This window comes from Akebia trifoliata, chromosome 8 (genome assembly GCF_017979445.1).
Source record: "Akebia trifoliata isolate Shusen 1 chromosome 8, ASM1797944v1, whole genome shotgun sequence".
NCBI classification, from domain to species: Eukaryota; Viridiplantae; Streptophyta; class Magnoliopsida; order Ranunculales; family Lardizabalaceae; genus Akebia; species Akebia trifoliata.
Window position 1 is genome coordinate 32,470,231 of NC_141382.1, and position 72,089 is coordinate 32,542,319.

Sequence of the window (72,089 nt, forward strand, 5' to 3'; positions counted from 1 at the left end):
ATTTTAAACGTCCAAAATCACCGTCTCTTTCTATTGGAAATTTGGAATTCGGAACCAACGTCACTCTCTCTCTCTCTCGCTTTCTCTCATCTCTCTCTCTCTCTCTCTCTCTCTCTCTCTCTCTCAGTTGCTTCCTAGATCGACCTCTCCTCTCTCTCTCTCTCTCTCTCTCTCTCACAGTCGCTCTCTCAGTCTCTCCCTGATCGACCTCTCGATCTCATCTCTCTCTCTCAGTCGCTCCCTCGATCAACCTCTCCATTTTGGTGTGTCGGATGGTTTTTTTTTTTTTTTTTTCTGATTTTGTGAATTTTTTTCAGGCTTTCTAGGGTTTGAAAATTTGATTGGTTGCAAGAAAGGAGACTATTATCGTTATCTCGCGAAGTGTAGGACTGGTATTGAGAGGAGAGACTGCTGATCAATCACTGAAAATGTATGAGGTAATTTTGCTTTTTTATTTTTTATTTTTATAAATGTTAAATTAGAACTATTTCTGTTGATCAATCACTAAATGTGTTTGAGGTATTTTGTTTATTTTGCTTTCTTTATGAATGTTAAATTACAACTATTTCTGATGGAGCTAACGTAACATTTTTGGGGAACCAACAGAACCAAAATCTTTGTACAAGAAATGTTCTATCTTCTACCTATAGATAATGAGTTGATCCTCTATATGTTCGTTTCTTATCCTTGTTTGAAGTACTTATTTTTTTCTTAGCGAAGCTATTAGTTGGCCTTAGAAAAATAGAACAGAGGAGAACATTTTTTTAAATTCTATTTATTATACCAGCTTTTATTGAAATTTGTCCAAAATTTTGAATTTATGTATTTAATTTTGATCCTATGGAAAAACTAGTATATGTTGGGTTCTTATCCTGGTTTTTTTTGCTTTGGTTGTCCTCTATTCAACAATGAGTACAATTAGAAATCACTTTTTAATATATATTAACTTCTTTAAATGTGGGAAACTTGTTATGGCTTTATGTTTCATTGGTGTGCCTTTTCATGATCCTTTGTTCTTTATATGGGTCAGATTATCGGATGGTGCTTCTATTTATGCACTTTGTCGTTCATGGGTGCAGAATGGTTTGCCTCTAGAAACTCAGGTTCGCTCATTTCCAGCTTAATAGGTCCTTGTGTACAATCACAGGCTTTTAATGCTTTGTATGCTATGATTAATTCTGATACAACCTATTTTTTTCCCATTTTATAATTCTTGAACTCATGCTCTCTCTTATCTTTGTTATCATCTACACCTTGTCCTATATATCGGGTCGGCAACATGAATCCTATTCAACCATATTAATTAAATGGGCAATCCAAGTAACAATATTAGTATACCTTTGAATCATTAAGAAATCTCATCAAAATTAGAAGGAAAGATATAGAGCAATCAATGGGTCTTCTAGAATCTGGGAGGGGTTGATTTTAATTCTAAGATTTCTTTAAACGAATTATCAAGGGTTTCCCAGGGCATTTGAAATCAGGTTTTGGGTTATGGCGTGGTTTGAATATGTAATGTTAAAAAATATATATATATTGACCAAGTCAACTAAGATTGACTGAGTCAACTATTGTTAACTCAAGTCAGCTCAATTATTGTTGACTCAAGTCAAGTCAATTCTAGTCAAACAACTTTGACCAAGTCAAATTAACTAAGGTCTTTTTAGGAAATTCTAAAAGAATTAGAATTTTTATAATATTTAGATAGTTTTTTTTTGAAAATATCAAATATGATATTACATGATTTTTGTTTATTGTTTCACTTTTTACACAAACAAGGAAGAGAAAAGTAAGAAGAAAAAAGAAGAGAAAAGAAAGAAGGAAGAGAAAGAAAAGAAGGAAAGGAAAAGAAAGAGAAAAAAAAGGAAGGCCCTTGTAAATCTTTATGATAGTTTTAGTAATTTAAAAAAAATATATATTGCTTATTTTATAGTTGTAAAAATAGAATTTGTTTTGTTTTTAGAACAATTCTGATTTAGTAATTTTAAAACTAAAGTTGTTTAATAATTTTTTTTCAATAACATGCACATACTTAATACATATTTATATTATTATTTTTATGAATTTAAAACATGTTAGTAGTTGTTGTTTTGTTTAAAAAGAATTATTACATGTTTGTAATTGATTTATACATGTTTTATAAGTAATTATATATGCTAAAAATAAAATACAGCAACTATAAAAGTTACTATTTTTGTATAAAATTGACAACATGTATGCTAGATAGAAGGATAAAAAAATTATTATTTTATACGTATATTATACGTATTTTATACGTATTTATACGTGTTAAATATAAAATACAGTAATTATGAAAGTTGCTGTTTTTATATAATATTTTACTATGTATATTTAGATTGAATGCTCAAACCATTTGTTACTATATACATATTTATACGTATTTTATACATATTTTCTTACTTGTCAAAAAGAAAAATACAACAACTATTTTAGTTGCTGTTTTTACACACAATACATATATTTTGTTTACATTTTTAATAAACATACATGATTTTTAAATAAGTTAAACTAGTGGACAGTTTACTTTAATCATTTTAGTGATGGATTTCTAAGAAATGTTTCTAATTAAAAAGTTTGGTAGAAAAGTAATTTATTAAAATAAATATGAGAACGAGTTTTCAATTGAATGTCGTGCTTTTAAAATACCCAATTAGTGAGATGCTTCGGCGTATGCCGTATAAGACACGAAAGAGAGAAAATATGAGGTGATACTTCAGTCATAAACTGTGTAAGACACGAATTAAAGAAATCCTTCGACTAATGGTCGTGTAAGACACAAAAGAAAGAAAAAGAAAAGAGAGATGAAGCTGTACATTTAAGAGTGGACTATGTATTTAAAACATGTGTATGTTTTACTTTCAATACGTTTTGAAAAGAAAATAAATACTTATATATAGTATTTTAGTGAATTATTAAAGAGATTGTGAAAACCTATAAATAATAACATGTTGTGACATTTCCGGAACGATATGTTATTTTAGGATAACAATTGCGTTGTTTGAATTCTTATGTATTATGAGATGCTTAAGAACACAACATCACAAAAGAAATCCGAGAATTTGTTTTCTATCTTTAATAGAGAGCAAGATGTAGATAGTTGTACGATTGATAGAGATTATCGAGGATCATATGCACGCCAGATTGGCATAGATGAAGATGGTTAATTAATGATCATTAATAGTCTAGAGTAGTCAAGAAAGAATGACCTACTTGATTTGGTCTGTTTCTTAAGGCCTTGGTTAATGGCCAACCTGAGTCAAAAAACAGGTACCCAAATTATGGCAAAGACTGGCCATAGAATCAGGAACTAACGGTGGGGTTCCACACTGGTGAAGTATTAGAATAATTGTATTTTGATTGAGATGTTCACATCAGTCGTGACCCTCAACTCTCTATTATAGTACTCTATTATTTGATGTTATATTATGAATAATTATTTTTTCAGATTTTTAAGTGTTTCAATTTCCTACTAAATTTTATGACATCGGTGTTCAATTATTTTCAATTATGTTGAATATCAAATATGCATGATTTATGAATTCTTAGAATGTTTAAACTGCATATAGGATGCTGTTATTTAGAATTGTAAGATTCCCCTATTGGGTAACTCCCTTGTTACTCACCCCTACGACATCACAAATTTCAGGCGCACCTGGTTTAGGTGATCCTTCCGAGGAGGCTCAGTACTAGGACCTTATAAATAATCAGTCTAAACTTCCAAGAGTGGAGCATGGGTACTACTAGTAATGAGTCTTAAACTAGAGTTAAGTTTAAGTCTTTAGCTGTCATTTTTGTTATGTAATTATGAACACTATATTATGTCATTACTATTTTATGTATATATGTCAAGTGTTCTGATGTTTGAGGTCTGTTCTGTTGAGCAATGATCAGGTATGACATATAATTATATTATTTGCCGTTTACGTTTATGTATTGATTATCATGATATGATTTTTATATCATGCCTCTGGATCCAACTTGGGAATCTTGGGGATTCGGGTTGAGTTTTTGGGGCGTGACAACATGGTATCAAAGCTGGTTAGTAGTTCCGTATTGAGATTACGAGCTTTTCTGTGTCTAGAGTCCATAGAGCCTAGTAAGGATAAGATAGAATTCTAGGTTCGTTCTGTTAGTAATGAAAATGTTATTTATTACTAAATCACTGCTTAAGATACCGATTAATTTTTCCATAAGAATGACCTTAGCCTTATGATAATAAATGCCTTGTTGTTGATGAACAGAAATGAGATGAGCGGACGAGACAAAGGTAGAGGTCGAAAGAGTGGCGTTCCGAGAAGAATATTTTGGGGGATAGACCTTTTGAGTGGGTCGACTTTGAGAGGATGTTCCTAGACCGATTCATATCCGAGACGGCCCAAGAGATCAAGCATCAGGAATTTTTCAGGATTAGTGCAAGACAATCTATCTGTTACAGATTACGAGCTAAGATTTACTAGATTGTCACGATATGCACCCGATCTCATTCCAACCGATCTATAGAAGGCCCGTAGATTTTTCAGAGGATTGCGACCCTACCTAAGGGCCAAGATGTCAGTGATTGAGACCACCAGCTATAGAGACACGGTGAGTCGAGCTCAGAGGGTTGAGCGAGAGGATATGGAGTTGTAGACTTCGAGGGGGCAGACTAGTAGACCCCAGGCTTCTTTTCCTCCTAGGGCTGATCCGATCAAGAGACCGATGTTTTCGAGACCAAGTGCCTCTGTACCCACGTATTCGCAATACCGAACTCCTACACCACCGAGTTATGGACCAGTTAGGGCTCCAGTGAGGCCAACAAAGCCAAGGGGATCAACCAGACAGATTCCGAGACCACCCGCCCCACAAAGACTTATATAGGTAGGACCACTGGCATGCTATGGATGCGGTGAAGTAGGACACATGAAGAGGAATTGCCCAAAGTTGGGACAATCAGTAGGGGGATCATCATCTGCTTCCTAAAGGTCACAAGGTCGAGTTTATGCTTTGACCCATGAGGAATATCAGCCATCTCATGAAGTTATGGAAGGTAACCTAATTTTATCTAATATACAAGTGCACGTATTAATTGATACAGGTTCTTCTAATTCATTTATGGCTACTAGACTTGCTAGTATGTTAGAACTAGATGTCGAACACACAGGAAAATTTTTATCTCTTTCAACACCTTTAGGAGACAATACAATTCCTAAGTCTGTATGTAAAAACTGTGTAATACGGTTAGTTGATCAAGAATTATCAACTGACTTGATACTTCTATAACTCAATGATTTCGATGTAATACTAGGTATGGACTGGTTAGTTAAAAACCACGCCCACGTCGACTGTTATTCTAGAATAGTTACGTTCAAAATACCTGGTAGGCCAATAGTAAAATTTATGGGTTTCAAGAACAGGGTTGAAAAATATTTGAAGAGTAAGCTAAATAATTTAACAATGGAGGAGAAAACAGTACCAGAGTTGGCAGAAATACCGGTGGTTAGAGATTTCATAAGTGTATTTTCAGAATAATTGTCGGGTTTGCCACCAATTAAAGCAATAAAATTCTCTATTGATCTTATTCCAGGTACAGCTCCGATATCGATCACTCCGTATCGGATGGCACCAATAGAAACAAGAGAACTGAAATCTCAGATTGATGAGTTAACACACCTAGGATTCATTAGACCGAGCTTTTCACCTTGGGGAGCTCTGGTTTTATTCGTGAAGAAGAAAGATGGATCCTTCCGTTTGTGTATCGATTATTGGTGACTAAATCAAGTCACCATCAAGAACAAATACCCTCTTCTACGCATAGAGGACTTGTTCGATCAGCTTCAAGGTGCTTAGTATTTCTCCAAGATCGATCTTAGATCTGGGTACCATCAGTTGAAGATTAAAGAAGATGATATTCCAAAGACTACTTTTAGGACCAGGCTAGGGCACTACGAGTATCTAGTAATGCCATTTGGTCTTACTAATGCACCAGCCGCGTTCATGGATTTGATGAATCGAGTCTTTTGGGAATATCTAGATATGTTTGTGATTGTGTTCATCGATGATATTCTTATATATTCAAAATCAGAGAAGGAACATGAGGAGCATCTGAAGATCACCTTACAAACATTGCAAGACCACCAATTGTATGCAAAGTTTAGTAAGTGTGAATTCTGGTTAAAAGTAGTTAAATTCCTCGGCTACGTCGTGTCAAGTAAAGGAGTTTCAGTTAACCCGTCGAAAATTGAAGCAATGACTAGTTGGAAACAGCCCACATCAATTGCAGAGATCAGAAGCTTCTTAGGACTGGCAGGGTATTACCGAAGGTTTGTCGAGGGATTCTCTATGATTGCATCACCCTTTACACGGTTAACCCAGAAGAATGTCAAATACGAGTGGGATGATAGATGTGAAGCAGCGTTTCAAGAGTTGAAAACTCGTTTGACTATTGCGCCAGTATTGATAGCACCAGTTCCAGGAGAAAGCTTAGTGATATATACAGATGCTTCAAGCATAGGTTTGGGTTGTGCTTTAATGCAGAATGGAAAGGTAATCGCTTATGCTTCTAGAAAGTTGAAAATACACGAGAAGAATTATCAAGCTCACGATCTTGAGTTGGCATCCATTGCTTTCTCCCTGAAAATATGGAGACATTACTTATATGGTGAGAAGTTTGAGCTCTTTTCCGATCATAAGAGTCTCAAACACATATTTTCTCAAAAAGAGCTGAATATGCGACAAAGACGTTGGATGAAGTACTTAAAAGACTACAATTTTACGCTACATTACCACCCTGATAAAATGAACGTAGTAGCTGATGCACTAAGCCGTAGAAAAGAAAGTGTTCTCGCTCAGATGATGTTAAGTGAATGGTACATGTTGGAATCAGTTATAGAGTTCGTATTTGATAGCCTGAAGAATGAAGATAGGCAACATAGTTATTTGGCACCATTGAGACTTCATAATACATTAACGTAGAGAATTGTCGAGTCTCAAAATTTGGATGCAGATGTTGTGGAGCATTGTTTGAAAACAGGGGATTAAGAGAATCATGAGTGGAACATGCATGCAGATGACAGTATTAGGTTCCAAAACAGATTATGGATATCGACAGATGAACAGTTAAGGAAAGACATATTTGGTGAAGCACATCGATCCCGTTATTCAATTCACCTAGGAGGTATGAAGATGTACAGAGACTTACGAAAACACTTCTGGTGGCCTGGGATGAAGAAACATATCGCTCGGTATGAGAATCGTTGTATGACTTGTCAGCAAGTCAAAACTGAGCATCAAATACCAGCAGGCCTTCTTCAACCACTTCCCGTAGTTGAATGGAAATGGGAACATGTAACCATGGATTTCGTAACTGGGTTACCTAAGGCTAGTGACGGTCTAGATGCGATCTAAGTGATAGTTGACAGATTGACAAAATCAGCTCATTTCTTACCGATCAAGATGACGCATACAGTTGATAAGTTGACTAGATTATATATAGTAGAAATCGTAAGGCTACATGGAGTACCAGTGTCAATAGTTTCAGATCGAGATCCCAGATTCACTTCACACTTCTGGAAGAGTTTACAGTCTGCTTTAGGCACTCAGTTGAAATTTAGTACTGCATTCTATCCGTAGACTAATGGACAGTCAAAGAGGGTAATCCAGATTTTGAAAGATATGCTTCAAGCATGTGTACTAGATTTTGGAGGTCAATGGAAGACTCATCTTCCCCTAGTTGAGTTTTCATACAACAATAGCTTCCAGTCCAGTATAGGTATGGCTCCATTTGAAGCACTTTATGGCAGACCATGTCGATCGCCTATATGTTGGACAAAAGTTGGGGATACAATTCTCATGGGACCAGAATTGGTTGAAGAGACTACAGAGAAAATCAAAATGGTTAAGGAAATGATAAAAGTAGCTCAGAGCAGACAAAAGAACTACGCCGATAAACGACGAAGAATTTTGGAGTTTGAGGTTGGAGATATGGTATTTTTGAAGATCTCGTCTAAGAGAGGGATATCCAGGTTTGGTTTGAAGGGTAAGCTGAAACCCCGATATGTAGGACCGTTTGAGATTATAGAACGAGTTGGTCAAGTTGCTTACAAGCTAGTCTTACCTTCTCAACTAGCTCAAATTCATGTGTTCTACATATCGATGCTAAGAAAGTATGAACCAGATCCTTCGCATGTCTTAGATTGACAATCTTTACAGTTAGAAGAAAATGTATCTTATGAAGAAGGGCCAGTGCAGATCATTGGTAGGAAAGAGAAAATGTTGTGATCACGTGTTATTCCTTTAGTAAAGGTACTTTGAAGACATCATAATGTGAAAGAATCAACGTGGAAAAAGGAATCGGATATACGGACTCGATATCCGAAATTATTCATCAAATAAGGTATATTCTTAATTTCGAGGACGAAATTTTCTTTTTAGGAGGGGAGGTTGTAATGTTTAAAAAAAACAAAAAAAAAATATTGACCAATTTAACTAAGGTTGACTCAAGTCAAGTCAATTATTGTTGACTCAAGTCAAGTCAATTCTAGTCAAACAACTTTGACCAAGTCAAATTGAGTAAGGTTTTTTTAGGAAATTCAAAAAGAATTAGAATTTTTGTAATATCTAGATATTTAAAATATCTAAATATTTTTTTTTGAAAATATCAAATATGATATTAGTTGATTTTTGTTTGTTGTTTCACTTTTTACACAAACAAGGAAGAGAAAAGTAAGAAGAAAAAAGAAGAGAAAAGAATGAAGGAAAAGAAAGAAAAGAAGGAAAGGAAAAGAAAGAGAAAAAAAAGGAAAGCCTTTGCAAATCTTTATGATAGTTTTAGTAATTAAAAAAAAATACGTTGCTAATTTTATAGTTGTAAAAATAGAATTTGTTTTGTTTTTAAAATAATTCTGATTTAGTAATTTTAAAACTAAAGTTATTTTGTAATTTTTTTTCAACAACATGCACATACTTAATACATATTTATATTATTATTTTTATGAGCTTAAAGCATGCTAGTAGTTGTTGTTTTGTTTAAAAAGAATTATTACATGTTTGTAATTGATTTATACATATGTTATAAGTAATTATATATGTTAAAAATAAAATACAACAACTATGAAAGTTGTTGTTTTTGTATAAAATTGACAACATGTATGTTTGATAGAAGGATAAAAAAAATTATTATTTTATACGTACGTTATATGTATTTTATACGTACGTTATACGTGTTAAATATAAAATACAGTAACTATGAAAGTTACTATTTTTATATAATATTTTACTATGTATATTTAGATTGAATGCTCAAACCATTTCTTACTATATACATATTTATATGTACTTTATATGTATTTTTATACTTGTCAAAAAGAAAAATATAGCAACTATATGAGTTGCTGTTTTACACACAATACATATATTTTGTTCACATTTTTTATAAACATACATGATTTTTGAATAAGTTAAACTGGTGGACAGTTTACTTTAATCGTTTTAGTGATGGATTTCCAAGAAATGTTTCTAATTAAAAAGTTAGGTAGAAAAGTAATTTATTAAAATAAATAAGAAAACGAGTTCTCAATTGAATGTCGTACTTTTAAAATACCTAGTTGGTGAGATGCTTCGACGTATGTGGTGATACTTCAGTCATAGACTGTGTAAGACAAGAATTAGAGAAATGCTTCGACTAATGGTCGTGTAAGACACGATAGAAAGAAAAGAAAAGAGAGATGAGACTGTACATTTAAGAGTGGACTGAGTATTTAAAACATGTGTATGTTTTACTTTCAATACGTTTTGAAAAGAAAATAAATACTTATATGTAGTATTTTAGTGAATTATTAAAAAGATTGTGAAAACCTATAAAGAATAACATATTGTGACATTTCCAGAACGATATGTTATTCTAGGATAATAGTTACGTTGTTTGAGTTCTTACGTATTATGGGATGCATAAGAACACAACATCACAACATAAATCTGGAAATTTCCTTTTTATCTTTAATAGAGAGTAAGATGTAGATAGTTGTATAATTGATAGAGATTATCGAGGATCACATGCACGCCAGATTGGCATAGATGAAGATGGCTAATTAATGATTATTAATAGTCTAGAGTAGTCAAGAAAGAATGACCTACTTGATTTGATCCGTTTCTTAAGGCCTTGGTCAACGGCCAACTTGAGTCAAAAAACAGTTACCCAAATTATGGCAAATGCTGACCATAGAATCATGAACTAACGGTGGGGTTCCACAGTGGAGAAGTATTGGAATAATCGTATTTTGACTGAGATGTTCACATCAGTCGTGACCCTCAACTCTCTATTATAATACTCTATTATTTGATGTTATATTATGAACAATTATTTTTTCAGATTTTTAAGTGTTTTAATTTCCTACTAAATTTTATGACATCGGTGTTCAATTATTTTCAATTGTGTTGAATATCAAATATGCATGATTTATGAATTCCTAGAATGTTTAAACTGCATATAGGATACTGTTATTTAGAATTATAAGATTCCCCTATTGGGTAACTCCCTTGTTACTCACCCTTACGACATCACAAATTTCAGGCGCACCTGGTTTAGGTGATCCTTCCGAGAAGGCTCAATACCAGGGCCTTATAGATGATCAGTCTAAGCTTCTAGGAGTGGAGCATGGGTACTACTAGTAACAAGTCTTAAACTAGAGTTAGGTTTAAGTCTTTAACTGTCGTTTTTGTTATGTAATTATGAACACCATATTATGTCATTACTGTTTTATGTATATATGTCAAGTGTTATGATGTTTGAGGATTCGTATCTATTCTGTTGAGTAATGATCAGGTATGACATATAGTTATATTATTTTTTGTTTACGTTTATGTATTGATTATCATGATATGGATTTTATATCATGCCTCGGGATCCAACTTGTTAATCATGGGGATTCGGGTTGACTTTTTGGGACGTGACAGAATAGATCAAAGGTCACTAGTTAAAATGAGGTAAGGGTAGTTGCTAGTGTACAAGCATGGCAAGTCAATTCTTGTGTTGTCCAAAATCAGTAGCAAACAACAAATCTTGTTTTAGTTTAAAGTTATTGCAGATGTGTTTATCCCTTTACAACTTCAATCCTTTGTCAACCATTCACTCCAAAATTCTCCCAATACGGGTTTTCATTCTCTCTTCCCTTATTAATTTATCTTTGGTCAAGTTCATCTTAGTTTGGTTTTGTACCTTCAAAGGTAGGTTCACCATTTCAGATTTGTGGATGAATGTTTTGCATAATGTCTTTTGGTTTTGATAGCTGTAGTTAAGAATACGATGAGCTTTTACTGTATATTTTAGCTACACTAGCATTTTGCATTGATGGAGAAAACTGTCATAATCAGAGAGAACGAGAACTTTAATGTGTCAACAATAGAAGAAAAGAAAGAAATTGGGAAGGGGGGAAGCTGTATTAATAGTGTTGATTACAAGGGGTTGGGCTTTGCACCTACTTAACATAGCCCTAGGCAAGAACAAAGGTGGCTTAGCATTGACCAAGTGCTACAATTAACAAGATAATTGAAATGTCCATTTTCCTTATAAGTGTGTTTGTATAGTAATTCTAATAGTTGGATTGCCTAAATTTGATTCTTGCCCTTCATTTTGCAAAAAATGACAAAATTACTATGTAATCCCAAACAACTTCCTTTAGAATGAAAAATCAATAATGTAGGATCATGCTATGAAATATTTATACACACGATAGTTAGTTAAGTTGTTGTTTGGTCCTCTGTCACCATTACCAAAAAAACAAAAACAAAAAACCAACTTGATGATTGTATAGATTTGGTTTTCCAGAAGCAAGGAAGGACAGATGATTCTTTTGCCTTTTATAACGTGTCCAAATTATTGTTATTGACATTTCATTGAGATCCTTCAGTTTAGCTGAATTAAGATTAATGTGGTTCATTTCTTCAATATCTCTATAATTTGTTTTGTACTACTTTCTTGGGCACGTCTGACATGCTCTAGATTGCATTGTTGGATAGCAGCATTTTGTTACTCAGTGTAGTGCACTTGCTTGTGTATGTTTATATACATATATCTTGCATATTTACCAGTGTTCATGAGCAGTCAAACACACCTTGGGCTGGAATATATATATATATGTGTGTGTGTGTGTGTGTGTGTGTGTGTGTGGTGCATTCCTCACGAGTTTTCTTTATGACGGATCACATGTTCAAGAGATGTCACTTCAACAGCCCACATGTTCACAACTAATGCTTACATGTCACCATTTTGATGAGTTGTCATCTACTAGACACACCATCAACATTTACATACATTTTTTTTAATATCCTGGGTATCCCCACCCTTCGGGTGGGACTAATCCCGTAGTCACACACACCACCCCCTCGGAAAGTCCTACTTGCAATAGGTTGATCAGTGAACATTTACATGCATACATACATATGGATGACTAGTGAAATGTTTGTTTCCAAGTCTAATTTTGTAATATATATATATAAGAAATATTCATCATTTGCTTTCTACTTTTTTATCTTTGATGGTAGGAGCTAAAAGAGACTAATGCAACATGGTATCACATTCTATCCCTTTTTCTTAACACTTGTGAACTTGGTATTGGCAGCCTCAATTTTGGTGGAAGGTATAATAAACAGGCTTTTATGTAAAATGGAAACTGTACACCCTTTGCTCTGTCAAAGCCAAAACTTGATAAAGGTCAAAATTGGTTTGCTTGTTCATGCTTTTATTTTGAAACCCTAGGTTATTATGCTAGGAAAGTGTTCTTTATTTTTCGAAGACAACAAAGTTGTGTGACTTTTCATTAGTGTGGTACACATGATCCATCTATGCCTCAGCTTGAACCATCCAATGTGTGAGTGATCTATTAGATGGAAGATAACTCAAAAGAATGAAGCGGCGATCCTTGTCCTAACCTGGTCAAGACCCAGATTTTCTTCATGTTTGGCCTCTTGCAGGTGAGGTTTTGGTTAAGCCATCTCAGTCCAGTCGGATTTGGATCAATAACATAGTCCATAGTTACCTGGTAGAAGTCTGTTACTACTTTTGCTTCTCTTCATTGCTTTTAGTATCAATGATGTTGCCTATTTATTCTCTTGCTTCATTAATTGAGAATTTAGGATAGACTATTTTTTTCCCCGGACATCGGTCCATCCAAGGATGTCCCATGAAGTTGGCCTTGATCTTCATAGCTGTCATGATGGGTTTAACAATGGTAGACTCAGAAGGTAGCCATTGACTCAAGTGATGTTTATTGACACTTTTAAAATCATTACTAATTGTTGCCTTTAGATAGTCCAGTCATACTTCGGGATCTAATTTTTCACTGCTGAAATTTTTGATAAGCTTAGTTCTTATCGATGATGCAGCACATAATGTTTATCCTTTGGCTATATGTAAATTTTTCTTGATTTTATTTTCTTTTGATATGCAGGGGATATGTTGGAATTCACAGTTCAGAATGCAGAGATTTTCTTTTGAAGCCAGAGCTTCTTAGAGCCATTGTAGATTCGAGGTTTGAGCATCCTTCCAAAGGCAAACTTCTAACTTCAGTCTTCAAACTTTCTTTTTGATTTTCAATAACAAAAAAATTAGTTGATTTATTAATTGATGATACTCAGAATATTGCCATTCTTAAATGCTAGAGATCTATAAAAAAGGATAACTAAATATTGCAGTTGCAACCATTTTCGTATGTTGGTTTTCCTTACTTAGGCTACTTTGGTTCTTGAAAATTTTCTAGTTTTTGTTAATTTCCTTAAATTATGCCTTTTTTAATTGCGTTCCAATTACCTTATTCTTTCATATTGTGGCAAAGGGCAGAAAGCCATCTATTATCCAAGTTCATTGTCTAATGCTGCGAAGATGTTAGTGACCAAAAAATCTGGATTGTTTCTCTTACCTTTTTTTTTTTGATGTGCAACATGAGGCAGACATGATCTTCATACTGAATATGCATTAGAAATGAATTTTCTTTTGTGGTCTAGGTTGTCTTTCGTTTTGAGTTTGGATGTGCATCAGAAATGTCTTATAAAGGTTGGGTCATCTTGATGCATTCTAACCGTGAAATCCTGACAGTTAAAGCATAAAAACCAATGGTTGGGATTTATCCTAGGGACATGCGTCTTATCCCTATTGTTGGATTTCGTGCTTCAACAATCATGATTTCTTGTTTTTTTTTTGCGTTAGTTACTATCTATTCTATAGATTTTGTTGAGAACTTTGCCAAGTGAAAGATTGATGTTTATCTAAGTTGTATACTATTGTTTGGATATTTCACATTCTGTATAGTTGTTTGTGTTTAAGTTCTGTCTATGTGATGTGTACTCTGCTCTAATTATATTATTTGATTTTGATAAATCTCAAAATCAGTGGAAAATGTAGTTTGAGGTGCTCGAATTGAATGTGACTTGAGTGGAATTATCCATGGGGTAGAGGAGTTGTATGAAGAAGTCAATGCATGGATAAGAGGTAAGTAGTTAGTGCATGGATAAGAGGTAAGTTGAGTACTTTTCTTCGATGATGTTTATTATTGGTTACTGGTCTTTTTGCTCTTAGTCTTATAGTTGGATGGATTGATGTAGATAGTTGGCACTATTGCATCTGTCCATTATGAGGCCTATTTTCTTCTTATAAAAATGGAATTTATCTGATGGATTGGGGTGTGTGCAGGGGGTAGGGGGGTCATTATGGCATGAAAAAATAATTTGATTATACACATGCACACACGTGCAACAATATTTTCACCCTTGCCCAAACAAATCTAGGACACCGCTAATGATTGCCATGCATGAAGATGATTTTCCTGACTTGAGAGAAGTGGGCAGAATCTTGGAAGACACACTTTAATATACAAATTGCACTATGATCAGTCTATTTGTTTGTTAAGGGGACTACTCTAATCATTGTTCTTCTGTGGGATTTGGGTTTTCAGATTTCAGACACTCCTTTGAAGTTGTAGAAGCTCATCGTGAGAGTATACAATGGGGTGACACAAAGGGCTAATCGATTGGCAACTTCGGGCATTGTGGGGATCTTAGAGAAGATAGGGAGAGAAGGGAGTGATGGCATTACAACTGGAAGAACCAAGAGTTCAAGTGAATCAAGTAACAATATGAGGAGAACAGTTGTGGCAATCGAGGAGAGTCTATTTTCAATGTGCTTGAGTAACGATTGTGAAAGGTTTATCGATGCATTGTAAGTTTGGATTTGTAAATTATGACTCATTGTAAATATTTTTGTGTATAACTAATGTGATAGATCTTCTCTATTTGGGTCTGTTTTGACCGCGAGTAATAGGTGCGTAGAAAAAAAATTAATTTAATTTTTTTTTTTAATTTTAGATATCGGTTTGTAACCAGTGCCTAAAGTCTCAGACTTAGGACGTCAGTCGTATAGACATTGGATTTTAAAGTGATATTTAAGATATATTTTTGTGTTATACAAATGCAGATTTGGAATGGTTTTAAGCTGGTCCAAAGTCTGAGTTTTGGAACGGTTTTTAACTATTCCAAATCATGAGATCTAGAATGCTTACCAGCCAGTTAAATTCGATGCCTTGATTAGAGACGGTCAGTCAACCGTTTTAAACTTTCTTAGGAACAGTTATAAACGGTTCCTAATTTCCATATTTGTTGTAGTGTGCACGACTTCTTCTAATATGTTTCATGGAACTTGCATTGTGAAAGCGCCCTCGATCCGCGGGGTGCGCGGATCCGCTTTTGACCTTTGAGGTTTAGGAGTCGTCACCTAGTTATTACGGTCTAGGAACTAAACTTGGACTCTAAATGGATAGAACAACTAATCTACTAAAGAAAATACTGAGTCCGGGGATCATATTACGGGGTTTGAAGGTGTTAGGCATCAACCCCGCCCGGCAAACACCGGTCTCTACTAATTCCCAAATAAACTACATTCCTAAAAGACCTAAGTAAAAAAAATAATAAGAAATAGATACCTTTCTGAAGTCAACGGTCTTATTCCCTTAGATCTGATAGAGTAACTCCTTGTATAGTACTCCTCGTTTCGTTCTGTCTCCAGATCTAATTTCTGATCTCCGAGGCAAGGTATCTCTTTCTTAGATCTGGATTCTTCGAATTTGTTTATAGATTTTTGGGTATTTTTGAAGGGCTTATAGGTGTTTTTCGAGCTAAAATTGAGGTATGGGCGTTAGGTAAAGAGTTAGGACTTCAAAATTAGGGTTTATGGGAGGCTAAGGAAGCTTTTTGACCTACTTCAATTAGGATTTATTCTTGGATACGAAAATAGGGTGTGGAGGCTCATATTTATAAACTTTTTTGGGTAGAATTAGTGTTTAATTAGATTTCCTTTAGGATTTTAATTAGGATTTTGACTTTAGGCTTATGAGATTGACTTAGTCTTATTAGGGTTTTAATTAGGATTTTGACTTTAGTCTTATGAGATTGACTTGATTAGGGTTTTAATTAGGGTTTTGACTTTAGTCTTATGAGATTGACTTAATTAGTTTTAATTAGGGTTTTGACTTTAAGATTTTGACTTTAGTCTTGCTTGATTGACTTTAGTCTTATTTGATTGACTTAATTTTTTTTTTGGAGAACCCCCTTTATTATATTTTTAATTCTTTGGGCCCCTAGATGGAGGGGTCCTTTAATAAATATCTAGACAACCATCTATAATTTTGCCTAGGAGCCTGATTGATCGATTTTTTTGTTCAAAATTTTAAATTAATTTTATTAATGTTTCACTTTACATTATTTAATGTTTTATTTATTAATTTCAGAATTTTAAGATTTTTTAATTGGAGAATTACCGTTTTACCCTTGAAAAGAACTTTTGCATTTCAAGTTGGTTTTTGATGTTCCAGGATGTTTTAGAATCGATTTTTTGTAAGAAATTCAATGGGAATATTGGTTTGTATCATATATGAAATTTTTTTTGTACGAAATGGTCGTGAACTTTATAAGGGGTATTTTCGTAATTTTGGTCAAATTTTATGAAAATTGACGAAATGCTTTATTTAATTTTAATTGTTATTTTTTATGTGTTTGAAAGGGTTTTCCGAAGCGTAATGTAGGCTCTAGGGAGTTTTACGGTTAGGGGTATTTTGGTAATTTGATCATTTTTTAGTAATTTTTATCATAAATTTCTTTTTATTTGAAAAATGATGATTTCTAGGCTTTTGGGTCATATTTTCCTAATGTTGCGTGGTTTCTACAGTTTTGTCAGTTAGAGATACGTCATCCGGATTTCTGAAACATATCTAGTAACAAATAAAGCATTGGAAAAACATCCATCATTGGGAACCGTTGCGATCGGATTGACGAGTTGATTAATCAGGCAAATACGAAAATGGGGTATCTACAGATGCCCCTCTTTGGCAGAGGGTTGAAGCAAACTATATAGCAAATCTATTTTAGTAAATAATGCGATATCCGAATGCCAAAGCTATTGACAGTTCATTTTGCAGTCTGATTTAGCAATTCGTCCGGATGTTCAGATCCTTGAGTGTAAAACTCTCACTGACAGGTCATCGACCGAGAACTCTCACTGACAGTGTCAGATCCTTGAATTTTATAAAATTCTCCTTGACTAAAAGAACAAATGTGCAAGTGTGTGCACTGTGTGAAATTGAGTAAAATCTGAGTAAAACAAAATCGAGAAAATTTGAATGAGATTTGAGACAAATTTGAACAAAAGTTTAGAAAAAGTTGAATGTTATACTCTACCTACCCTAGGTGAAAGAGTAATGAACTTATTTTTTGGGAGTCCTATTCTACCTGCCTAGGGTGAAAAAGTAATGAACTAATTTTTTTTTTGGAAGTTCTATTCTACCTACTCGGAGTGAAAGAGTAATGAACTAATTTTTTTTGGGAAGTTCTACTCTACCTGCTCGGGGTGAAAGAGTAATGAACTAATTTTTTTTGGGAAGTTCTACTCTACCTGCTCGGGGTGAAAGAGTAATGAACTAATTTTTTTTTTGGGAAGTTCTACTCTACCTGCTCGGGGTGAAAGAGTAATGAACTAATTTTTTTTTTTAAAGTTCTACTCTACCTACTCGAAGTAAAAGAGTAATGAACTAATTTTTTGGGAGTCCTACTCTACCTGCCCAGGATGAAAGAGTAATGAACTAATTTTTTTTTTGAGTTCTACTCTACCTACTCGGGGTGAAAGAGTAATGAATTATTTTTTGGAAGTTCTACTCTACTTACTCGGGGTGAAAGAGTAATGAACTAATTTTCTTGGAAGTTCTACTCTACCTACTCAGGGTGTAAGAGTAATGAACCATTTTTCTAAGAGTCCTACTCTACCTACTCGGGGTGAAAGAGTAATGAACCCATTTTTCTGGAAGTCCTACTCTACTTACTCGGGGGTGAAAGAGTAATGAACTAATTTTTTGGAAGTTCTACTCTACCTACTTAGGGTGAAAGAGTAATGAACTATCTGAGTAAAATTTGAGCAAAATCTGAGAAAACCCTCGATGGGATCTAGCTGAGCATAATCCGAGAAAGCCCTCGGTGGCAACTGACTTAGTATAATCCGAGCAAACCCTCGGCAGTAACTGGCTGAGCAAAATCCAAGAAAACCCTTGGTAATAACTGGCTGAGCATATTTGAGCAAACCTTCGGCGGCAACTGAGCAAAATCCAAGAAAATCCTTGGCGGCATCTAGAAAAATCCTTGATAACCCTTGGCGGCATCTGAGAGAAAAATCCAAGAAAACCATTGGCGAAAGCTGAGCAAAATCCAAGATAATCCTTGGCGGCAACTGAGCAAAACTGGTTGAGGAATGTAAGAATTTTGGAAGGAAGAATGAATCTGGAGAAGAATGATTAAAATGAATCTGGATGTGATTGAAAATGAATCTGGAGAATAACGATTGAATCATGGAACGAATGAATAAATCTGGAAGATAATGAATCTGAAAGAGAATGATCGAATCTAGGAATGAATAGATCTGAAAAATGATTAATGAATCTGAGAACGAAAGAATGCCCTATCTTCTATTCTAGGTAAATGAGTTAAAAAACCAAAATATGATATCAAGAACACTTTTTGTTTGACCCTTAAGGATTTTTTTTTCAAAACTTTTATAAATTTGAAACCTGAGTTTTTATTTCTTTTGAACCACAAGGGTTTTCGAAAAATTGTTATCAAGAGGGTAACCTTAAGTTTAAGGTTCCCATTATCTTTTAGGATTAACATTGATCAGGCTTGAAGTAAAAAATGCGCAAAGTTTGACAGGAAACATTGTATTGAACATATCTTGCAACAAAAAAATGCCTCTAGTATAAGGAGGAAACTACATATCAGAAAAGAAAGAAAATGCCCCTTGTATGAAGGTTTGAAATATTTGACTACCACAAACGCAATAAAGATTCAACTTTTAATTTCGACATTTTATATTAAAGATTTTGAGTCAGACTCAAAAACATTAGAACAAAATATTTCTTTCTGAAATTCATCATAGAATTTGTTCGTTCTCCCCGTCGGTTCGCTTAGGGACATGAAACTCTTCAGATCAATCATAGATGAGATACTTGTATCTACTGAGTCTATATTTGGTTCAAAATGGATATTGAAACTTAATCATTCAGACTTTTGATGTTTCGACTCGGACCGTCTTTTCAGCTTCTCAACTCAACGGAGATTTTCTTTTATTGTTTGGTTGCTCTAATTTTTGCCTAGACTGCCTTTTCAAGTTTTCAATTTAGCGAGCATGCTCTAGCTTTTGCCTAGATCACCTTTTTCGATTATTGATCTAGCGAGCTTATATTTTTTTCTCTTTTCTTTACTCTAATTGTTGCCAAAGTTGTCCTTTCAAATTTTCAACCTTGCGAGCTTGCCTTAATTTTTGCCTAAGTTTCCCTTTTGGGTTTTCAACTTAGTAGGCCCCATTTTTTTTTTTTTTTTTTTTTTGAACTTCTGGAATTGCTGTCTGATCATGCTTTGATATCTTCCTTGACTTTTTCACACGGTACTTAGGAGGACTTTTATAGGTAGGCTTAAGATTGGACATAAAAAGAAAGGAATTCTAAGGCTCAAAAACCCAAATGTCCCTTGTGGGCATTTATTTAAATTTTTTTTTTAATTTTCTTCCCCACTTTGACAATATTTTTTTTTTTGGATTTTTTTTAGGGGAATCTATTTTTTCATTTTGATGTGGTCAGACCTAAAGTAACTTCTCAGGTTGCCTACGTACCCGAGAATTTTGGGATCAGACCAAAACGTAGTTCGAATTTTCCCTCCCCTAGGTTAGCTGATCGGGCTGAGAAAGGAAAAGACATCATTTTTTTTTTGAAAAGACTGCAAAGGCTGAGAAAGGAGATATTGAACTAGGTAGCAAGAAAATTGATTCGGCTAAAGATGGCCTCCTTAAACGTAGTACCGTTTGATCTGGTCAAGGTTGGTTGACTCTGGTAATTCAATTCTATCATGACATTGAAATCTGATGATTTTTTAAGGCAGTATTTTCTTAATGAATGAATCTCTCCAATTAGGTTTAAACTTCCCTCTGGGGTCAAAAATAAATACTCGATTCTCTTTGAAATCTAATGGTTTTCCAAAGTAGTGTTTCCTTGCTAATGGATGAATTTCTCTAATTAAGTTCAGACTTCCTCCTATGGTCGAGGAGGGGTGCTCAATTTTTTGTGAAGTCTGATGGTTAAATCCCTGGCTTGTAGGTAACAAACTTTGACTTCCTTGTCAAGCGTTGACTTTTCTTTGATAAGTTTGCACGTGGTACATAACTCTAAGTTGTTTTTCTTCAATTAAGTTTAGTTCTTCGTACCCATGATGGACCTAGTCTGCTTTTAACAATTGACTTTCCATCAAGACCTTGAGATATGAGATTTCCATTTCAACTAGTAAGATTACTTCCATATGAAAAACTTTATTAAAGTACGATACACCAAAAGTGTGAATGATAGCTTCTTTAACCAATCTTGGTGCGATTGACACATTTTCACGATGATTATCATGAGACTCTTACTAGCTGCTTCAACCGCTCCATTAATCTGAGGACGATAGGGGGATGATTTGTGATGCCGGATCTTAAACTTTGAACACAGAGTAATCCTTGACTTTGAAGTATGACCCATCATCAGAGATCAGTTCAAAAGGTACCCCCATATCGACTGATAATATGTGATTGCAACTCAAGATGTAGTGAGGATAGCACTGATACATTTTATAACATCTCTATCGATATTTTCATCTCATCAGGCGAGTATCTATTCCGTGTTGAACAACACCCAAGCTTGCACCTAACATATCTTCATCAGATTACGCGAATAAGTCTTTTGAAATTTCTAAGTAAATTCATTATGCCCTCATGTTCCTTTAGGGATATGATGATTTCTATTTGAATCTCTTTAGGAATTATTTTTCGTTCCGAGGTCAATGACCTGTGCTTTCTTGATTAAAAGTTGAGTCCCACTCTTATCTTCTTGCTCAGGAATGAAATCTATCATTGAAGCCAGATTAGTAGTTAATTTGTTAATGCGCTCGAGGTATTCAAAAATTTCCTTTATTCAAATGGGGCGACAGACGTCGTTTTAGACTTGGCAAACGAACTCGACTCATAGAAAATAATAGACTCAACCTAAAGAAGACATGACCTTGATGGATTGATAAAAAAAATGGACTCGAGCTAACCCAAATGACTTATGAAAACTCAAGACAAGTAACCACAACGGGCTTGATTATGGATTGAGGACTCGAGACATTGCTTATAACCGGCACGACTGAAATATTGTGACCTTCAAGGAACAACTGGGAAATGTTAAGATATTCTAAATGATTGATTTGGCGTTGACGTTTGTTCCAACTGACCGGACTAGTAACCCTAACAAAACGATGAACGATTGATCTTAGGTGCAATGATAACCTTGAGACCCTATCAAATGTGAATTTGATCAATTCCAGTACTATCCCCTTGATAACATTTTAAATGAACCTTGATATATTATTGAATTTTGTGCACCAAGTCATTAAACAATTCATTTATGCAATGATCATTTTAAAAGGAAAAATAACCTTACTGAATTATCAAATATCTGATTTAAATAATTTTTTCCTTTAGAAAGCATATTTTAGTAATTTTCCAAATTCCACGCAAAAAAATAGATCTTTTAAAATTTTTTTTTTCTTTTGGGAAAAACATTTTTTTTTTTAAATGAGTTGAAACTCGAATTTAGAAAAAACTTTGATTTCCCTTCTGATTTAAATGGCCCGGCCCATCATGATCGTTGGATCGAGATGGACTGGGTCATTATGAATTATTGCTACATTTGAATGATTCTTTATTGGGTTGGTGCATCCAGTAATACAGAAGTTTCAAATCGGGTTTAAACAAAAAGATTTGATCCTTGAGGACAAAACTGTACATTCACATACATTTTGATCTCATCATTCACAGACATTATTATTCACAAGGTCTCATTCAATAAACAACCCGGGAACACCCTCGATAAGTTCAGATCATGTCCTATTGGGGAGGTTTCTAGACTCTAGGCTTACTCCGTGCAATACATTTTTATCTAGCCACCCTTCCTCAAGTACACCTATATACCTCTCGAGCGTACTCAATCGGACGATACGTGGAGACGTGGTTTGATATACCGTATAGGTGATAATTTAAAACTCCAACTCACTTCTCTAATGTCAAAAACAGTCAGTTTGATCCCCAGTTGAGAGGTGGCGTGCGATGCTGAGCAAGGGCCCACTTAAATACCTCTCGTCTAGAATAGACATAGTCTATTCCCCTCGTACAGTATGGTACAGCGGGGTAGGATCTCGCTTAGGCACCGATTTTGATCAAAAAGTGCAATTGATGTACTTGGATTATCCTTGATATTCCTATAGGTACGAGTCAAGAGTTGTAGCTTTCATCAATGGTTTGGCATCCCACAGGGGACCGACCACGTACTAGTACTACGTTGGCAAACAGGACATGTGACTGTATGGTTTACAATAGTTTCAAGGCTCAAGTTGCTCCAGCCTGGATGCATCGATATACCTTTCAGAGTCACCTGATCAGATGGTACTGATGCCCCAGTTTGATATACCCTAAGGTATGTGACTGGAGTTGTGGTTTTCATGAATGAATCGCATCTCCGAAGAGACCGGGCCACTCACTAGTGCCACGTTGGCTATATGGGACGTGCAAGCGTGCAAAGCAGTAAACGTGTATGTAGTATGTGCAATACAGGGTGGGTGTGCCCGGGGCCTTTTCAAACAAATAGGCCCATGGGCCTGATCACATCATTAAAATATGGATATTAGAAAAATCCATAGCATCGAAATCCACATCAAGACACGCACATCAAGTGTATAATAATCAAGATCATGACATATCTAATAGCAATCAATCGGGGAAGTGAAATAAAGAGGAATGATGATCAATCAATTAGAATAGCATGGAAATAATATCAATCATTGAGATAGGCAAAATTTTCCCTATGGTCCAATTGGGGATCACTTGGGTGACTCAAAATAATTTGAGAGGTCGGTGAACATTAAATTAATGGTAGATTGATAATTGTAGAGAGGAGAAGTTATAAATTTTTAATTAGTTTTTTTTATTTTTTTAAACTTTTTTTTTAATTTTTTTAACTTTTTTTTTTTTAATTTTTAACCTTTTTTTAAATTTTTTTAAACGTTTTTTTAATATATTTTTTATTTTATTTTTTATTTTATTTTTGTTTTATTTTATTTTTTTAAAGGTTTTCTTTTTTTCTTTTTTTACATTTTTTTTAATTTTTAACGGTTTTTTTTTAATTTTTTTTCTTAACGTTTTTTTTTTTTTTTTAATTTTAACATTTTTTTTTGAATTCTCTTATCATCACGAATACACATTAAAAAAAAAACAATTTTTTATTTCCTACCTCCACATCACTCACAAATAATTTATTTTTACAAAAAATTAATGCAGTAACGTGCAAAAAAAAAAAAAATTCATCCAAAATTTAAAAAAAAAAAAGTATATTATATATATCTATATATATCTATATATATATATAATATATTAACACACATCCCAACCACCATCATTCCATCATCACATTTATGTCAATTTGAATATTTCATTATTTAGGGGTCACCCCCAAAATGATCCTAGATTGAATCATAAAAAGTGATACTCCAAAAGGACATACCCAAATCAATCCAAATAATGCCAAGAAAAGATAATACAGCCCAAAAATATAAAATAAAACCAAATAATGAGAATGGTTCAGCAACCATTTTTTCCACACTATTATCCTATTGACGTCCTGCATTATTTAGGGTCATTCCATGAAAATGTGCCAAAATAAAGTATTCGAAATCCAAACAACTGATCCATAATTAAGCAAAAAAGAATGATAAAAAAAAAAAATAAACAAATAACTAAAAATCAAATAAAAAAAAGGTCATACTGGCAATGCATCCCACACTTGGTGCTTTTCAAGTTAGATCCTCAATAATCCCCAGCGGAGTCGCCTCTAAAACGCGCCCTCGATCCGCGGGGTGTGCGGATCCGCTTTTGACCTTTGAGGTTTGAGAGTCGCTACCTAGTTATTACGGTCTAGGAATCGAACTTGGACTCTAAACGGATAAATCAACTAATCTACTACAGAAAATATTGAGTCCGGGGATCACATTACGGGGTTATAAGGTGTTAGGCACCAACCCCGTCCAGCAAACACTAGTCTCTACCCAATTCCCAAATAAACTACATTGCTAAAAGACCTAAGTAAAAAATAATAAGAAATAGATACCTTTCTGAAGTCAACGGTCTTATTCCCTCAGATCTGATAGAGTAACTCCTTGTATAGTACTTCTCGCTTCGTTTTGTCTCCGAATCTGATTTTTGATCTCCGAGGCAAGGTATCTCTTTCTTAGATCTGGATTCTTTGGATTTGTTTATAGATTTCTAGGTATTTTTGAAGGGCTTCTAAGTGTTTTTCGAACTAAAATTGAGGTATGGATGTTAGGTAAGAAGTTAGGACTTCAAAATTAGGGTTTATGGGAAGCTAGGGAAGCTTTTTGACCTACTTCTCTTAGGATTTATTATTGGATACGAAAATAAGGTGTGGAGGCTCTTATTTATAAACTTTTTTGGGTAGAGTTAGTGTTTAATTAGGTTTCCTTTAGGGTTTTAATTAGGATTTTGACTTTAGTCTTATAAGATTGACTTACTCTTATTAGGGTTTTAATTAGGATTTTGACTTTAGTCTTATGAGATTAACTTGATTAGGGTTTTAATTAGACTTTTGACTTTAATCTTATGAAATTGACTTGATTAATTTAGATTAGGGTTTTGACTTTAAGATTTGGACTTTAGTCTTACTTGATTGACTTTAGTCTTACTTGATTGACTTTAATTTTTTTTTGGAGAACCCTCTTTATTATATTTTTAATTCTTTGGGCCCTTAAATGGAGGGGTCCTTTAATAAATATCTAGGCAACCATCAACAATTTTGCCTGAGAGCCTGATTGATCGATTTTTTGGATCAAAATTTTAAATTAATTTTATTAATGTTTCACTTTACATTATTTAATGTTTTATTTATTAATTTCAGAATTTTAAAGATTTTTTAATTGGAGAATTACCGTTTTGCCCCTAAAAGAATTTTTGTTTTCAAGTCAGTTTTTGATGTTCCAAGATGTTTTAGAATCGATTTTTTGTAAGAAATTCAATGGAAATATTGGTTTGTGTCATTTTATGAAATTTTTTGTGCGAAATGGTCGTGAACTTTATGAGGGGTATTTTCGTAATTTTGTCAAATTTTATGAAAATTAGCGAAATGATTTATTTGGTTTCAATTTGTTATTTTATGTGTTTGAAAGGGTTTTCCTAAGCGTAATGTAGGCTCTAGAGATGTTTTAAGATTAGGGGTATTTTGGTAATTTGATCATTTTTTAGTGATTTTTATCATGACGCTTCTTTTTATTTGAAAAATGATGATTTTTAGGCTTTTGGGTCATATTTTCCTAACATAGCGTGGTTTCTACAGTTTTGTTAGTTAGAGATACCTCATCCGTATTTCTGAAACATATCTAGTAACAAATAAAGCATTGGAATAAACATCCATCATTGGGAACCGTTGCGATCGGGTTGACGAGTTGATTAATCAAGCAAATGCGAAAATGGGGTGTCTACACATTGTTTAGTAAATAGTTCGACACCAAACAATGTTTGTCCTTTATCTTCTTTAAGATGCCAACCTGACCTGATATTTGTGGCTCGAATTAACATCTATAGTAGCATTGATTTTTCATATTAAGGTCTGAAATTTAAATTATGAACTTGTCATGGTTTCAAGAATTTTATTATTATAGTTTTTGAAAGCTGTTGGGGCAGAATGTTATGGTATGTACATTCATCTGAAAGCTTTAACTAATAAATAATCCGCCATTCAAGTTTAGAAAGATTTTTATCTCAACTAAGCCACTAAAATAAAAAACAAAAAACAAAAAACAAAACACAAAACACAAAACGTTTCCTTTCAACTCAATTCAATTTTGGATTTCAATAATCCATTTTCAAGATAAGTTTTCAAATTCAATTTGTTTCAAGCATATAGTTCAATTATTTTTGGTTATAAGAAATATTATTGTTGTGAATAGAACCATAATATATAACCACTCATATAAATATCCTTCTAGGGCTCATAAATGAGCCATTCTCCTCACACTAATAACATCATATTCCTTAAATAACAACAAAAATAAGGGCCTTTGTGCTATTCATTTAGTGAACAAGGTTTTTCTTTGTTTTCCCCCCCCAACTGAAGTCTTAAATAAAGGATCTGGAGACAGAGTTGAGTGGGTGATTATTTTTGCCCATTGAACTTCTGTTTGGTGATCAATTATTTGACTAATTCAATTGGGAGAAAGAAACTATGAAAAACTTAGTTCATAGAAAGTAGATTCTGCGAAACAGAATGCATGGTTGGCCTAGATTGTGGATTAACATTTATACAAGCAAGAGCCAGAATCAATATAGAAGCAAGTTTGTCTTCAACTTGTGGATCAGTAGGAGGTGAAAGGCGCGAGTCTAACACATTCTTTAGCATTATTGTCGGATCACTTGCAGACCACAAAGTTGTTATAAATTCCCCGGGATGCCTCCCCATGATCACTTCCATAGCCAATACACCAAAACTATAAACATCACATTTTTCAGTCACAACCATTGTGCTTGCAAGCTCTGCACACACACCAAAAAAAAGTATTTAAGCTAAAATAATTAAAAAAGGGTGTTTATATTGAACTTATAAAGTTTTACAGAATAAGGTATATATGCCATTTTCTTAAATAACCCTTTTTTACTAAAATGAAAAAAATCGTGAATTTGTTGCTTTTAAATGGTGGTTTCTTCACTACTCTTTGAATATTGAAATTTATTTAGATAATTGTGAAATTATGCCCAAAACTAGTTAAAACCATGGTTTTAAATCTCAACCGAGATCAAGATGACTCGTCCCATACGTCTCAGTATTGTCCACTAACAAGACAAATAAACAAGTCAAGCATATCGTACGAGATTTAAAACCATGGTTCATTTTTCTCATTGTTGTTCGAGATGACTCAAATAGATTTGAAAACTTGTCTGAGATGACTCAGTCTCGTTCATGGACGAGACGGGACATCAAAATGAGTTTTAAAACCATGGTAAAAATTCCCAAAATACAATAATAAGAATATTTGAACCGTTGCATTATTCCAACATAATAGATCTTCACGAACTACATCAAAAGCATATACAAGAATAGCAATGTATAAGATTTTGTCTCTTTTAAACAAACAAACAAAAAAAAAAATAGCAAAAAAAGTTATTTACAAAAATGGCTTTATACCCAGTTTTGGAAATGTTTTTATATCCAATTTTGTAATATTTGAAATGGTCATATCAACCTTCAACAGAGAATGTTATGGTAATTGTTTGGTTGGATGTCCACTTGATCCAAGATCGAGTAATGTTTGGGTAATTATGAGTTACCCTTTTTGGTGAAATTTATAGATAGTCTTCACTGGGGTAATCAAACTGATGACATAATACTTGTAACCAAGATATTTCAAAGGCTCTAATGGTACCCAAATGTCATCAAAGAGATTTTTGGCATTGTAACCAGGGTGATGGCTTTTGGGAAAATCAAGGGTTCTTTGGAAAGTTGTTGAAGGCGAGGGTTTTTTTAATTTTTTTTTTGTCAATCTCAAATGGAATATCGAAGTCAATGGTTATGTATTAGTAGTTTTAAAACCCAACGATATGTATTTAATTTTCGATTAAAACTTGGACTAGAAGTACAAAACATGTCATGCAAGAATCCGAAGTTATTGTGCTGCACTTGTTTTAAAATATTTAGAAGATTGGGAATATCCAATATATGGCAATGAATTGTTTATTTACCAAACAAGCTATTAGGTGTATTTATATTTATTTAAATTTACCTTTTATACCCTTTGCATAGATATTTACCCCCTCTATGCTAAATATTTTGTTTTAAAAACAAGGAAAAATTACTTAAAGGACCTTTGTAGAGGTATTTTTTTCTAAATAGTCCCTAATTTTGGGTGGTCTCTTGATAGTTCATTTAATAAAATTTTCTTTTTTTAATAGGCTCTGGACCTGATCTCACGTTTATCATATCTTTGAAATACCCAAACTACCATTTTCTCATCTTCTTCACTTAGTTAAGTTTTCCAATGCCGATTGCGATCATTTTCAACGATCTTTGATCATGAATGATGAATGAAGAATGATATTCTTTTAATTTTGAACATTTAAATGTATTTTTATTTATTTCGATGATTCTTTTAAAATAATGAAGAACGAAGTTGAGATTCTAATTTTTTTTGTGATTACATCGTAACTTTAAAATTTCAATTATGATATTTGCATTTTAGGTATTTCGAGGAGATCTATCAAGTATCAAAGTCTGAAAAATAAAAAATAAAAGAAAATTTTGATTCACGTTATAGTGTCGAGTTCACCACTTTTTATTGTATAATTCAATATCTATTACTTAGAGTCAAAATCACCTCTTGGTGTTGAATTCACCATTTATATTGTCTAGTTCAACATCTAATTACTTAGTGGTCAAGCTCAACACTTAGTATCGAGCTCCCCAGCTATGATATATGCATTTTGGGTATTTCGAGGAGATTTATCAAGTATCGAAAAAAAAAAAATCTGCTTTACATTAAAGTATCTAGTTCATCACTTTTTATTGTCTAGTTTAATATTTTTATTGTCGAACTCACCACTTAGTATTGAGTTCACCGCTTTTTAATGTCTACTTCAACATGTAATTACTTCATGTCGAACTCAACACTTGGTGTCGAGTTCACCACTTTTTATTGTCTACTTCAACATTTAATTACTTAGTATCGAACTCACAACTTAGTATCAAGTTCAACACTTTTTATTGTCTTGCTCAACATTTAATTACTAGCAAGCTTGACAATATTTTCTTTAAAAAAAAAAACCATCGAACTCGATAGTAATTAAATGTTAAACTAGACAATAGAAAGTGGTGAACTCAATACTAACTGGTGAGTTCGACAATAAAAATTTGAAATAGACAATAAAAAGTTGTGAACATGACACTGTGAGTGTAATTGAGATTTTTTTATTTTTTTAAGTTCAATATTGGATAAATCTCCTCGAAATACCCCAAATGCATAGAGTGTTCTAACTAATGATAAATACTACCAATTTTACCTATAAAAAAAATAAGAAAAGAGAGTTTGTAGTAGAAACTTACCCGGAGCAAGATAACCATATGTGCCTGCAACTGTAGTCTGTAATGATGAATTGATCTTTAAAATCCTTGCAATGCCAAAATCAGAGATACAAGCCTCAAATTCTGAATCCAATAAAATATTTTTGCTTGAGATGTCTCTATGAATGATGGGCAGTGTGCAGTCATGATGCATGTAACACAGAGCATGGGCAATACCATTGATAATATTCACTCTCTTAACCCAATCTAATTCCATTGCTCTTCCCTCACTGTTGAGAATTTTATTTAGGCTTCCCCTTTCCATATATTCGTAAACCAAAAACATGTGTTGTTTGTGAGAACAAACCCGTAAAGTTTCACAATGTTTCGATGTCGAAGTTCTGTTAAAACTTGTACTTCATTCGCAAAACTCTTCATATCGTCTAACTCCTTGCTTTCCTGCGTACAAAGTTTTTTTATAGCTAAAACATTACTTGATAACTCTGCCTTGTAAACTCGGCCATGTCCTCCCACCCCGATGCAATATTTGTCATCGAAATCTTCTGTGGCTTCGATGATGTCTTCATATACAATCCTTCCATCATAATTCCATATTGCAAATATATCTCCAGTTCTTGATGCAATATCGGTCTTCTTTATCCTTCTCAGATTTATCTGTCGACAAAAAAGACAGAAGAGTCCCACTAGACAAAGAAGCAATGTGCCTAGGAATGAACCAACAATGACGACAAGAAGCTTATTTTTATTTTTTCGCGCATCCATTTTTCTAGGTCGATTGCAAGGCGGAAATGAGCCAAATTCACTGCATAAACCTTTGTTATTACTGAATGCCTCCGGTGAAGCGTTTCGAAAAGCTTTGCTATCAGGAAGAGGGCCCTCTAACTCATTATTCGAGAAATCAATGGATGACAAACTAACCATAGCACTTAAGGAAGGAGGAATGGAACCAACGAGTTTATTATGGGAAATATTCAAGCTTTCTAACATAATAAGATTTCCCAATTGTGGTGATATCTCCCCAGTAAGTGAATTTAGACTAAGGTCTAGTAACTCTTGTAAGGCTCCCAAATTGCCAATCTGAGATGGGATGTTTCCAGTGAAATTGTTTTTGCTCAAACTCAAATACCTCAATTTTGAGCAATCGCCCAATCTATCTGGAATCTTTCCACCTAGCTTGTTCATCGAGAGGTCCAAGAACTCCAAATTGGATGATCTTCCGATTTGCAATGGTACTTTGCCCGAAAGTTGGTTATCATTCAGGCTCAAATTGAACAGAACAGACAACCTAGTCAACTCCTTTGGTATCTCCCCAACAAGTTGGTTTAAAGAAAGATCGAGCACTCGTAATTGAGTTAACTTGCCTAATTCATTTGGTATACTACCACTAATCATGTTACCACGAATTTTTAGCGCTGTCAGATTTTGACATTCTCCCCAATTTGGTGAGAGAACACCAAACAATCTATTGTAACTCAAATCAATATATATCGAATTTGGATACAATCCAAAATCTAGAGATAAATTTCCATGGAGATGATTTCCCTGAAGTCGGACTTGGACCAAGCTTGTGCAGTTTCCCAAGCTTTTTGGGATGGGTCCTATGAAATGGTTGTTGGATGCATAGAAATATTCTAATGATCCACCTTTACATACTTGTGGTGGTAAGTGGCCCGAGAAGCTGTTATCACTCAAACCAAGTGCAGATAGAGATGAAAGATTTCCAATTTCTTGAGGTACTAAATCAGATAATTGATTTTGAAAAGACGCAGATCAACCAAGTTCCTCAAAGAACCAATGTTATGAGGGATTGGTCCAGAAAGAGAATTCGTTTGAAGGTATAGAGTCGTGAGCCTACTCAAATTACCAAAAGATGGAGGGATTGGACCAGATAATCGATTATCAAAAATGCGGAGATCGACTAAGTTCTTCAAAACACCAATGTTATGAGGGATTGATCCAGATAGAGAATTGAAATGAAGGTATACATTGGAAAGCTTGCTCAAATTACAAAAAGATGGAGGGATGGGACCGAACAATTGATTGCTAGAAAGGAAAAGACCGACTAAGTTCCTCAGAGCACCAATGTTAGGAGGGATGTATCCAGAAAGATAATTTACTTGAAGAGCCAGAGTTGAGAGCTTGCTCAAATTACCAAAAGATGGAGGGATGGGACCAGAAAATTGATTTTCAAAAAGGCGCAGATCGACTAAGTTCTTCAAAGTACCAATGTCAGAAGGGATTGGTCCAGAGAGAGAATTTCGACCAAGGCAGGCATTGGTAAGCTTGCTCAAATTGAAAAAAAATGAAGGGAATGGACCAGATAAATTGTTTTGATAAAGATCAAGGTGAGTGAGTTTGGAAAGTGTACCAACTTGCATCTGGATGGTACCCGTGAATTCGTTATCACTTAGATTTAGATAGACAAGGTTTGGTAAGGAAGAGAAATTTAAGCGGTTGAGCTTACCTTGTAAACCCAAGTTCGAAAGTTTAATTTTAGCTACGCTTCCAGCTTTGTTACAAGCTATCCCAAGCCACTTGCATGGGCTTGACGCACTACTGTTTTGATCTATTGTCCATGAACTTAAAACAGCTTGACTTCGGAGACTGGCTTTCCATTTAAGGAGAGCTTCAGATTCAGATTGAAATGCTGCTTCTGTTTTGAAGGAAACTAACATAAAGAATACAAGTAACAATGCAAGGGAGAAGTAATACTGAATATAGGCCATGCTTGTGGGTTGTGGGTTGTGGATTGTGGGCAATGGTATCTTATAATCTTACTTCGAATCCCTTTTAAACAAAGTGGGTGAGTTAAAAGAAAAAAGAAAAAATAATAATAAATAAAGTCTAACGTGTAAAAGAAAAGTACGAGCATGTTTATTGAAGACTTACGCTGTGATTATTTTGTTTCTACGAGGGGTCCGCTTCAATCCCAGCTTATCAATAAAAAATTTAAAAAAAGAACACCACGTTAAAAACATGTAAGAGGACTGTTGTACCGTTTACAAAATTTCTGAAGTGAATCATCATTTGGGTGTGTGCCCCAACAATTCTTGTATTCTTACCCAGATAAAATGGCTCAAATCCAAATTGTAAAAGCATAGTAACAAAGTTTGGATTCGGTCCAGGCTTCAATTCTGTTCATTCAAATGAATTTAGGAAAATCTCTAAAAAATAAGAAAAAAAATTGGGATATTCAAATGATGGTTTTGTGCTTCTTTTAAAAAAAACACAAAAACAAAAAAAACAAAAATTGAAAGCTATGGTGGGTGTATAGATTTGAAATCTAAAGAAAATAAAATTTTGAAGGTGAAGGGTTAAAATATTATCGCATTTCTCTCTCGGTCGATGAATCATTGATTAATTCGCTTGTCTCTAACTCAAAGAATTTTACGATTTTTTGAAGAAACAAAAAATCTAAGAACTTTGCCACCATGATAAAAACTAAAAACTACCTAATCACTAATCATATTGAATTTGGGTGTGTTGGTAAATTAAGACGGGACATGGATGGAAAGAAAGGCAGAATCTTACGTCGTCTAGTGAAAGTCAAGTCGTGACCATTACGCTGAGCACTGGCCCACAATTTATCATAGCCATGTTGTTGGGTGGAGGGTACACATAGGCATCATTTACATGGAAGCGGATCCTCTTGTTGGGTGGAGGGTACACATAGGCATGATTTACACGGAAGCGGATCCTCTAGCCCACAATTTATCATAGCCGTGTTGTTGGGTGGAGGGTACACATAGGCATGATTTACACGGAAGCGGATCCTCTGTAGCACACTATTCCTCTAGCATACACTTTCAATGGTTGAGAGAGTGCTACATCAGCCGATAAAATTAGATCTCAAACTTAAAATCTGGGGAGTTCAGTAGCCGTTCATTTAAAAGACATGGATCTACATAATAAATAAATAAAAAACAAGTTTTTTAATTCTTGGAATTTTATGAATTTTTCAATAGGTACAAAATTTTTTGGTGACAATGACCATGACGACTTGCTCAAGTCTTCTCAAATAAAATACAAGTCGATGTGCTGGATAATTAATATTGATCATCTTGCCTCCGAGACTAAGAAAGCTTACTTGAGTCGGCCAGTTTTAAATCAAACGTGAACATGTGTAAATCGGAAACGAGTCCTCTATAGTACATGGTTCCTATAGCAACCCTATAGTACACTTTAAACGGTTGAGAGAGTTATTCTTGGAATTTTATGAATTTTCAAAAGATACAAATTTTGTTTTGGTGACAATGACCATGACGACTTGCTCAAGTCTTTTCAAATAAAATACAAGTCACTGTGCTGGATAATTAATATTAATCATCTTGCCTTCAAGACTAGGAAAGCTTACTTGAGGCGGCCAACTTTAAACCAAATGTGAACATGTGTAAATCGGAGGCGAGTCCCCTATAACACATGGTTCCTATGGCAACCCTATAGCACACTTTAAATGGTTTAGAGAGTTATTTTAAAATAAAAAATTAACATGTCAACCTCTTGTGATCATGACATAGATCTGGTTTAGAAACAAAATTAATCAAAAAATTTGTTTTTTTTTATGTAGATCCATGTCTTTTAAAATAAATGGCTACTGAACTCCCCAGATTTTTAAGTATGAGATCTAATTTTATCAGCTGATGTAGCCCTCTCTCAACCTTGAAAGTGTGTTACAGGAGCCGTGTGCTACAGGGATCCGCTGCCGTGTAAATCATGCCTATGCGTACCCTCCACTCAACATCTCAGCTACCATAAATTGTGGGCCAGTGCTTAGCATAATGGTGACTTTCACTGGACGAGTTAAGATTCTGCCTTTCTTTCTTATTTTTTTCCCCCTCGCTTTCACATGTCAGTCCAATCACTTCAATCATATTTTGTTGGAGTGAAAAAAAAGTTACGTGGCATCTTTCCCTTTAAATTTTTCCATCCATGTCCCGTCTTAATATACCAACACCACCCAAATTCAATATGATTAGTCATTTGGTAGTTTTTAATTTTTATCACGGTGGCAAAGTTCTTAGATATTTTGTTTCTTCAAAAAATCCTAAAATTCTTTGAGTCAGAGACTAGCGAATTAATCGATGATTCATCAACAAAGAGAGAAATATGATAATAGTTTAACCCTTCACTTTCAAAATTTTATTTTATTTACCTTTCAAATCTATACACCCACTATAGCTTTTATTTTTATTTTTTGTAAGAACCACAAAAACATTATTTGTGTATCCCAATTTTTTTTCCTATTTTTATGAAATTTTCCTAAATTGATTCGAATTAACCGAATTGAAGCCTGGACTGAATCCAAACTTTGTTACTATGGTTTTACAAATTGGATTTGAGCCATTTTATCTGGGTAAGAATACAAGAATTAGAAATCATTTATGAAGTGAGCCAAACATTAATTTGTTAGGGTACACACATTCAAATGATGCCTCACTATAGAGAAGAGAAACTCAATTTCTCTCTACCATAATTGGATTGATAGGAGAGAACTTGGGACAACATTGGAATTTTAAAATATCTTAAAAGAGATCTAAGGGTAAAGTTGGCATTATAAAATATTTATAAAGATTTCTCTCCTCTTCTCTCTACTTTTGGAGAGAAAAAAAACTTACCTTTTTTTCTCTCTTCTTCTCTCCCACTTAACAATCCAAACAAGAGAAATGGAGAGAAACTCATTTATTTTCTTTAATCTTCTCTTCTCTTCCCTTCTCTCCATAGGGAAGAAAAGATTAGAGAAAATAAATGAGTTTCTCTCCATTTCTCTCCATTTCTCTTGTTTGGATTGTTAAGTGGGAAGAGAAGAGGAGAGAAATGGAAACAAACCTTTTAAAATATTTTATAATGCCAACTCTACCCCTAGATCTTTTTTAAGATATTTTTAAATTTCAAAGTTGTCCCAAGTTCTCTCCTGTCAATCCAAGCATGGAAGAGAGAAATTGAGCTTCTATTCTCTAAAGTGAGGCATCATTTGGATGTGGGTGACCGAACAAGCTAATGTTTGGCTCACTCCATAAATGATTTCTGATTCTTGTATTCTTAGTAAGATAAAATGGTTCAAATCCAATTTGTAAAAACCATGGTAACAAAGTTTGGATTCAGTCTATCTTCAATTCGGTTAATTTGAATGAATTTAGGAAAATTTAATAAAAATAGGAAAAAAAATTGGGATATGCAAGTAATATTTCTGTGTTTCTTACAAAAGAAAAAAAATAATTGAAAGCTATCGTGGGTGTATAGATTTGAAAGCTAAAGATAATAAAATTTTGAAGGTGAAGGGTTAAAATATTATCATATTTCACTCTTGGTCTATGAACTATTATGATTATTTTTTTAAGAAGAAAAAGTCTTAGATAAAAACTAAAAACTACCTAATCACCGATCATATTAAATTTGGGTGTGTTGGTATATTAAGACGAGACATGGATGGAAACTTTTAAAGGGAATGATGCCACATAACTGTTTTTTCACCCCAACAAACTTTTAAATTTGTTGCCACCATGAAGTAATTGGACTGACATGTGAAAGGGAGGAAGAAAAAAAGAAAAGGAGAAAGGCAGAATCTTAAGTCGTCGTAGTCAAAGTCAAGTCGTAACCATTAAATTGAGCACTTGCTCACAATTTATCATTGCCGTGTTGTTGGGTGGAAGGTACACATAGGCATGATTTACATGGAAGCGGATCCTCTGTAGCACATTTTCAACAGTTGAAAGAATGCCACATCAGCCGATAAAGTTAGATCTCACACTTAAAATTGGGGAGTTTAGTAGTCGTTTATTTTAAAAGACATGGATCTACATGAAAAATACAAGTTTTTTGATTAATTTTGTTTCTAAATCAGATCAATGGTACGATCACCAGAGGATGAGATGTTAATTTTTAAAAACTATTCGACTCAAGTAAGTTTTCCTAGTCTCGAAGGAAAGATTATCAATATTAATTATCCAACACATCGACTTGTATCTTATTTGAGAAGACTTCAGCAAGTTGTCATGGTCATTGTCACAAAAAAAAAAAAAAAAGTTGTATCTTTTGAAAATTCATAAAATTCTAAGAATAAGGGATTAACAGATTTAATTTGTGCATCGAGGAATTAATCAGGAAATTTATTAATTAATCACTGCATATGTAATAGTAGCATTTGCATTAAGGGGTGTAAAAGAGGAAAGACATACAATGAAGTAGAAAAGAAAAAATAACCTAAATGGAGCACCAATTTGGATTAATTCCCAAAATGGAGTGCTATTGAACTTATTTACAAAAACAGTACATTATTGTTTTCAGAATAATTTTATTTACCAAAATAGTAAAAAATTTCTGAACATGAAATAGGTAATTTTTTATATTTAAAACTCCCTTTCACATGATCAGAATTGATTTTTGTACATTGTCAAAAGGATTCCATTGACACAATAATTTAAAAATAAAATAAAAAATTTATCAATGTCAACAGGATCCTCTTGACATGAGATCAGAATTTATTTTTGTATAGTGTCAAAAGGATCCCATCGACAAATAACGCTATTTTAAAAAAAATAAAGGGTATTTTCGTAATAAAAAATTACCAATTTATTGTTCATATTTTTTTTACCGTTTTGGTAAAAAACAAATTTTGAAAACGATAAGTTACCATTTTTTGAATTAAATTCCATAGTGCTTCATGTTTTGATAAATTTTTTAAGTTAAAAAAGGACACATAATTAAGGGTAAAGGCAAAAAAATTGACAGGATATTTTTATGAAAATAAGAGAGAAGAGGTAATAAAGTTGAAATTATTCTGAAAATAAAGTCTTAAAAATATTTAATTATATATATTTTTTACCTTTCAACTTTAAAATTTTACTTTCTTCAACGTTCAATTCTCAATAAAAATATAGGGTTTTCGATAAGTTTGAAGAAAATGGATTTTGATAAGAAATCCAAATATTATTTGTATAAACCCATAATGTTCCCAAATTTTTAATGAAACATTCACGAAACTATACATATTAATCAAATTGAGCTTCCATCAAATAGTTGTTGTGGAGGTTTTTTCGGGCTTTCCATTCCTTGTCATCGGCTAGTAATTTTTTTATGCTACTTTGCTCTCGTGGTCACTAGAGATTGTTTCATGGAAGAAGGATAAAAGGGGGAGATGTTAGCGTGGTGCATGCCAATGAACCTCCGATAGCAAAGTTAGCAACAGAAAATGAAAGAAAGAGAGAGAGAGATTGAAGAAGAATATGAATAGTTGGAATTGTAAATAGTGAAATATGTAAGAGGATGTAGAGAGAATTCTGGTTTTGAACTCCCTCACGACTTTGAGAAAGTTTCTTAAAATTGAAATTCAAGGGGCAATTGTCGCCACATGATAGATCCACATCACTTGCTAGATTGTTGTTGAGTTGGTGGGGGCTACTGACTCTACCATTAGAAATTGTGTCATGCCTCATTAATCTTAGATTAATAGTGTCTCAGTGTATTTAATGTAAGGCTGGTGAGATATCACTATTCGATGGTAGGTTAGTCAGAGAATGTCTTTTCTAAAATCTTTTTAGTAAGTGCTTCAAGATATTGAATTAAATGGATGGATCGGTTGTAGGGAGACCTCTGATCTCTTTAAATTTCTTGTCTTATTATGCTAGATGCCCTTAGATTGAGCTTGAGGTAAATCTGAGCTAAAATCAGACTAATGCACAATTTGATTACCTTGGATGCCACTTGAGTAGTCTCAGTAAGGATCTGAGCCTTTGATAGATTCAAAAATGTATGACCACATAGGGTTTGATTGAATCAAGTTGTATGGGGATCCAAAATTGACCTAGGGTCACTACCGTTTGTGTGCACAGCTTTTTTCATGCTTCTTGGGCTGGTGCTTCTTAACTAAGATCCCTGTGAATATCAATCACACTTAGTGTTGTCAAATGCCATCGTATATGCGAAATCCAAATAAATAATCGCATATGTCACCCTCGCTATACATGAATATGTTGTCCAGGAAAGTATGTGACGCATGTTGTAGTATGTGATGGTGTACTTTCCAATTGTCAGAAATATGATCGTTGTACCCATAATTGTTTTTTATTTTGTTTTGTTTACTTTAAACCACCATTTTTCCTATAAATACCACCCTCCTACCCTCATACTTCCTCTACTACATACTCTCTACTACCTTCTTTATGCTCAAATATCTTTCTCTCTTCAACTCTTCTTAATCTTTCACTGACTAATCACTATCATTCACTATCAATTCTCGACTCTCAAGTTCTCGCACACTTACTCACTTCCATCATCACTTACTTTCAACTCTGAAGACTTAAAGACAAGAATCGAGTTCAAGTGAAGTCATCTCACCATCATTCAAGCTTAAGAATCAAGTGTGTAGACACCCCAATTGATTGAATAAGTCAGAGAACTCGTTCGAATCCATGTATCAAGGATCAAATCGAGAGAGTTTTGATCAAAACAATGGAACCCACTTGGACTAATAAAAAATGATCAATTTTGATCATTAAAATCAAAATTTTCTTTGCTATATGGCCTATACGGTCAAACATAGCTTTGTATGGCCGTATAGATCATATGGCTAAGCCATTTTTTATATTGACCTTACCCTTGTGATGTGCAGGCTTAAAATTGCACTGGCCTTACCTCATGTATTGCCAGGCCTAATTCCTTTTGACCGTACCTAGGGTAAATCCAATTTAGTTAGGTAGTTAGAGAGCCCATGTGTGCATGAGATTCTCCATAGGAAATGATACTTTAAAACCCTCTCATAATGACTTATTCTCCAAGAAAATCCTCCCTAATTCCCTTTCTACCCATGCTTTAAATTTCCAAATCTCCCCCACTAAGGATCTTTTAATAATCATCTTATTCTTTTAAACTTGACCAAAAGTCTTGCTTGGTCCCTACTCAAGGCTAATTACTTCTTCTAACTTTGGTTTTTGGAGACACGTTAGGGTCAAAATCCTCTTATACCCTTCTAACATTTTTCAAATCTTAAAAGGATTCCATAGCATTCAAGTAAATTGATTACTTTTCAAATTTTATGACCATCTTATCCACCCTCAAGAAGTCTTTACAATTTGTTTCCAAAGACCTTTGTATCCCTAGTTTGTTAGAGAGTTAGCCTGGGGAAGCTACCAAAAATGACAAAAATACTACATTAAATTACATGACATTTGGCCTAGATATCTCACAATTGACCCAAAACATAAGGTCTAGGACTATTCTAACCCCCACTAAGAATTCTCTAGATCTTTGGGTGCAAAAACTATCTTATCCCTTGATCATCAAGATTGATGTAACTCTACAAGAGGTTAAAGACCCTCAAGGCTAAGGTTAGAAGGTGGAATTGATTCTTTTCATGAAGATTTTTCCTAGAATATTTATAGAATTAAGATTTTAGGACAAGTTTACCTCCAAGGGTATCCCAAAGTCCTATAAATAGGAGACCCATTCAAGGTAAAAGAGAAGAAAAAATTAAAGTTCTAAAATTTTGTCAAAATCCTTTCTCAAAGTTCCTAAGCCTTTTCAATTTTTTTTTTCAAATTATCTCAAGAAAAAAAACCTAAGAAAGAGAAAGAAGAAGAAGAAGAACAAGGTGGTATAAGTTCTACCACAACCCCTTTTTCTAATCCTCCATCCTCACCTTTCCATCCTTTACTTTAGTTGTTTAATTTCAAACTTTCATTTATGTTTATTTAATAATGTAAATATCTAGTCTTTAGTCTAGAGGCTTGGTGGTAGAGAGTAATCCCTCCTAGAGGTGATCTTCCCCAATAAATCCTCAATAAGCTCTTTGAAAGCACTATAATAGGTTGTCTTTAATTTCTTTACTTAGGAAATTTAAATTCATAGTGTAGATAATTTATTTTCTTTATTTTTCTTACATTCTAAATTTCTTGGAATAATGGATTTTTTTTTTGTTGCTTTATTTGATGGCAATAGAGTTAGAGAGTAAACCCTCTTAGGAGGTAATTTTCTCTTATTAAGTCCATCCTATGAATACACATTCCCACACACACCACATTTTACTCTACAAAAGGATTAAAAGTCAAGGTGATGATCTCTTTAGATCATAACCTAACTTTCTAAACCAACAAAAAGATAGCCTCAAAAGGGATACAATTCATCCATGAAGGTCCTAATCTTTCCAATGGTGGTGTTATTCCCATGAAAATCTCAAAAAGAGTAAACCAATAAAAAATTACTCCCAAGTAAGTATATAATCTTGTTTTGAAGTTTTGAGATTCAAAATAGTGGAATCCAAGTGGATTCCCACCAAAGTCTTTGGCTTACAAAAAAATCTAGCAGGTACCTACTTCTAGCAGGGGCTTGCTCATCATTTTAATTTGTTAATTTTTTATAAAAAAATTATTGTCAATTTTCCTTTAAATTCTCTATAACTTCAACTATCTTCAAACATCAAAAAATCAATTTTAAAAGCTTCATCTATGGTGATATTGGTAACCATCTTTGGATAGGAGGGACAAGGTGCCTAACACATTCTTTATTCTTCAATCAAACTCCCTTACTTAGAATCTCTAGGTAGGCCCTTACCTATCCTTTTTGATATGAGAGTCATTATAAGCCAAGAAAAATGAATTTTGAAACAATTTTATGGTGCCCATTCATACCTTAATTGGTATGGGGTGGGTCTTCACTTTCAAGCTTTCTTAAGTTTTTTCCTTTGTTGAACATTTTTTTAAAGTTGGTTTACAAGTCACAAATCAAAAATGAGAAAAAATTTCTTGAAAATCAATGTTGAAAAAATGTTCCTAGAAGTAAAATGTGAGCAAAATACCTACTGGAAGCAAAACTATCTCTAGAAGCATTTTGGCTGGCCATACCAACCTAGTGGGGAGCATAAATTTTTTCCTGGCCATAACATTGTGAAGGTCAGGGGACTTTTACCTTGGCCATAGCTTTGCGAAGGTCATTGCAATTTTTTCCTGGCCATAACAATCCATACAGCCAGGGTATTTTTACCATGGTCATACCTTTTTGAGTACTAGAAGGAATTTTTTCCTTGACCATAAGAGCCATACGACCAGGCGAAGTTTTAGCCTGGAATACCCCCTGTTATGGCCAAAGGTGGATTTTGGTACTATCTCCTCTCACATTCAGCTAGGTCATTTTTATTTGGCCTTTGGGTGTTGTTCTATGAATAGAAACCCCCTTTGCCCCTTTTGCAACTCTTATGGTGTCCACCCAAATTCCTAGCATGTTCACTCTCACTTTCTCAAAATAATCTCAGAGTGTAGGTTAGGAGATGAATTCATCGAGTCTCGAAAGTAGTGTTTCCTTTAGGAATTTTCTTAGCAATAAGGTATATTTTTCTGAATAGGTTCTAAACCCCTTAAGATTAGTGTACTTTTATCCCAAGATCTTCTAACCTGGGGTTTCCCCACTTGACTCTCACAACCTCTACCTATAACACACTCGAGTTACTTTTTCCACTAAGGTTTAGGGTCAAAATTGAACCTAGAATTAATGGTCATGTCCAACCCTAAATGTCTATCCATAAGAATATATGCCCAACCTTAGACTTAAGTGTGGTATTCCATGTCTACTAAATTCTTAGGTTTAGGTGTTAGATCTCGCCAAATTCATCCCAATTCATAAATCCAAGTTAGGCTCTCCAAATTTCTTAGCTTTTTGATTCAAGGAAGGTGAAAAGTTTTCCACCCCATCATTTCACATTCACCCCTCAAGAATCATTCAATTCTTCCTTAGATATCTTAGGAAATCTTATAGGATCTAAATCAACAAATCCTTATCTGTTTTAGGTTTGCTAGAACCTTCAAGCTCAACTCCACCTGTGGGTCACCCCAATCATCTTTCGCTGACAAATATCATGCATACAACCAATCCTCATCTATTGTAGGTTTGTTAGAATCTTTGGGCTCGATCCTACTTGTAGGTTACCATGAACTTTGTCGGCAAGGGCCGTGCAATCCTTTCAAAATTTCATGGGTTCAAATCTCACACAATCAAGAAACCTATTTCTAAGGTACAAGGGTAAAATGACCCTATCTACAAAGTCTATTTCAAGACATTTCGTGTTTAAATCTCATACATGCAAGATACCCATTCCTAAGGTTCAAGGGCAAAGCAACCCTATACAATGAATATTCTTTAAGATCTTTTGGGTTTACTTCATACACTCGAGGCACCTAATCCAAAGGTCTAGGCATAACATCCATACAAGGGACCTTTTCCTTTGTATCTCCTACATTCAAAACACTTTCGTAGATCGGGTCCTTAAAGACCTTTTGGCCTCTTAAAAGTCAACTTAGTACGTTTCGTAACTTGGGTCTCTCAAAGACCTTTGGACCTATTAAAGGTCAACATAGTAGGTTTCATTCTGTAGTTCGGGTCTCTCAAAGACATTTGAAACTCTTAAAGGTTGACTTAGCTTGCATTTCCTTTCATAATTCAAGTAAAGGTCACTTTAGATCGTAGATTGGATCTCTTAAAGATCTCTGAACCTCTTAAAGGTCACCATAAATCAAGTTTTCATGTTAGAAGGTTTGGACGGGGACTTGTTTTCATTTTTATAGCTCAAATTCACAATCTCCTATTTCCTTTCATAGTTAGGGTCTCTCAAAGACCTTCGGACCACTTAAACGTCAAATTAGTCTACTTTCTTTTTTGTAGATCAAGTTTCTTAAAGACCTTTGCACTTCTTAAAGGTCAAACTAGCTCACATTTCTTTTCATAGTTTGGGTCTCTCAAAGATCTTTGCACCTCTTAAAGGTTAAATTAGTCTACTTTTCTTTCTATAAATCGAGAATCTTAAAGACCTTTAGACCTCTTAAAGGTCAAATTAGTCGCATTTCCTTTCATAGTTTAGGTTTCTCAAGGACCTTTGAACCTCTTAAAGGTCAAATTAGTCTGCTTTCTTTTTCATAGACCGGGTCTCTTAAAGACGTTTGGGCCTTTTAAAGGTCAAATTATTCGTATTTTTTTCGTAGTTCAAGTCTTTCAAAGACTTTTGGATCTCTTAAAAGTCAAATTAGCTCGTACTTCCTTTCGTAGTTCAAGATTAAAAAAAAAACCTTTAAACTTTTAAAGGTCAAATTACTCGTATTTCCTTTCGTAGTTCGGGTCTCTCAAAGTCTTTTTGACCTCATAAATGTCAAATTAGTTTGCTTTCCTTTCTATTGATAAAATCTCTTAAAGACCTTTGGACCTCCTAAAAGTCAAATTAGTTATATTTCCTTTCGTAGTTCAGGTCTCTAAAAGACCTTTGAACCTCTTAAAGGTCAGATTAGTCTGTTTTCCTTTCCATTAATTGGGCCTCGTAAAGACATTTGGACCTCTCAAAGGTCAAATTAGTCGTATTTTCTTTCGTAGTGCTGGTCTCTCAAAGACCTTTAGGCCTATTAATGGTCAAATTAGTTGCATTTCCTTTTGTAGTTCGGATCTCTCAAAGACTTTCGAGCCTAATAAAGGTCAAATTAATCTACTTTCCTTTTTATAGATCAGGTCTTTTAAAGATTTTTGGACCTTTTATAGGTCACCTTAGCATTCATTTCCTTCATTTTCATTTATTTTATCGCTTAAGGGTCTTTAGTAGAATGTCTTAGATTCTTCTAGTATAGCTCCTCCACATTCCTTTAGGTATAAAAAAAATAGAGAAACTATAAAGGGTTGCAACTAGGTCATCCTTTGTCCTAATTTTTTCAGGACCTCATCTAATCTACAATGAGGGAGGCTTGGTATTGACCTAAGACAAAAAAAAAACTAAAAAAAATTAATAATAATAATAATAAAGTCACCGGATTCCTAGAAATAAAATTGTATTTTTTTCTTTACCCAAGATACCTGCGTTTTAGAGCAAACATTGGGCGTTTAAAGAGCAACAGACTAAAAAGAGGGGCTACAACACATATTCAATATCATCTTAAGTCTAAGACTACTATCTTAGTGCCAACAGACAAAACTAACTATCTAGTTATAAAAATCATTTCTTACAAATAATCTGATTGGCAGTTGACCAGTTAGTAAGGCAACACTACTGAATGATCAAGTGGCATCAATCGGGAACATGCTGTCAGCACTGATTCAGATTTCATGGGTTACTCAAGCTATTCAGAATCAAGCAAATAGTTTAGGACAGTCTAGTCAGTAGACCTCCATAACAGCCAATTCGATAGCAGTACCTCCTTCAATGACATCAACTCTTGATCCTACGTCAACACAAGCTCAAAATAATGTGTCATCACCAATGTCAACACCAATTCAAGCCATAAACATCCCTCTCCTCATCTTTACTCAATGACCACCTCCCCAACATGCCAAGATAACACATGAGGGAGAATCAAATCGGGTTAGAAACATGAAAGGAACTACACTGAGGATAAACTATCAAGTCACATGGACACGATTATAAAAGAGTTGAACCGACTAAAGGGGAAGATTCCCAAGATAGCTTCGGGTTTGATGATCTATGTTTTTATCCGGACTTCGTACCACCGATGGAATTCAAGTATCCAAAGTTTGAGAAGTACAAAGGAATTAGATGACCTCTCACCTTTCTAAAACTGTTTTGTGGTGTTATGTGTCAATTAGGAAGAAATGACAAGCTCCTAGTGCAAATGTTCCAGAGGAGCTTGACTAGGGTAGAACAATGATGGTTTACTCAGTTGGACCACAACAAAATCTAGTGCTAGAGAAACTTAGCCACCGCCTTATTGGGTAACTACAAATTCAATATAGATATGGCACTTGACAGACAAGGTGTAGCCAAGATGATAAGGAAGCCCAAAGAGACCATCCAAGAATATGCTCAGCGATGGAGAAAGTCTGCTTCTTAAGTAAAGCTACCCATGAAAAAAATTGAGATGAATACAAAATTTATCTCAATATTAGGGCAGTACTACTATACTCATCTCATGGGATGTTAATTTCATATTTTGTCAATTACAAGACATATGTTGAGTGTCGGATCGATTTACCATTGAAGACTAATGAAGACTCTAGTAAAGCTTCTCAACCGCACGTGGCTCGACAAAAACCTACATTGTGTGTACAAGAAGCCCAAAAGGTAATGAGACCACCAAAACCATTTTCCAACATTTAGATGAATGATAGGTCGACCAATAATTATTAGGGAAACTCGTTCTTCGACCCATTCTATCATCGGACTTTTCGGGAACCAAATGGTCATAGAGGGGACATTAAAGATTTGATCACCCTAAACCCATTTTCTATCCTTGGTGCTTTATATGTATCATTATATAGGTAATACCTAGCACACCTTTGAACCGTTTCAGCACCAACCTTCCCGATAGCTCGATTTGACCCAAAAAGGTAAAAAGGCTTTTTCGAGAATCGAAAAGGGCTACAAAGGGGACATTAACGATTTAACCATCCTAATCCCATTTTCTAACCTTGGTGCTTTTTAGGTGAAATTATATAGATAATATCTAGTACACCTTCGAACCGTTTTTGCACCGGTCTTCTCGGAAACCCAATTTGACCCAAAAAGGTAAAAAAGAGTATTTTAGTTATTTCACTCATTATTCTTAGATATAGTTTGGGGATGTTCTACATAGTAAGATGTATCACCTCCCCGAACGGCATGCAAAACGGACTTACTGTTTGAAAGTTATGGTCAAAATACCCCTCCAAAGGCACGGTGGCACCGGCAGCAATTGCCATTTGAGCACGGTAGAACACTGTTGGAGCACAGTTCCACCGAAAGAGCCGTTGGAACTTCGAAAATGACTTTAAAAAGATTTTTTTGACTCATTTCTCTGATGGTTCTAGCCCTAGAGAAAGCTCACACTTCATATCTACATCCCCATGCTCTCTCTAAGCTTGAATAGGCTACATACTTAGTTGAACAACCTTAATCCAAGCCTATTCAATGGTGAACCTCTTCATCTAACCACACCCTTGCTTGTGCACACATTGGTGAACCCAAAAGGAAGTTTGAAGCATCTCTTTGAAGCAATGAGTACAACAAGATGAAGATGTCACTCTCAAGGACATGAAAGAACTCAACACTACATCGTGGTAGATCGATCCATTGAGTCGAGTCCTTGTGAGTATGATTTGTTATTGTTAGATTTCTTTTCTTCTTCAACCAAAAAGAAGTTTCTTAGTTTCATCCTAAAACCAAGCTCTTGAGAAGAGTTGAAGACTCTACTTAAGATAACAAGGTTCTAAGTTTTCCAAAGAATAAAACTTAGTGTTTGGATGAAGTGGTATCTCATTTGAACAAATCGGTTTGGGGATTCTACCGATAGAAAAATCCCATTTCGAGAGAAAGTCATTTTCTTGATCTTAAGATTTAGAATTTATCCTAGGTTTAAAAAATTATGTGTAAGATTTCGAGGTGAACCATAAACCTCCATTTTGACAGTGGAACCCAAGACCCGAGAGTAGGGTACTTGGTAGTGGATGTAGGCAAGTTGCCGAACCACTATAAATCGTGTGTTTCCTTTACGATTATGCTCTAAGCGTTAATTTATATGAATGCAATTACTTGCTCATCAAATGCTTGATAAAATGCTTATCTTGTGATGTATGATGTATGATGTAGGCTTTAGCTCATAAGATATGATTCTGGTACATCTCTAAGTTGTATACATTTTAGTATAATTGAGAAACTTGAAACTTCGTGGGGTGATTTGTAGACTTAAATTTTAATTAACCTATTCACCCCCCCTCTAGGTTTAGACACGATACAAAGCCTATAATTTCAATTGGTATCAGAGCTGGTTGCTCTTGAAGGGTCTAACGACCTTGAGTTGATCCTATTTGCTTTGAATCATGTCTAAGTTCGAGAAATTGAACCCACTCGACCTCCCATGTTTGATGGTGTTAAATATGCTTTCTGAAAAAATATAATGATGATATACATCAACTCCTTAAGTAGGGTGTATAGAACATGATTGAGGAAGGTTAGAAACCTCTTGTGGACACCATATAACTTAATGGTATCTCCACTACTGTTCCAAGACCATCAAAGAATTGGTCTGAACAAGACAAAACTGACAGTAGTAATAACTTTAAAGCACTTAATACTATAACTAGTGCTATTTCCAATGATGAGTATCAAAGGATATGCATGTGTTTGTCGGCCAAACAAGCATGGAAAATCTTAGAGGCCGCACATGAAGGAACTAGTATAGTTAAGAAGTCCAAACTCCAACTCCTCCGAACTAAATTTGAAAATATTAAGATGGAGGAAAGTGAGACTGTCCAGGAATTCTATGCACGGTTAAGTGACATATGCAATTCCATGTTTTATGTGGGAGAGTCTGTCCCACAGAGTAGGATATGTGCCAAAATTCTTAGATCCCTACCCAATAGGTTCGCCTCTAAAGTTACCTCAATCGAGGAATACTGAGATGTGGAAACCATAACTGTTGAGGAACTCATAGGTTCACTGACAACCTTTGAATTCCATCTTGAAGGTCCTCCCTATAAAGGGAAGACATCGGTCCTTAAGACCTCTTCATCCAACGATCCATCTAAATGGTCTTCTCGTCATTTTATCGAATCCTCCTCCCAAGACAATAGTAAAATAGTGTATGAGGAAGATGACAAGAGTGACCTTGAAGAAGAGGACTTGGCCTTGCTTGCCTCAAAATTTAATAAATTTTTCAAGAGGAAAGGATCCCATATCACTAATAGAAAGAGTCATCCAGTGGATAGACGACCAACTATAGGAAAATCGTCGTCTAAATCCAAGGAAGATACCGAGTGCTTCAACTGTGGTGGAAAAGGGCATTATTCCACTATTTGTCCCTCCAAACCAAAATCTAAAGGTATACAAAGACCTAAGTCTAAGGGAAAAATCATGGCTACAAAATCCACGTGGGATGATGACTCAGATGAATCAGAAAATAAGGAACAAAAATCATCGGATTCTGAAGACTATAAAACTCTTCGAATCTTTATGACCTCCACCACAGTCTCCATCCCAGCTGAGGATGAAATTGAAGAGGGACTAGATTCTAGAAATCAGAATCACCCTCAAGATGCCTCTTCCTCTGATGAGGAGAGAGAAGATGAGGATGACGATGAACTCAAACTTCAATCAGTATTTGATCAACTGTTCATCAGTCATGTAAAACTGACCAAGAAACACGGTCAAGAAAAACTCTAAAAGGAATAGTGACAGATTAAATATGATCAAGTCTGTGAGGAAAAATACTTCCTAGGGCTTCAATTAGAAGACATTAAGATTCAACTCGCAACAGCCTTGGAAAAACAGTCTAGCATGCTCTCTGTGTCTGAGACAACCTCGAATGAGAAGGATGAGATGTTCAAAAATCTTCAACATTTCAAGAATCTTATTTCCATGGCCAACTCCACAATAGCCCGTCAAAACTTAGAATTAGCAAATCTTTGTGATGACAACAAAGTTCTTAAGTTTGACATCAATGAACTGCAAAATCAAAAGACTAGACTTGAGCATAACTACACTCACGGAAGCTTGGAGTTACAAAAACTTCTAGGAGTTCAAAAATCCTATGGGGATAAAGGAGGCCTGGGCTATGATAGGTATACTTCTACATTACCTCCATCTCCCACTGTGTTCGTTCATGGAGAGTCATCAAACACTAAGAAAAACTCAAAGAAAATTATCACATGCAACTTCTGTGGTGGAATGGGTTACATGAAATTTGAATGCATCGAGTTCAAGACCATCTACCAAACAACCTTACAGACCCCTATTAGCAAATCATTATCAGTTGAAAAGAAGAAGCATGATAAAGGAAAGTCTCCTCTGCAAAACAAAGTTGAAAATGCTAAGAAAGAAGAGTTTTCAAAGTGGAAGGGAGTAAATAATTCATCACCTCCCAAACAAAATAACAATATTGGGGAAATCTTCAAACAGATTGCTCGTCTGAACCTAAAAGCTAAAGAACTTGCTGAATCAAGTAGAGACAATCAAGGTGGAAGAAGGTATCCAAAGAAAAATTCACCTTCGAGATCACCCAAGAAGAGTAGGTCCCCTAAGAAAAACTCACCTATTCAGGAGAAAATTAAGTTGAAAAGAAAAATTCCTTCCCCTCCTAAATGTAATCATCAACCCCCCAAGATGACTTTACAATGAAAAATCAAAAATGGGGATACCAAGTGCCTTGTAATTCACATAGCCCTCAAGGCTGGAAATCTTTCGTGATGGTACCTTGATAGCGATTGTTCCCGACACATGACAGGTGATCGAAGTCAATGTGGCCACTTGGTTGATTTTGAGGGAGGGTTAGTCACCTTTGGTGATGGTAGCACAGCTAGGATTATTGGGCGAGGAACTGTCAGTGGTCTTGGATTGCCCACGATGGAAAATGTGTTGTGCGTTGATGGTTTGAAACATAATCTTCTTAGCGTATCCCAAATATGCGACAAAGACCACCCGGTGAGTTTCAATCGTGAAGTCTGCGAGATCTCTATCCCTAATGGTAAAATTATTATGAGAGGCCTTCGCACTTTTGATAACTTTTATGATATCGAAAATACAAGAGAAATCACCGTCTCCTGTGTGAGCTACGTGGCTCAAGTTGATGAAGTCCAGTTATGGCATCAATGACTCGGTCATGTTCACTACAAGAACTTGTTTCAACTTGCCTCAAAAGGCTTAGTTAGAGGATTACCCAAGTAGGGTAAACAAGAAAGAGATGTCTGTGGGGAGTGTCAAATTGGTAAACAAATTCGAAGTACTCACAAAAAGACAACGACTCTTGCAACCTCAAAATCCCTAGCTCTTTTACACATGGACCTTGTGGGCCCCACTAAAGTACGAAGTCTAGGTGGTAAGAGACATTTCTTGGTGATAATTGATGATTACTCGAGATTCACCTGGGTTGCTTTCTTAAGAGAAAAATCTGATACTTTTGATGAATTCAAAAAGATTATTAAGCGTATCCAAACAGAAAAAAAATCTGTCGTAGGTAGAATTAGAAGTGATCATGGTAGAGAGTTTGAGGATAGTTGGTTTACACAATTTTGTGATGAAAATGGAATCCGACATGAATTCTTTGCTCCTAAGACCCCTCAGCAAAATGGAGTTGCTAAAAGGAAAAATCGCGTTCTTCAGGAAATGGTCACAGTCATGTTGTATAGTAAAAACTTCCCAAAAATCTGTGGGCTGAAGCTGTAAGTACTGCCTGCCACATTAATTATTGAGTGTATCTTCGAGTAGGCTTAAATAAAAAAACTTATGAACTGTGGAACGACAAAACTCCCAGTGTCAAGCACTTCAGAGTCTTTGATAGTAAATGTTATATCTTAAAAGATTGCGTACACTTGGGAGAGTTTGATTCAAAGAGCGGCCAAGCAATCTTTCTGGGATATTCTTCAAATAGTCGTGCTTTTTGAGTCTTTAATCAAAGGACCTCCTCCATCTAAGAATCCATAAATAAGGTAATCGATGATCAACCCATCAAAGACAATGGTCCTTCTGATCCAGAAGTTGAGGACAAGGGTATATTCCCAACTCCATCCACACCTCCCTCAACATCTCAGGTTCCAGAAACATTACTTGTAATCAAGGATCATCCTACCAGTCAAATCCTTGGAGATCCTAAATAGGTGTTAAGACCCGGAGATAACTTGAGATGTTGAACAGTCATCTCTGCTTCACATCCAAGATGGAGCCAAAAAATGTTGATGAAGCCCTCACTGATGAATATTGGCTTCATGCCATGCAGGAGGAACTTCTTCAGTTTACTCGAAATCAGGTGTGGTACTTAGTACCAAGGCCAACTGACAAGAATGTTATCAGAACCAAATGGATATACAAGAATAAGTCTGATGAACTTGGCAATGTTGTCCGAAACAAAGCTCGTCTAGTAGCTTAGGGATATTCTCAGATTGAGGGTGTTGATTTTGATGAAACATTTGCCCCTGTTGCTAGACTAGAGTCGATTCGGATTTTGATGTCCATAGCGTGCTCCATGAAATTTAAACTGTTTCAGATGGATGTCAAGAGTACGTTTCTGAACGGCATTTTAGATGAGGAAGTATATGTTGAACAACCCAAGGGTTTCATTGACCCTAAGCATCCTCACAAAGTTTTTAGACTAAAGAAGGCACTCTATGGCCTTAAACAAGCCCCTCGAGTTTGGTATGAACGGTTGACTCAATTCTTGATCAACCATAACTATACTAGGGGTAGTGTTGATCAAACACTATTAGTTCAAAAGGTCAAGGGTCACACTCTTATTGCCCAGATCTATGTGGACGACATCGTGTTTGGATCTACAAATGAAGAGATGGCTCACAAGTTTGCCCACTTGATGCAATCTAAATTTGAAATGAGTATGGTGGGCGAGTTCAATTTCTTCTTGGGGTTGCAGGTTAAATGGCTCAAGGATGGTATGTTTGTGTCCCAAACTAAGTATGCACGAGAATTGATAGATCGTTTTGGTCTTCAGTCTAGACGAATTCACCACACCCCTATGAGCACCACACTCAAACTTTCTAAAGATCTATCTGGTAAATGTATGGATCAGTACCTCTACAGGAGTATGATTGGCAGTCTCCTCTACTTAACAGCCAGTCGACCAGACATTTCCTATTCTATTGGAGCCTGTGCCCGTTTTCAAGCCGATCCTAAGGAATCACATCTCACGGCTGTCAAACGGATCATTCGCTATATAACTGGCACCTCTGAGTATGGTCTCTGGTACCCTTTTGATTCATCTCTCTTATAGCTGGGTACTCTGACGCCGATTGGGCTGAAAATGTTGATGATCGAAAATCCACTAGTAGTGGTTGTTTTTATGTTGGTAACTGTCTTATTGCTTGGTAAAGCAAGAAGCAAAATTCCATTTCTCTATCCACCGCTGAGGCTGAATACATTGCTGCCGGAAGCTGTTGTGCACAACTTCTGTGGATGAAGCAAATGCTTTCGGACTATGGGTTCCCTCAAGATATGATGAGCTTGTTTTGTGACAACACTAGTGCCATCAATATTTCTCAGAACCCTGTCCAACACTCTCGGACTAAACATATCGACATTCGTCATCACTTCATACGTGAACTTGTTGAAGATCACGTTATATCTCTCGAATATGTTCCAACCGAGCGTCAACTTGCCGATATTCTCACAAAATCTTTGGATTCGATGCGGTTTGAACACCTTCGAAATTCCATTGTGGTGTGCTCCCTGTGAGCCCCCGATTCGAGATTTTGGAAGAGTGTTTGATAGCACTCCCGAAAATTCAAATTTCTGAATTTTCACCCACTATGGGCACTTTTGAGTCCTATGACTCATTTTTGAGGCTTACTAGTTACATCCAAGGTTTTTGACCTCTCCTTGTCGCCACATGCTTTTTGGGAGTGTCGGTCAGACAAAGGCATCGTCGCTTGAATCTTCACAAAATTATGAAAATTGGTATATTTGAGTTCCTAGACCCATCATAAGTTGGTTCTTCCACCTTTGTCGTCTTCATTGAAAATTATCTTGCAAATGCTTTATCTTTCAATTTTTTGACCGAATCTCGTCGCACGACATTTTTGTAAAAATTCTCTAGCCTTAACGAACGAGAGTTGGGGGATGTACAATGCCTTTTTCTCTAAGTAAACACCTTGGGAAATGCAAAAAAACTATAAAAAAAAATTAGGGGCATTTTTTTTCACCTTGACAGCACCATGCCCATGTATGGCAGCTCACGGCGGCACCGTGCTACAGTGACGGTGGCACCCACAACACTCTATAAAGTGCCTCTTTTGCTGTTTTATCTTCATTTTTTCTTACTCAACTTCCTTTCCACTCCTCCTCCTTAGCTACTCTCTCTAGGTATCATCTCTCTCTCTCTCTCTCTATCCATTTTCATCATTTCCCTCTTCTCCATCATCATATTCACACCATGTTCTTCATATGGATTCTCCTTTCCATTTGTTCCATCACCCTAGTGACCCTCTGGATGGCCAAAAGAGGTACTAATCCACTAAATCCACCTACTCGACCCTCATCAAGGGCCAAGAAAGCAAAGACCGCGGCTTCTTCTTCTCGTCGCTCCCCTACACCGCCCTCATCTTCACCATCTCTTGATGATGCCTCGGAATCGGAAGGAGACATCACCGGAGTATGCACATTATCTCTCTTGTTGTATTGCATTCAAGAATCACCCCGTCATATGCGAACATATCATTTATTTTGCACACACACATATGCATGTTTTGACACGGCTCTATCTAGTTATATATGTTTTTTTTAGTGTCATTTATCATGCCATGCCCATGCTTCATAGTCATACTATCTTTGGCATGTCTATATGTGCTTCCGCCATGCATCTTGCTCTACTAGTCATTTTAATTGCGTGCATGTATATTATCCCCTATGCTTATTGGTAAATATTTTGTATCGGTATTGGGTTGATTACGCCCTTTGTCAAATATTGACAAAAAGGGAGAGAATATTATTTTCACCTGAGTGTACTGTCTCAATTGACTTTTACAGGTAAAACATTCAAGGGGAGCAGTACCAAAGGGGGAGCGAAGCAGGTAGAATCTTAGGTTTTTATTTTTAAACACTTTTGTAAGATTCTAATCGGGTGTAAGTCGTGTTGGTCAATCTGGGAATGTTTCCCAGTCTTTTTGGTCTACTTTAAGGTTTTGTCTTGTAATTGACAAAGGGGGAGATTGATAATTCTATATTTTATCAATTACAAGACATATGTTGAGTGTCGAATCGATTTACCATTGAAGACTAATGAAGACTCTAGTAAAGCTTCTCAACCACATGTGACTCGATAAAAACCTCCATTGTGTGTACAAGAAGCCCAAAAGGTAATGAGACCACTCAAGACCGTTTTCCAATATTTAGATGAATGATAGGTCGACCAATAATTATTAGGGAAACTCGTTCTTCGACCCATTCTATCATCAGACTTTTCGGGAACCAAATGGCCATAGAGAGGACATTAAAGATTTGACCACCCTAAACCCATTTTCTATCCTTGGTGCTTTATATGTTTCATTATATAGGTAATACCTAGCACACCTTTGAACCGTTTCAGCACCAACCTTCCCGATAGTTCAATTTGACCCAAAAAGGTAAAAAGGCTTTTTCGAGAACCGAAAAGGGCTATAGAGGGGACATTAACGATTTAAGCATCCTAATCCTATTTTCTAACCTTGGTGCTTTTTAGGTGGAATTATATAGATAATATCTAGTACACCTTAGAACCGTTTCTGCACCGGCCTTCCCGGAAGCCCAATTTGACCCAAAAAGGTAAAAAGGGTATTTTAATCATTTCACTCATCATTCTTAGATATAATTTGGGGATGTTCTACATAGTAAGATCTATCACCTCCCCGAACGGCATGCAAAACGGACTTACCGTTTGGAAGTTATGGCCAAAATACCCCTCTAATGGCATTTCTATAATTTTCACGGTGGCATTGTTCATTAAGCATGGTGGCACTGGCAGCAACTGCCATTTGAGTACGGTAGAACATTGCTGGAGCATGGTTCCACCAAAAGAATCGTTGGAACTTTGAAAATTAATTTAAAAAGACATTTTTGGCTCATTTCTCTGATGGTTCTAGCCCTAGAGAAAGCTCACATTTCATATCTATATCCCCATGCTCTCTAAAAGCTTCAATAGGCTACATACTTAGTTGAACAATCTTAATCCAAGCCTATTCAATGGTGAACCTCTTCATCTAACAACACCTTTGCTTGTGCACACATTGGTGAACCCAAAAGGAAGCTTGAAGCATCTCTTTGAAGCAAGGAGTACAACAAGATGAAGATGTTACTCTCAAGGACATGAAAGAACTCAACGCTACATCATGGTAGATCGATCCATTGAGTCGAGTCCTTGTGAGTATGATTTGTTATTGCTAGATTTCTTTTCTTCTTCAACCAAAAAGAAGTTTCTTGGTTTCATCCTAAAACCAAGCTCTTGAGAAGAGTTGAGGACTCTATTCAAGAGAACAAGATTCTAAGTTTTTCAAAGAACAAAACTTAGTGTTTGGATGAGGTGGTACCTCATTTGAACAAATCGATTTGGGGATTCTACCGATAGAAAAATCCCATTTCGAGAGAAAGTCATTTTCTCGATCTTAAGGTTTAGAATTTGTTCTAGGCTTAAAAAATTCTGTGTAAGGTTTCAAGGTGAACCATAAACCTCCATTTTGATAGTTGAACCCAAGACCTGAGAGTAGGGTACTTGGTAGTGGATGTAGGCAAGTTGTCGAACCACTATAAATCGTGTGTTTCCTTTACGATTATGCTTTAAGCGTTAGTTTATATGAATGCAACTACTTGCTTATCAAATGCTTGATAAAATGCTTATCTTGTGATGTATGATGTATGATGTAGGCTTTAACTCATAAGAGATGATTCTTGTACATCTCTAAGTTGTATACATTTTAGTATAATCGAGAAACTTGAAACTTCGTGGGGTGATTTGTAGACTTAAATTTTAATTAACCTATTCACCCTCCCTCTAGGTTTAGACACGATACAAGCCCTTAATTTCGTGGGGCACATCGCGTCCAATTTTTTCTCATTAGTTTAGATTACTGATAAGACAAAGGATAGTTTGAAGTCAAGGATGATTATAGATTGTTTAGCTACGCAGCAAGGTATTTTGCCTAATGGCACAATACATAAGAAACCGGTAGCTGCGATGAAGAAGAAAGATGAAGGGCAAATTTATTATGTGCTACCAGCTCAAGTTGTAGTTCATTTCCCAATTACAACATTGAAAGCACACGTGACTTTTCAAGCACCATCGAACCGTCTGTATCAAGCACAACTACCCCAAATGAAGGCCATACAATAATCAACAACAATTTCAGTTTCAAGCACAACCACAACAACAACAATACCATCAATACAACAACAACAACCAACAATAAAGAAGAAGTGTGTTTATTTGGTTACTGATGAAATTGTCAGAGATTTTGCCTACTTTTGTCAAAGGAGGTTATGTTACACTGAGACAACCACATCCACAAGTTGAGAATACATTCGAGTACGAACTTACCACAAATTGCGAGTTTCATATGGGAGTTCCCAGCCACCCCACAAACCGGTGCTAGCAATTAAGAAATGTCGTTTAGATCCTTATAGATAAGAAGCTTATTGTTCTAGATCCCGCACCAACACAACAAAATATTAACGAAAATCCCCTTCCAGTTGATAATGATAACGAAAATGGTGTAGGCCTGGCAAATGCACTGAATACAATCTTTGATCAAGAATTAGATTTTGATCCACCATAGCTGATCATTCCTTTGGGGACAAAAGTTAGAGTTTACCTCAAGCCCAAGACCTCGAACACCTCACTCAACACCCTTATCTCTCAAAGTCAAAATAACACTCCCATTTGCATCACCACCCAATTTGGAGGCCTCATCCTAAACCCCTTACCATATTCTCCAAACCCACTACCCCTCATCTTACCTCAAATACCATCACTCCATCCAACATCACACTACTTTTACTACCTCCAAATCTGTCATCACTCATCATTCACACGTCCATTTTATCTACTATACAACTACCACCCCTCATCACTCATGTTAAAGTAGAACTTCCTCAACTAACTTTCAAAACTTCCAAACCCTTCCCTTATATATCCAATAAGGCAGTGTCTTGAAATTATGAGACTGGGTTAATATTCCTAAAAGAATGAGGAAAAGTTGAGGAGATAGAAAAAATTAAGAAATCGAAGAAAGAAGAAGAGCCCAAGGATGTAGACCACATTACTAGGACAGGTAGAGTGGTGAGAATGACTAAAAATGGGATAACATGGAAAGAGAAAGACAACAAGAAAAAGATTGAGAAAGAAAAGGGAAAGCAAATAGCGATAAAGGTTGGTCAAAACAGAAAATAGGTACAAAATGAATAGACTAAGGGTACAAAATAGGCAACCGACAAAAGGTTAGTTGTTTATACTGAGCAAGTAAAGTAGTCAGAACAGATGGTTGAATCAAAGGTTATAGTCGACAAAAAGTAGCATTAGTCCAGTTAGAAATATTGATTAGAGCATATGAGGTAGTCAACAAATAAAAAGTAGCTAAAACAAAAGTAAAAGAAATAGTGGTAGAGAAAAATGATGAAGGAAAGGAAAAGATAGTCATCACAGAAGAGTAGATCAAACAAGTAGAGAAAAATGAGAAAGTGATGGATAAGGAAGTGGTAGATTTCCCTAAGTTGATTAAGAAAAAAATGAATATAGCCTCGTAAAACATCATGTGATGACGTAGCTTCAGTATGCGTTTCAAGGCCCTTTTCAATTAAGAGACCATAAAAATGGGTCCAAAGTCTTTAGGGTTTCCATTCTCAAGCTCTTTTTTAGTTCCTGTAGCCTCAGAGATCTCAATCTGATATGGTAGACGTAGTTCAGGAATTTGGAGATGTTTTTTCAGAAGAATTATTGGGTTTGTCACCATATCGCGAGATAGAATTCTCGATTGATTTGATGCCAAGTATGGGGCCTATTTTTATTACACCATACCGAATAGCCCCGATAGAAACCCAAGAGTTGAAAGCGTAGATTGATGAACTTACGAGGTTTGGATTTATCCAACCGAGTTCCTCACCCTGGGGATCACTAGTTTAGTTCGTCAAGAAGAAATATGAGTTGCTTCGATTGTGCATTGATTATTGAAAGCTGAATCAAGTGATCATCAATAATAAATAACCCCTTCCGCGCATTGATGGTCTGTTTGACTAATTGTAATGTGCTCAGTAATTCTCTAAAATCAATTTACGATTTGGATACCACCAGTTGAGAATCCGGGAGGTGGATATTCCGAAGATTATATTTTAGATCAGGCTAGGACACTTTGAGTATCTAGTGATTCCTTTTGGTCTGATGAATGCACCGACAACATTTATGGATCTTATGTATCAAAAATTTTGGAAGGACCTCGACAGGATGTCATCTATGAAATAATGACATCTATGGATCTTATTCTAAGTTGATGGAGAATCACGAGAGACACCTAAGAATCACACTATAGATTTTATGAGAACATATGCTATATGCCTAGTTCAGCAAGTGTGAATTCTGATTTTGTAAGGTGAAGTTCCTAGGGCATGTAGTATCAAGTGAAGGGATTGCAATAGACCCCTTCCAAAGTTGCAATCGTGCTATCATAAAACAACCAAAGATAGTTGTAATATGTTTATAAGTGATGTGGAAGTAGTAAAGTAATTCATATAGTGTTATTCTATTGTATTAGTAAAAGAAAGTCCATTGTATTACAGTTAATTGATTGTAGTATGTATATTGTGATTTATGAGTTGATATGAGCAGATCTTGTATATAGCATTGGAAGACTATGATTGATAAAAAGTTGGGATGTAGGAACTATCATCATGAGTAAGATTTTAAATCATAAGATTTATGACAAGAGTTTTGAGGAAATATCACGATAAGTAAAATATCGAACGAGATGTAGAGATGTTGAATTCAATATGAATATCATCACAAAGACTATTTGAAGAATAAGATATGATGTTGAAATTTCGAGGATGAAATCTTTATTAAGGGGGAGAATGTAAAATCCCGAGGTTTGGATTCGTATTTCGAAGAAAATAAATATTGAAATTTTGAAAAAATTTGAAAGTAGGACTTAAGGTAAAATTTTAGGACTTTTCTAGTCATTTTTAATGAAATCTGACCTCATCATTGGATTTAAAATGGTCGAAAAAAATATTTTAGCTTGTAAGCACGCTCAAATGCGAGTTCGAACAGAAAAATTACAAAATACTCGATTTTCAAGTTCGACCAGGTCAAAAAATAAATTTTTGCTAGAGCAAGAATTTTTAAAATCCGATTAGACCATTGGATTCACAACGAAAAATTATAGAAACTTGAGTATTTACTCGTCATTTTTGGAGTCCAGAAAGTTGAATTATCTTCAAAAACAAAAATAACTTAGATTTTCGGGTCCAATCGGACCGTAAAAGTGAATTTTTGTTAGAGATAGAATTTGTAGAATCTAACCTTGCTATTAAATTTGTAATGAAAAATGATAGAAAATAGAGTTTTCATTCATCACTTTTGGAGTCAATACAGTCAAGTTATTGTCAAATAAAATAATGTTGAAAATATCGATTTCGTTCTGCAAAGTTATATAAAAGAATTTTAAAATTTTTAACTATTCATTCTCTTCCCAAACGCACCAATAACAGCCTTCGAAATTTCTCAAAAAAATGTTGGTTTCAACCAACTCTAACTTTGATCTACGTTGCAAACGGGTCGCCATCGATGCCCGATGAAGAAGGGAAAAATGTTCGTAGCATCGAATTTTATAAATCCCAACCATTTCCTTTTATTTTTCTCTTCTCTTCCTTTCCATTTCATTGAAAAAAATTGGAAATATAATGGGAGTTTCGACCCTTCGACCTTAGATTTCATTTACTTCGAGCCCAAATCATCTTCCTTTGCAGAAGGGAGAAAAGACGATGTCATCAAGATCTTTGAAACTACCGGGCTAATTAAAAAATCAGCCACCTCGATGCTAGATCCATCTCGATTTTCATGTCGATTACATCAATTTCTCTGCACGCACTTCAATTCTATTACATAGAGATTGGTAGGGGACTCTCAATTTTTATTGATAATTGTAAATTGTAAAAATTACATTTAGGAGTTTTAACGAAAATTTGTAATGTGTTTAAAAAAATGTAGAATTCTTTTTGTTACTTCAAATTCTCATCAAGATCTTCATATTTGATAGATTTAATTGTGTTTTATATAAATTATACGTGGGTAGGACATTTCACCGACTTAGTTCTGCCAGTTGGGTCTTGTGCACTACTCGGACCCCGTTTTGATTCAAGTTTTACAATTTTTTAATTTAATTTATAAAAATGAATTTTGTTTAAAAAATGATTTAATATTTAATAAACTCATATTGAGTTGATGAATATCGAAAAATGAATGCTATATTAAAAAAATTAAAAATTATAAAAATCTAAAAAAGAGAAAAAGGGAATGAAATGATAAGATGTCAGAATCTCACTTGAGGAGTGATGTCTACATTTTACATTGTCATGCTATGTGTGGGTTGATGAACGAATATCTTGGATTAATTTACTTTCTTTTATTACGAGATGATGTGCATATTTATTTACGTTTTTGTATTGTTATTTATTTTAGGCCGGTGGGCCACAATTGCATAGTAAAAAACTAAATATCCAATCTCAACTCTACAATGTTAATTTCTTATCTTTTTTCAAAGAAAAATGATATATCTATATAGATATTTTATGAAGAATTAAAGAGCTTGTGAATACCTAAATGGATAGTCTGTCATATCATCCAGAGTGATATACTATCATGGGATGTACGGTAGGCACAACCAAGCTCATATGTGGTATGGGATGCATAAGAGAATGGAGTCACAATTAGAATCCAGGTTTATTTATTTCTATCTTTATTAATGAACTTGTAATGTAAAGGTGGTCGTATACGAATGAGGTTGTATATTGGAAATCACATGCACACCTAATAGGCATAGACGAAGATGATTAGTTAGTGGTCACTAACAATCTATAGTAGTCGAACATTTTGACACATAAAAAAGAAACCCATTGCTTACGGTCATGTCAAACGATCAGCCTGAGTTGGATAAATGGTCAATCAAACATGGTACATTGTATCAACCGATCATAAAATCAAGAACTAAAAGTCAATGACGTATTGTAACATCATATCCCGTCTGGGAGCGATCTAGTCGTGAATCTTAACTCTTTAATTCTACAACTCTACTATTGTGTATTATGTATCTATTACCTTATTTTGATAAATAAAATAAAATACATGTTTAATGTTCCATTTGGTCAATTATATTTGTATAAAAAGAAAATAATATAGTGAGTACCATTAATTAATGTAATGTGACTTTTAAAATGTTTAATTGCTTATCCCTGGCTATATGTACCAGTTAATTGTAGTTTATTTTATAAAACTTAGCATGTATTGAAATGATTCAGTATCCTTATTCGTTAATGTTAGGAAAGGTTATTAATAGGAATTGTTTGCTTCCCTATTAGGTAACCATTGTTATTCACCGTTTCCTTCCCATTTTTTTTAAGTTTTAGATTCTGTACTTAACAAGGTTGGTGTAGAGCAGCGTTAGCAAGGATTATCTGGTATGTTAGATAAACAATCAAAGTCCTTTACCTTGTGAGTATTGGGGGCTATAACTACTAGCAACATCAGTTTCGTCCAGGTTATATTATAGATTTTGGATTGGGCAGTAAAACTTTTGTTAGAGTGATGAGTTTCTATATAATCTTGTATATTAATTTCTTCTTCCACACTTTAATCTATCATACATTATTAGATGTATATAGGTTTTTGCTATCAGTCTATTTTGTATATATATGCGCAATATAATTTATAATTTTTATTAGGTACCTTGGAATGTTAACATAAATAGAGAAAACCATGCTGAAATTTCGAGGTGCCACCTAGTACCTCGAGATTTGACATGAGGCTTTTTGTTAGTGTTATGGGTGTGCCACAAGATTAATTGGCTCTTTATTTAGGATCAATGTCACTCTTCCAAAGAAACGTCAATTCTTCATTTATCTTTCCATGTGTGCTTTCAAACTAACATTATAGTCATCTATTAAAAAACCTTTTTAAATTAATTATGTACCATTGTAATTGTTAACTAGACGTTGTTAAGATAAAAAAAAATAAATAGAAAATAAATAAAACAGTAAAACAATGAATAACAAAGAACTATCGATTAGACACAATTATTGATTTGAATAGAACAAGACTTGTATTGAATACAATAGCATTAAAATATATTTTGCCCTTACAATGTGCTAGAAGTCTTTGGACGTCTGTCTCCTAAAATACAATGCTCCCCACATGTACAAGGCAGCACTCCAAGTATACACATACAATCAAATTTGTACTATGATTGTATTCTCAAGTACTCACGAATAATCTCAAAAAATAGAAGGTGCAATGTAATAAATAAAAATTCAAAAAATTGAATAATGCAAAAAGAATAACAAAGGAGAATATATAGAAGTAGAAGTGTCTTTTTGGACAGTCATCAAGACTAGTGACATTTTTTTTTGAGTTGTGACTGTTCAAAAAGACACATATATCTATTGAAAATATCTCTTGGGTTGTGATACCACTTGTGTTTCTTAGAATAGTCACAAGTTGTAACTCGTTGAGTTCAACTCAATGGATAAATTAAATTACGTAAAAAACCCATTAACTTTTAGCAAAAGTGGGCCTTTCACACACACACGTGAGACTTAAATTCGAAGATTTTCCCCTCTCCCCTGCGCACACATCACATGTGCACATGCGTACTAAGGTTTTTTGGACCAATGAGTCCAAATTCTTTTCAGAACCCATGAGCCCTCATATGTGTGTGGGCTTTACCCATATCTCTTTCACAATTACTACACTATGTGAGAGATTCTATATAAGAATTTCACTCTTTAGTTGTTTCTATCCAATGTGGGACTAAAATATTACACGACAACTTACAAACAAGCCACTCAAGTTTCAATTTAACTTTTACTTTTACTTTTGCTTTTACTTTTACTTTCACTTCCACTTCTATTCAAATATTAGGATAAATCTCACATTTATCCGACTAATATCAAATATTAACAATACCATTCCTTATCAAGGCCCAAGGGGACTTCAATCCCTTTCTATTTTTCATCTAATGGAAATATAACCTCTCTTCAATGCAATCTTATTGTATTATTGCAAGATAAGATGCATATACATGATCTGAACAATCTCACAATATTGGAAACAATAGACATATTGCTAAATACTAAGGTGAGGGTTAGATATTTAGATATTTTTTGGTTAAAAATTTGTTTAAATAACACTAAATGGTTTATGGCAATCAAAGAGGTGGCTTAACATTTAAAATGGAGCATTGATCAAACAATGCTTTTTGTACTACCATGGGCTCCATATTTCCAATCAGGCAACCATGCTCTAGCTATTTTATTTCCTTGCATTTTTAATCATTTTAAATCAAAGTATGAAAAACTCAAATAGTTGGTTTGTATAAAGCATTCTCCATGATGATGAACACTTGCCTCTGAATAAAGGATCACCTAGTTTGATCTTTTACATTTTAGTTAGGAGAACACTTTTGCAATATTTTTACTAGTAAGATGTTGATAATATTTCTATCCAAGTGTTAGGTATGGATTGATTTTGACTAATTGGGTTTGTGAAAAATATATGATGTTGGTAGATATTTTTACCCTGACTGAGATGAAGGATGGGCTAGCCGCCCTTTCTAAATTGAAGAATTGATCTCCTTGCTGCAGAAGGAGAAAGATATTGTGGTAAAAAACTTTCACGAGGCTGCCCGACAAGGAATGGTTTACTATTGCAAGTACACTACATATTGCACAAAAATCGACTTTCATGGACAGTAGTTTTTAAAAAGAACGATTGCTCTGACTGTCGTTGGAGCAGTCAGTCTAATAGGAGTTAAGTTTCAAATGCGTCTGACAAGGTTAGTAGGAAAACTGTCATGAAAAATGACTGTGTTTGACAGTCACCATAAAAAAACTATACATGGTAGTGGTTTTTCTGAATTTTTATGTAAAGAAAAAATTGGATGTGTTTTGCTCAGATTTTTTTATAATTTTAAAAAATAGTTTTTTGGGTGTTAATGTTTCATTTTTGTCTCAATCAAAACATTTTGAGACAATTTACACCATGCTCATTTATTATTAATTGTAGATGTGACAATTCAATAATAACATTTTTATAAAAAAAATTACGACATAATACATTTGATAAAAGCAGTTGAAAGCAAAATATGTTGTTCAATGCTGCACAATTTTCTACAGTGCCTATTCCACGTTAGAGAGATGATAATAACAAAAACAACAATACATTAAATCGACACTTAAGCAATTGGAGTAAAAACACTTATTTTTTACATTCAACAAAGCTCATGAAGCATGGGTACCATGTCATGAACTTGAGCCACCGAGTCTTTTTTGGAATTATAACCAATAGACATTAAGTTCAAAATTCTAAAAACTAGTACCTACATATAGTACTACTGGCAGAGAAAAAAGTAGACATCATGAACAACAACAGTGAGTTCATTCTTACCACAAAGAAGAATGCACATCATTTCCTTAAAAGGGCCATTTAGTAAATTTTCTTGCTATATGGGCAGGTTCTCAAGGCTCCCACATGGGATCAAATGGCTTCAACCAGTGATGCACAAAAGGACCCTGAGTTTCATGATGAATACAATTAGAGAAGAAAATAATATAAAAAAACTTGACAAAAATCAAAATCTCATCCTCAATACTTGAAATTGGTTGAGGTCCAAACCTTGGAAACATCAAGAGTAGTTTGAATGACATAGTTTGCAAATGGGTCTTGTAGTAATTGTTCAAATTCATATGTTGAAAGCAATTCATATATGATCCTTGATTGGTTCTTTTCACTGAAATAGTTGAGACATTTTTTAACCACGTTACTACTAAATTTTTGTATCGATAGGTGTACATACTTCCCTTAAAATTGAGAAATGAAGTTTGCGGTGGTTGATGGGATCTTAAACTCTAATACATATTGACCACATAATTTCTAAAACACAAAAGACACAAAGCTTCAAAATCAACAATGTCTAGCTTCACCATAAATTTGAAAACATGAGGAAGACAAGAAAAATTCAAAGATTGATGACCCCATTGTTAATCCTAGGATTAAAGAGTAACCTACAAAAAGAAAAAAAAAACTGAGAAATGAGTAGAACATTGTGACATGAAATATGATGTTCACATTCTTTGACAAGACAATGCATTACCACTTCAAGTAAAAAAGCATAGAAGCAAAAAAACTTACATATATTTATTAGAATATGTTAGGATCAGTTTATGTTTAGTTATATTGGTTTTTTCCCTTTCTAAGGGTATATATGTCTTTGCACTATTATTATTATAATAAATACTCTTCCCAGCCCTCATTGTGGTGGGATGATTCTCTTTCTTTTACTCTTCTCGGTATCAGAGCCTTAGAACCCCATCAGAGCCTTATTATTATTATAATAAATACTCTTATTTTACTAAGTGCTAGAAATCAGTTTTGAGGGCCTTGCGATAGGATTGTGTGATTGTGATTGGGTTGTTAGCCTCTTGTGACAAGGCTGTGTGATAGGTCTGTGCTTTTGCTAGTTTTTTTGTGTTGGTATGTGATAGTTTTGTGCTATGAGACAGGGGTGTGTAACCTTGCGACAATACTTAGCAAGTTTGTCAGGCTGTTATGGACTAGTGTTGTCCATTTCCTCATTTCATTGGACCTTGGTTTGCATGCGACTTCCCTTCAAGCCAAATATTCTAGTATTTTTTTTTATTTGTTTTTCTAATTTGTGGATAACTTCTACTTTTTTAGGCTACTGTGAGTTCAGTTCTTCAGTTTTCTAAAAATCTCGAGTAGTTTTTTTTATACTTTCTTCTTGCTCTTTTTTTATTCATTTATCTTTCGAAGTTATGTCATCGAATCAAGAGAACACGGAATCAAGTACTTTTTTTGGGTACAACTCCTCAGTCCAACGTATTACTACTATTTTTTTGAATGGTCGAAATGTTCAATCTTGGTCTTGATCTGTGAGACTCTATTTGAGAAGTCGAAACAAATTTGGATGGCTTTTGGATAATAATACCTTGCCACCTACTCCTGATCCCAAATCTGAATAGTGGGAAATTGATTATTGTACTATCTTAGGATGGTTGTTTAATTCTAACGAGCAGTGAATCTACACTCTGTTTATGTACAATGAAACTATCCCATCTTTTTGGTTAGCTCTCACTCAGACATATGCACGTGCTCAGAATGATTCATAGATTTATGAGCTTTATCAATATATTATCCATGCTACCTAGGGGACTCAGGGTGTAGTAGGTTATTGACCACATAATAGATTTATGAGTTTGTACGAAAAAATTACAAAATCCTCTATTTTTCGAGTTGGATCGAGTTAAAAAAATGTATTTTTGTTAGAGAAAATATTTTTAAAATCAAATCATACCATTGGTTTCGTAAAATTTTTTTTTTATAGAAAATAGAGTATTTACTCATCACTTTCGGAGTCCGAAAAGTAGAATTATCGTCAAAATTGAAATTTTCGATTTTCAGGTCTGATCGGGCTGAAAAAGTGAATTTTTGTTAGGGTGAAAATTTGTAGAACCGACCACACCATTAGATCCGTAACGAAAATTTATAGAAAATAAAAAATTCATTCGTCATTTTTGGAGTCTAGAAAGTTGAGTCATGGAGACAAGATATAAATGGCAAGTACGGAGCACGCAAACATGGTGGGAAAGCGGATCAACTAGACATCATCATGAATGCGGGATGTGGAAAGGCATCATGAAGATCATTCTTTTATTTAAAGAATCAAATTCAAGGTGGGTCAAGGCAACTGGGTAAGGTTTTGGGAAGACACTTGGTGCGGCAATCGACCCCTAATGGAGGTATTTTCCAACTTTGTATTCCATATCCTAAAAAAAAGGGATTGCAATCACTTCTTTTTAACTAGCTCTGAGCGGAGAATGGGCATGGGAATTTGGATTTCGGAGAGACGTTAATGATTTGGAACTTCAAGAACATGTCTTCCTAACACAGTAAGGGACCTCTTCACTTGGTAGTTGTCAATTAGGTACTCGTTTGGCGGCGCAAAAAAGATGTTGTGGAGTATTACACCATTCGCAATTTGTTGGGGGCTGTGGCTTGAAAGGAATAGGTGTATATTTGAGGGGAAACATAAAAATTGTTCAGATACGATTATATCCATTTTGGGTCTTATTTTTTGTTGGTCCTAAGTCTATAAGGAGCTTAGGGATTTGTCTTCAAGGATTTTTTGTACAATTGTGATGGGATTTGTTGTTGTTTGCATGAATAACGTATTTTTGTATGGTCTTGCCAGGCTGGTGATCTCATCCGTTCTGGCTCTCTTTTTATTAATGAAATGCTATTTATCAAAAAAAAATTGTTAAAACCAATCAGAGACATTTGTTTTTAAATTATTGGTTTCAACCAACTTTAAACTCAAGATCCATCGTGATCGTGTCTCCGTTGACATTGAGTGAAGAAGGAAAAAAAGTTCATGACATTGACTCTATAAATCCTTCCCATTTCTTTTTATTTTTCTCTTATCTTTCTTCGTATTTTATCAAAAATCAGTCATATAAGATACAAGAGTTTCAATTTTTCAACCTCTGATTTGATCTGCTTAGAGTCCAAACCATTATCCCCTATAAAAGGGAAAAATAACATCGTCGTGGACACCTTTGAAACCACCGAGTCTGATTAAAAATTCAACCATCTACATGATCAATTTGTGAGTATTTATGTGTTCATCACCTGGATATCCATGCACGTTCCTCAATTCAAATGCTTAAAAAGTGTTAGGAGCTTATTATTCTTACTGGTAATCGTAGATTTTCAAAAATGTATTAAGGATTTTTATAAATCTTTCGGTTTAATTTCAAACGTACAATTTTTGTTATTTATTTAAAATTCAAAAAATTATATATGTTTGATGTGTTTAATTTTATTTTATTATAAATTATACGTGGGTGGGACATATCACTAGATTATTTCCACCAGTTTGGTTCTGGGCACTACTCAAACCTCCTTTTGATCAAATTTTTGTAATTTTTTAATTTAAATTATAAAAATAAATTTCAAAATTTAAAAATTGATTAAATATTCAATGAACTCATATTGAGTAGATGAATATCAGAAAATGAATGTTGTGTTTGAAAAATTGAAAAGTGTGATAATCGAAAAAGGGGAAAAAAGGGATGAAACGATCAAATGTCAAAATCATACCCGCGAGGGATGTTTGTATTTTACATTTTAATACTATGTGTGAGTTGATGAACGAATATCTAGGGTTAATTTACTTTCTATTGTCATGAGGTGATTTGCATGTTTATTTATGATTATGCGTTGTATATAATTATTTATTTTAGATCGTTGGGCCACAATTGCATGGTAGGAAACTAGATATCAATTCTCAATTTTGTAAACTATTAAAGTGTTTGTAAATACCTGAAGGGATAGTCTATCATATCATCCGGAGTAATATACTATCCTAGGATGTACGATAGGGACAACCAAGCTCATACGTTGTATGAGACACATTTGAGAATGGAGTCACAATTGGAATCTGGGTTTATTCATTTTTATCTTTACTAGTGAACTTGAAATGTAAAGGTGGTCGTACACAAATGAGATTGTATAATGGGAATCACATGCGTGCCTGATAAGAATAAACGAAGATGATTATTCAGTGATCACTAACAATCTAGAGTAATCGAACATATCGAAAAGAGACCCATTAGTTACTGTCATGTCGAACGACCAGCCTAAGCCTGATAAATGGTTAATCAAGTGTGGTACGTCATCGATCAATCATAAAATCAGGAAGTAAAAGCCAATAAAATATTGTAACATCATGTCCCAACTGGGAATAATCCAGTCATAAATTCCACTACTCTACCATTATATATTATGTATCTCTTGCCTTATGTTGAATTATAAAATAAAAAACATGTTTATTGTTTCAATTTTATCAATTAGATTTGTATAAAAAGAAAATGTTATAGTGAGTAATACTAATTAATATAATTTGAGTTTTAAAATGTTTAGTTGTTCATCATTGACTATATGTACCAGTTAATCGTAATTTATTCTATAAAATTTTGTGTGCGTTCAAAGAATTTAGAATGCTTACTCGTTCACGTTGAGAGAGGTTATTGATAACCATTGTTACTCACATTTTCTTTTCATTCTTCTTAGTTTGAGGTTCTACACTTGACGAAACTAGTTTAAAGCAACGGTAGCAAGGATTATCTAGTAGGTCAAATAGACGACTAGAGTCTTTTATTTGATAAGTACTAGGACTATAACCACTAGCAGCGCCAGTTTCGTCCAGGTTATATTATAGATTTTGGTTAAACGTTAGGATTGTGATAGAAAGAGGAGTTTTTGCAGAATCCTATATATTATTTACTTCCTCTGCACTCTGATCTACCCTACATTGTTAGATGTATATAGGATTTTACTTTTATTCTATTTTGTATATATATATATATATATATATACAAAATATTATGTATATTATTTATCAGGTGAAACAAGTATTTGAGTGCCTTAGAATACTAACATAAATAGAGGAAACCATGCTGAAATTTCGAGGTGCTACCAAGTACCTCGAGATTTGACATGGGATTTTATGTTAGTGTTTCGGGGGTACCACAGATGGTATCAGAGCATAGCATTTGAAAGTGCCTTCAATCTGTTTGTGCAAATCCATTTTTTATAGAGTCGCCACCTAGTTTTATGGTCTAGGAATAAAAAATTTACTCTAAACGGATAAACAATACTGAATTACTAAAAAATAAGAACTTATGGGTCCGGGGATCACTTTACGGGATTGGAAAGTGTTAGGTACCAATCTCGTCCGGTGAACGTCAGTCTCTACTTTTTTCAAAAATTTTACTTTGTAAGAATAACGACCTAAAAATTAAAATAAAAAATTGCCTTCTTTACTTAAGTAATTGTGATAGTCGAATCCCTCAAAAATTAGTGAAGAACAATCCTTGTGTGAATCTTCTCGCTTTTATCTCCGTCACTAGATCTGCTTCCGATCTTCGAGATAAGATTTTTTTCTCTTATATCTAAATATTTTCTTGCTTTTCAAGATATTTTAAAAGTTTCTAAGTGTTTTTAGGTAAAAAAAATTGGGTTTAAGTGTTAGGTATAGACTTGGGACTTCAGATTTAGGATTTTGGAAAGTCTTGGGAGAGTTGTTGGCCTTTTTTCCTAGGATTTTTCTTGACCTGCGAATTTAGGTAGTAGAGACTCTTTTTAAAGAGCTTTTAGGAGATTAGGATTTTTATTAGGGCTCTTAAAAATAAGGTTCAGTTTTTTTAATTATGTTTTATTTGAATTTTGACTTACGTAGAATGAGAATTTTTTTAAGTTTTGGGAGACCCACCAATGGAGGGTTCTTTATTAAATTATATTTTTAATTTTTCAGGACCCCCTATGGAGTGTTCTTTATTAAATATCATGTGGGCCCCACTTAAAATTTGACTCGTGGGCTTAATTACTTGATTTTATTTGTTCAAAAAGTTTAAGTTTTGGGAGACCCACCAATGGAGGGCTCTTTATTAAATTATATTTTTAATTTAATTCAAAAAAATTTCAATGTTTTGGAATGTTTTGAAATCAATTTTTCATAAGAAATTCAATGACAGTATCGATTTGTGTTATTTATGGATTTTTGGCATGAAATAATCGTGAACCTTATTAGGGGCATTTTCATAATTTTTGTCGAATCTTATGAAAATTGACGAAACAGCTTATTTGATTTTAATTTGTTGTTTTATATATTCGAAAGAGTTTCTTAAGTGTAATATAGACTCTAGGGATGTGTTGATATTATAGGTATTTTGATAATTTGATCATTTTTTATGATTTTTCTCGTTAGGCTTTTTTTATTTGAAAATAATAATTTCTATATTTTTGAGTCATATTTTCATAGCGTAGCATTATTTCTAAAGTTTGCTTGTTTTAAATATCTCATCCGAACTTTGGAAATATATTTAGTAACAATTAAAAAACATTGGAATATTAATCTATCATTGGGAACTATTGCAATCGAGTTGACGAGTTGATTAATCGGGCGAGATAGAAAATGGGGTGTCTACACATTAAATTCGTATGGTATACTGATCTGCTATGTTTTGGAGAAGTGACTGATACCATAGATACCAAAGTGATATTAGGAATCCGATATCCGAGCTCATTAGTAGTTCCATATTGGGATTACGAGCTTTTATGTGTCTAGAAGTTCGTAAAGCCTAGTAAGCCTATGATAAGATTTTAAGTTCATTCTATTAGTAATGGAAATGGTGTCCATTACTATATTATAGGTTAAGGTAATAATTAATAATTGCATAATAACAATTTTTGGCCTTACTTCAATAAGTGGCTTGTTGCTAATAAATGGAAGTGAGATAAATAGATAAACCAAATGCTGAGGCTAAGACATAGTAGAAATGGGATAGGTTTCGGATCAAACCACTGATCCGATAGCGCAACTAATGTCATTTATAAGACAGATATCTGAGTCTCAAAATAAGTTCAGGGAGGAGATGCTTGAGTCACAAGCTAGATTAGTCGAGGAGGAGATTGAGTTGAAGGAATGCCAAACTTCTTCACAATGAGCAAATACTATTCCACACCAGGTTCAACCACATGAACTACTGCCACAAGCTAGGGTCGATGTGGCGCCCCGCCAAACGCTAACACAAATCCCAAGGCCCAATCCCAAGGTACTAGGTGGCACCTCGAAATTTTGGCATGGTCTCCTCTGTTTATGTCAGCGTTTCAC

General features: G+C 34.6%; 1 protein-coding gene across 1 annotated transcript; it reads right to left on the reverse strand.

Moving 5' to 3' along the window:
- Positions 1–26,593: 26,593 nt before the first annotated feature.
- Positions 26,594–32,469, reverse strand: LOC147396542 (uncharacterized). Its single transcript, XM_086449713.1, is given in 4 exon segments — positions 26,594–27,181; positions 29,742–30,059; positions 30,062–31,480; positions 31,483–32,469. Coding segments are annotated over 4 exon segments (3,000 nt in total). The 5' UTR covers positions 32,447–32,469; the 3' UTR covers positions 26,594–26,882.
- Positions 32,470–72,089: the final 39,620 nt, after the last annotated feature.